The sequence below is a fragment of the Seriola dumerili genome, unplaced genomic scaffold (assembly GCF_002260705.1).
Source record: "Seriola dumerili isolate Sdu_G_001 unplaced genomic scaffold, Sdu_1.0 BDQW01000449.1, whole genome shotgun sequence".
Taxonomy (NCBI): domain Eukaryota; kingdom Metazoa; phylum Chordata; class Actinopteri; order Carangiformes; family Carangidae; genus Seriola; species Seriola dumerili.
In genome coordinates this window covers 6,520,274-6,590,763 of record NW_019174704.1, presented here as the reverse complement: position 1 = coordinate 6,590,763, position 70,490 = coordinate 6,520,274, and the positions used below count along the sequence as shown (strand labels likewise).

Genomic DNA, 70,490 nt, shown 5'->3' with positions numbered 1-70,490 from the left:
TCACATGCATCTTTGTATCGCCACACATTGACTTTAGCAGTCAGGTAATGCCACAGAACTGTGCAGGTATCAGTATTAACTTGTCTACACTAATGTTAGTGACATCCATCAAACTTCACCAGTGCTGAAAATTGTTTTAACTGGTTCTCATGTCTCTGCCAATAAAAATATTACATAATGACAAGGTAAGACTCACTTTTAGTCATACATTAAAAACACCTTTAGGGGTTTTAAGATGTTTTTTTAATCAATTCAACAAGCTTCTCATATCAAATGTTCAAATCATACTCTCAACTGTGTTTCACATAAAGATATACTAAATTTCAACAAGCTAAATTAAACATCCTTTGTGACATGTAAACATAAAAACACAGACTGAAAGTAAGACATCACTCTTAAGGTCTTTTCCTGTTAATATTGTGAGGCCTGTTAGTTTACATTAAGTAAAAAAGAAAGACAACTGTACACAAAATTTACATTCCTCTAACAGTTCAACATGGCTTTTCTTGTCTTTTTTTTTTTTTTTTTTTTTTTTTTACAATCAGGTTCAGTATGTACAATTACAGGGAAGATATGCGGAGGATTGATTTGTCTCATTGCACACTGTGTACAGATGATCATGACAGGTTATCTGAAAGAAGAAATATTCACCTGAATGATCACAAACGAGCACAAATGCTTTAAACTATTTCAAATATACTGAAGTGAAAAACAGTGCCACTGTTGTAAAAGGTAAACTGACCATGTTGGTTCTTTAAGCGATGTTACAACTGTAGGTTTCGATGTCTAGTTTAGATTTTTTCGTCTGCTTCCAAATAGTTCTGTTTATTTTATATACACTTTAAACAAGTGAGCCATATTTGACTTCTACTCAACACTAACAATAACCTGAAGCCTATAACACACACTTGCACATTTCTGCTCTCCCCGTTAGTTGAGAGATTAAAATTCAGGCACTCGAGGAGAATCACAATAAACAGAAAAATATTATCTGTATGTTGAGGTGAGAATTTGAATGGGCAGGTACCCAACCCCCAAAACAGAACTGAATTTTAATTCCTTGTATATTTCCCTGTTTACACACAAACACCACCTTAGAAAGTAGAAAGTGGAGACTAAATTATGGAGTGTTTTTTCAGACATTATTTGTCTTATTGTCTAACGAGTGCTACAAATCTAGTACATTTTCCATCAACTTAAGTTTCTTAAATATGAGTTGTATGAAAAACTAAAGTGATTTTTCTGGATAAAGTCAAACAAGTAATTCTGTTGGATTACATTTACAAAGAACCTTTCTGTGATACATAAATGAATCTGATGACAACATAGCAATTGTACTTCTTCTGGCAGATACAAATAATGTAGACAAAAACACACACGGTTATGTTTGTGACAGCCAAAGCAGAAAAGGAAAACGTTTCTTGTTGAATTTAAGGAAAAGAAATCTTGTTTGTGGAGACCAGGAAATCAACTGTGGAACTTTTTTTTTTTAATCTATAAAACCACCGTCTTGTTTACATTAGGTTGTCTGTACATTTGCCATTTTAAGCTTTAATTTACACTATTAAACAGGCACCATATTCCACTTTGAACACGCCGTTTGGTCATAAACCTCATCTTTTACACAGTAGAAGTTTGTGTGCTTGTTTCTGGAGGTTTTTGGTGGCATCACTGTCTCTCTGTTGTCTCCAAGTTTGAGTGTTTTTTATATTCACAATATATAATGAATTTTCACAATAAAAGCTTACTCTTGTCAAGTGACAGTCTATGTTCATTGTTTGGGTCTGGTTTCAAAAAAGTTTCCAGGTTCTTGATGAGACAGCTTGATTACAACCATTATCTAATCCACTGCTTGCATCAAGCGTGTGATCTGGCAGTTGGGGAGGGTATTCTGTGAACCAGGCTGGGACTCTACCACTTGCCCCTCTTGCTCCAGTCTTTGGGTGTGAAGTGAAGGCATTTAGGATCTATGCGCAAGTGTCTCTTCTGCATTGCTCTTTCATGGCCCTCCACAATGTCCTCTGAAAGAGTCAGGATGTACTGACCCTAGATCCAAGAGAGGAGACAAAGTCATTTCACATTCTCTAAAGCATACTGCAAACCATCTGAGAGTAAGCATAGCTAATTTAATCAATCACTGATGGAAGTTTTTAAATAACATTTTATCCATGATCACACTATCATCAACCAAACCCATCAGTCAAATCCTCCAAACTGGCTATCGTAACTCTCTCCACTTGAATTTAACAGATTTTTTAAAAACCATTTTCCTCACAATCATCAGTTTAAAAACATTTTCAAATGCAAGACTGTGTTCACATCTGGCATTAACATAAGTCTTGGATGATCCGATCACAAGTGGACTGCTCTAAGTACGTCACTTCACATCTGGCATAAGAATGCATCTCCAGGGACTTTGATTTAAAACACTATACATTTTTTGCATCCCATCTTGGAGCTCCAGTGCTGCTTTATGATGGGAATCGAAAAAATGGATTTAGAGACTCCTCTGAGTTTGTTAAAACTGAGTTGAGGGAAACTGTTTTTCATTGCAGAGACGAAGACTATCATGAAATACTGCAGATGATATGTGAATATTCTTTAATCAGTGTGAATGATTGTGGCGTAGATGAAAAGACCTCAGCTGAACAGGTCTAATCGTGGTTGTGAGTTTTTTGAAGATATGATGGTTGTAGTCTGAAGTTTTTTTTTTTTAAATCATCAAATCATTACCATCAGTATTACTGGGCAGGCTTATGCCGTCACAATCGTAGGTCTGTAAGTAACATATCTGTGTCATATCTGTATGATGCATATTTTTGTATTTTATCTTCCAATTACTACCAGGTATGTTTTGTCTCTGGCTGTTTAATAAATATGTTCAGAAAAATACTGCAAAATAAATTGCAAGATTTCACCACTTTAACATTCATTAAGGAAATACAAGTCTCGTAAATGATGCATGACTGTGGTCACTTCTTCAAACAAAATTTACCAACTTTTGTACTTTTTTTATTTTCATTCAAGTTAGGCATTGTAGATCAGATCAGAAAATTAGGACGAATGGTCGTCAGTCACCTTACACACAGCGTTGGTTTCTCACCTTGTAATAGTTGATTAGGTTGAGGTACTGAAGTGTTGAAATTACATCTTCTTTCTTTACACTTGTGATCTCACTGATCTCACTGAGGGTACGAAAAAAAAGTCGAACAAAGAGAGAATGAATGATTACATTTCTATTCTGGAAATGATTGTTGGAAGTTGATAAAATGTTGAGATGTCAGACACATACTTGATGGTAATCTGCGGCCTCTCTCCATTGTCAGGTTTAAGGTCCATGAGAATTTCCAAGATGGTCTGGGACCAGTAGGAGCGATAGGACAAAAGACCAAGGTCAGAAAGCGGCTTCTCAGGAGTTCCCGTCTTCCCTTCGACCTTGGACAGTTCGTAACCTGACAAATACACAAAGTGAGCAGATAATTAGCACAGGTGAGGTAAAAAAAAAAATCAAATATACAAATATTTACTGAACATGAGCAACAATGACACTCACTAAACTCAATGAGCAGTTTGCCATAGCCTCTCCGCTGGTAGGGAGGCAGGGTCAGGATGCAGGCAACATTATAGTCTTCAGTTGACTCTTTTTCCTGCACACAGAAAACAAAAATTAAGTTTAGTTTTAGGAACCCCTGATTAGATAGAGCTGTGATGAGTAGACTGTACATATACACTGTGCCAGTAGCTCAACATGTGTGTACCTTAGAGAAGTAGCCCACTATGTGGAAGCCTTTGGAGTCATACTCTGTCATTACATAGAAGAGGAAGGGGTCCGTGTCATAGTACAAGGTTTTGTGATCCAGGAAACACTTAGCAAGTAAACACAGGTTCTGGGAATAAGTCTGGAAAAATATGATAGACATATATAAATCAAAAACAAAATAAAAACAGTCAATGTTGTAAGAATGTTGAGGAGAGAGAAAAATATCCTATCACTGACTTTGTTTTTCCTGCCGTCAATCTCAAAGAATGAGATGGTGCCTTTGCGGTAGATCTCGTTGCCTGGAGGATGTCTCAGATTACACTTTGTCTGTCAAAAATGATGATAGACACAAGAGGATGAGAACAATCTAAAAAGCCAGAGATCAAGATCTTAAGCTGGTGACATATTGAGGATTTTTACCAAATGCCTCTGGAGACACTTCAGGCTTTTGAGGTACTTGAGGCAGAATTCACAGAGGTAGAGGATGGGCAATGTGGTGAGTTCCTGTGGGTACGGTGAGAAGTACCAGGGCTTTAGTCTGTGACGTCCTAGCTCTATACATTCTATGTTTTTCATCCGGGTAACGATGTCGTCATGGCTGCGGTCGGACACCAGACTGCCTGTCATGCGGGGAGCAGATGGGATGCCATCCGAACTGTCCTGAGAATCCTGGTGGTAAACAATGTGGGCATAGACACATTAGACACTCCTGCTGCAATAAATAGTAAATAGTAAAAAATTGTGTTAAAACAAAAAGCTACTAAATTAAATGGAGCATATATATTTATTTTATGCATTTTTACACATTTAGATTTCTGTAAGTAACTTGTATAATCACAATGGTGGAACACGTTACCAAAAGGACTAAACCTGGGTCTGAGGTAAGTAACACCTCTGTTTTATTGGACCCATTAAGGCAGAGCTGAATTTGGACAGCAACACACAATCAACGGGCAATAATAGGAAATAAAACAGACCTCTGGTGGTGGTAGAAAGACACTGGCACTTTGAGGGTTGTTATACTGCAAAACCTTTATCATCTAGCAGAAAAAGACACAAAAACACGGGCTTGTGGAAACTAAAGAGGGGAATAAAATAATTCTTATTTACACTGAACAGTTTAGTTAAGGGTTGCCAGATTGAAAGCACGTCAGTGTAACATTTGTAGTTTTAGTACATTCCATGGTGGGTTCATCAGTAGCCAACCAGCAATACTGGCAATCATAGGCAGTGATAGAAATGTCACACAATGAATGAAGAGTGAGGAAAAGAGCAAAGGCAAACGTTAGATCAATTATTTCAAGTGGGTTTGACAGACTACTTTGTTTTATATGACAAACCCACTGGCCACTGTCATCTGAGATGATGTGAGAACGTAGGAGGTCAGCTGCAGCAACTGTAATTCAACACAACAGCTGAGCTGCTAATGTGAGTACCTTGACGGAATAAATACAAACTCTGACCTGCTAAGTTTGGACAAATCATTTTTTCAGTGTGTATAACTGCATGTATGTAATCTAAATAGGCCATGTTATATTCAGCTCTTCTGCTGGGTTACGTAACCAACCTCTTAAAAACAAAGAACATACATTTTAAATGATTTTGTCCAAAGATCATAAACATTTTGAAATACAAATTACAAATATGGGATATTCATATAATAAGATGAATTTAGAGTAATACTTTTTTTTTTGTTGGTATTATATGCTTGCAAATGACTACTCAAAAAGAGACTCCTCACTGTACAGTTGCAAAAATTAATTTGGTCACACCATTGAATGTCAACATATGGCAAACAAAAAGCCAATATAAATCAACTAAATGTCACATGGAAATTACACATAAGACTGAAAATCTTGTAGAAAATAATCATTCAAAGAGTGGATGTTGAAAAATTCACATGTATGAAAGCAAAACATTTGGTCCCCAATACTTGCTGGTATGTTATAGGTCATTATGTTTCTTTCTGTTAGGCTGAAATGTATGATTCAATAACCAAACAACATTACAACTAAAGCAAGGTCCTGATAAAATAGATTTAGGCTCATGTGTAACAAAACAGCAGGATGTTGTGGCGTATAATGTCCTGCTTTATATCCCATGATAAAATTAAACATTAAAAGTATTAACTGGCAAATATTTTTGTCAACATTCACATACACTTGTGGTTTTTAAGGATGGTTATAAAGAAAAGAGAATGATGAAAAATGAAATGGGAAGACCTCTTAAGAGAGAAATGAAAAGAATAATTAGAGGAAGGCAAAGCATTCATGTGAGAAACATTTTTTACTGTTATAAAAAATTTGAATTAGTTTTCAGAGACATGCTTTTGGAAGAGAAACTAATGCCACAGGCACTATGTGTTGTAGTTTTGGCTTTAATATTTGTATGTATGATAAGGACATTTAAATGTTACTTGACTAAGGTATAGAATTTAAATTCTGAGAATAATGTATTTTTAATTGACATGGTTCAAAATGAAAGAGGATAAAATCATGCATCTATATAACCAAAAATGAGTATGAGGATACTCTGACATTTGAAATAAGAAAATAATAACCCGAGTGTAAAAGAATTATACTCAAGTTACATACCTCGTCAGTACCCCCACAATTAGCTTTCCTCTTCCTCCCGGGCTGAGAGGGGATGAGTCGTCGGGCAGTGCCGTTCTGTCATTACACAGACATGAGAAAATAGTCATTAGCCAATGATAAAATATTCCAACTCAAACATTTACGAATCGAGAGGATGTCCTTTACTGTTGTGAGCGAGGAGAGCTGGTCATGGTCTTCACGGGACTTAAAGGTGTTGGTCTCCCTCACAGCAGGAAAAACAGATGCCTGAGAGGCTTCAGCTGAACTTGGCAGGGAGGGCACGGGGGTGGCCGGGGATACCTGAGTCGCCAAGGGGACGGTTTCTACTTTCCTTTTCTGCAGCAGACAAACGTTATTAGACATGTTGCTTAAAACATACACAGGCCAACACTCTACTTTTGTTTCCAAACAATATTATTTGATTTCAGCCAGACCAGAGACATGAGGTAAAATATTAAAATTACAACCAATGTGATGATTAAAAGCTGGGTGTCTAATCTAGTTTATAAAGGAGTGCCATCTTAATATTACCTGCAGTTTGTTCACTGATAGAGCCAGGTTAAACTAGTCCAATGTAAATTATACCGCATTTAAACCTGGTATTAAGATGCAATGGACACAGATTAGCTATAACATATGTATATTCAAAATATATATACAAAATATGTATTAAAAAGTAAGTTAACAAGTTTTCTTTTTCCCCCTCCTAAAATGCCAACTAGCAAACATCAACAATTTTTCACTTTTTTCTCTGCTGTGCCATTTAACATGTTAGCGGCTTCAGTGTATATGATTTTTATACATTTCATTCAATGTCTGCAAATAATTAAAGTTCAGAAAATAAATCAATCTTCAGCACTACTACACAAGAGATTACAACATAGAAAAATCATGCCAGCTACCTTTAAAGATTTGAGGCTGAAATGCGGCTTGACAAGTCCAGTACGTACACCTGACAAACATTTGGATACACTGTGTGTTAAATCACTTCCAGATTTGATCTGCACGACTGGATCATCATCTTCTTTTATTGTGTCATGGTTGTTTATATCTGGATTTCCATGCAGTTCAGCATGGCCCGACAGCTGTATGATCATACAAGATGCATGTTAACACCAGGTTTAAACAAGGTCTCAGTGATTTCTGAAATGGGTAAATTCAAGTTGTACCGGTGTGGGTAGGGTTTTGCCTCTGGAGGGAGCTGTGGCAGATTGTAGGTTGAGATCTAGACTCTTCCTCTGAATTGAACAGAAAGGAAGAGAAGGACAGGGGTTAACTCATATTCATTTTAACCCTTGGGTTAATACTGTATAACAAATTATTATTCAGCAAACACACAATCTAACTAGCGTCTTCAATAATAAAACATTCCTTTAAAATAAACAGTTTCTTTGATGAAGTGGGAATACAAAAATGTAAGAATGAAGAATATCTAAGAATATCAATGTTTCTTAAAAATGAGAGTTCCCTATAGCACCTACTCCTTAAATGTTTTTTCTAAAATTATTATATATATTATATCATTATCATTATTATTATTATTATTATTATTATTATTATTATTATTATTGTTATATGTCAGGCCTGGGTTAAATATAAGAAGAATCTAATGTATATATTCCTGTGCCCATAAGGCAAACACATCATATATTCTGTTGGTAGATTTGAACAATTCATTGTTCAAGCATCATACAACATATTGTAGGTCATTTGTAAAGTGATCTGTTATTCTTATTTACTTAAGTGTTAACCTGCTTGTAGTATTTACCAGTGACTTCAAATACTAATGTACCTTGCTATGAGCTACACCATACAGGTTATTATACTCACTTAGAAATACTCATAACATGCTGAAACAAGACTAATCTCAAAAAATAGCATAACTAGTATTACTTGGAGCCAAGCAACATAGGATATAAAATGTTGGCTCATATTATATAAAGCTGTGATTTCACAACAGTAAAATTATATTGCCAAACCTGACTGTATTCATGTGATGTTTGAGGGTCCAAGATAAACATCTGGTGGTGTAACATGTAAGCTTACCACTTCTCTCTCTGGAGAACTGGGACGGGAGCCTGGAAGACCATTCTTAGTTGGCGTCTTAGCTTCTTTCTTAGGGAACTGAAGCTTCTTCATGTCCAGCCTGTCCGCTGTGACCCACTCATCCAGACGCTTGTTGACTTTTAACACAAGCAATTTTACACAAACAAGAAAACATTTGCTGTGATGTTTCTGTGCAACGTAATTCAATTCAAAATTACCCAAGAAGGGACACAAATTATACTCACAGTCGATGTAGTGAACATAGTAGAGCTTTCTCCCAGAGACTTCTTTCACACTCAGAATTTCAGCCAATGCTGTATGAAAAGCAGAGAGGTCATTAACATTATAGATTTACCATCATTCTTAAGAACTGACAACAGACATTGTGGGTTAAAGACTGTGTGGTTTCCACTAAACGACGATCACTAGTAATGTAAAATGATTAGCCAATTAACCGATTTGTGGACCAATGGAAAATCAATCACAAAAAACCCATTTGTTGGTTCCGGCTTCTCAAATGTGACAAACTGTTGTTTCACTCCGTTTTAAATTATTTTACATCAAGTATCTTTTGGGTTTCAGACTGTTGTTCAGACAAAACGAATAATTTAAAGTCTTTGGTCAGTTTTTAGCTCTGGAAAATTTTGATGGCCATTATTCACAATCACTGACATCTTGTAGAGTAAACTATTATTTTAAGCATTAGTTGCAGCATTAAGATAATTCTGCATCATGAGATGATAAAAAAAAGCATGAGAAAAACTATCACCTATCTAAATGCTACACAAGTTGTTCATGTACCTCTTGTCTTTTATTTACATATTGTGCAAGAATGGACAGTTGTACCTCCTCCAACCTCTAATATCACTTTGACAAGTAATATTCAAAGATGGGAACATCTATTTATTCAATACTCAGGGGGACACACATAGTGAATAGTTTCAAGCGTCAGAATTTAGCCAAACGCTTTGGAAACCACTGGCCAAAACCCGCTTGGAAGTGAGGTTAAAAATGTCATAGAATATGTGCATACATGCTGAAATGTCATGATAGTAACGCTGCCTTAATAAGCTTTGCGAAGATCAACAAAAACATAAAGCTAAGTGTCAGTCTGATTTTGGTTGGTATTATGCTGGTATTATTTACTTTTCTCCTTTACTATCCTCTCAAAACAAGTATGATCAACCACAAACACTTTAGTCCAAACTTGGCATTTATAAGTGAGTCAGTTTGTATTCAGACAGACAGCTATGTGCCTGAACATCTGATTCAGATTTGTAAACAACAACCTGATATCATATGTATTTCGGCTCGTCTTTCCCAATAAAATGCATTTTTGTAAAAACGTCCCCAGGAGTAGGCTGATTAACTTCTTATTGGTTGTAACACTGTTTTAGTAAACATTCAAATTAAATTCATTCATGGTGTACACCTGCATGGGTCCCTTCTGAGTGTGGCATTTACGGTGCTTTAACCAGAGGCCGAAGCGTACGTTCACAACAGCTGAGGTTCGCTACTTAGCATTAGCATTAGCTTAGCACTGAAAAAACAACCGGACAATACTTACGCCATTCGTCCTCGTGTTCTTGGTTTTTACGAAGAACGGGGAGGCGACAGCCCTCAACAATCTCGACCTGTCGAAAAATAATGAATTAATTTCCGCACAGAAACCGGTCAATGTCTCTAATATAAAATAGCATCTTTCGAAAACATACCGACGATGCGTTGTCCGCCATCTTCGTCATCTGTGAGAGCAGCAGCAGCAGCAGCAGCAGCAGCAGCAGGGTGTTGTGGGAAAATGCCGGTCCACGTCGAAGATGAAATAAAGACCAAGATGAAGCTGTGATGAGCGGAAATCGGAAAACCAACCCGGAAAAGACTAGGAACGAAACAGCCTCTGCATCTGAACTTTTATTTTTAGGTAGGTTTTAGTTTGGCTATTAGTTGTCTGAACTTTGCCGAAAATCCAGCGGGTTTACTGTGTGAATAACTTAAGGTAATGAAAAGTTCAAAACACTTACAAAACCCTTGTAAGGTATTAAAGTGTTAAGTGTTTAATTTCCCTTACAAATGTCTTCAATATTTTTTCTAGGCTGCAATTGGCAGTAACATTACTTCCCAAAGTATTACTCATACGCACCTCTGACCCTTTGTGGACCTCAGGTAAATACGTCATTTTTTTAATTGATCCACCCATCAATCAATAATATTGTCAATCATATTGTTTAACAATTATACAGCCGGGAAGTGACTGAAAATTATTTGATATAAACAGGTATTAAATTACATTCTTTGTGGTCTTAAAAATATTTGATTTAGTGAATCCATTTTAATTGCAGTTTAGTGATAATCATTTCAATGTCAAATTGTCCAACTTGGGACAAATGCAAACTGACAGCAATAACCATTATGCTGGCAAAACTGCATTAATACAGTGGTGTAATACAGATGACTTGCATTACACCACTGTCCAAGTCCAAGATATAGTATCTTTATCTTTTGCTGAAAACGATTGTCATTTTAAGATGAGGTTTGTACATGCTCAGTCAGCTGGGTTTTGCTGCTGGTAAACTTTGATGAGACAATCAATGCCCAACCTGGTAGGAGCCCAATGAAATAGTGGCTAGCTGAGCCAGTCAGTTTACTACATTCACCTTTGAGACATCTGCGTGCCAAGACTTTCAGTGATCAACTTCATCCTCCAGGGTCACTAACTGCTGTACAGGACTAGATCTGCAGCAGCTTTGTGGCTCCCACAACTTCCTCCTATGGCTTTGCTCCTGTACTATTTGTACTGGCATCTCTGGTGAAATCTGTCTCGTGTCCCATTCTCTAGTCACTTGCCAGGAGCAGAGAGTGGCTGTGGCTCTGGTGGAACTTAAACTATCTCTTCAGAAAGATGACTGTCATTTTTTCTGAAAATGACAACGCTGTTGAACAGGCAGCCAAGAGAACTGGCCCATTCAAATCTGGGTCAGCTCCTTATGGTCTTGCTGCTGAGACTAAGAGGATAAAGTAAGCCCCTTCACATAGTGGCAATTATTCAGAATGCACAAACACTATATTCAGGGCTTACAGAGTTTTCTTGAGTATTGTAAGAGCAGCTAAAGGCATCAGCCCTCTGATCTCTACAATACATGTCCTCTTCTCTGGAATTGAACCTGTCCTAGACCCTATTTCAGTTGTGAGACCTGACCTGAGGTTTGTAGGTGGTTGCAGAGTTTGTGCAAGAACAAAACTGTCAACATTTGGAGCTGCTCTCTACAAGACATTGTAGATAATAATGTTGTGATAATAAATGTGGCTTTCGGTGAGGGCTTTGATTTTGTGCAGGCCAATGGTAACAGCACTCCTCTTTGCCCAGATGTGTGTTAGAATAGGAGCAAACAGGTTGGAGTTTACAGTATTGTGTTTTAAACAGCTGGATTATAGGCTCCAATCCCGTAATGTCCATACACAAAACTGCAAAGAGACTGCGTGAGATGTTAGCACATGAAATACAGATATACAGTAGTCCTGCATTCTATCAAGGAAAAATGGTGCAGATTTCTTTTCAGCAGGGGTCCCTGTTGTCAACAAACTTATCTAGTGTCAAGGGAAAAAACTGGCCTTATACAGAATGTTTCCTACATGTCTGTAAATGGAGATTGAGACATTAGTTAGACCACGTGGGATCTGAGTCTAAAAAAAACATGAAAACAGCTGAAAGTTCAGTAAATACATAATCATTTAACATTTATTTGATGTTTTCATTTTCCCCCAATGATTTCCTCCACTCGTTACACCCTAATTATTTTAAAATTAAATTAATTTCTTCATTTGAAAAAATATGACTAAACCACTAAAGCCCTATGTACATTTGCGGAAGCAGTTAAACACTCTCATCATGCTGCATTGTGTTTGCCCAGAATTACTGCTCTTGCAGTCATCAGGACGCTGATGGCACCTTTGGGCTGTAACCTGTAAAAGACAAAAATGTGGAAATCATGCTTCATGATTTTCTGGTTCTTTATGATATTTACACCCAGCTGTCCATACCATCTCCTCTTAACTTTGGACTTACTCTGTCCATAATAATACAGTTTAGATTTGAGAAAGCTGTTCAAAGTTAGAGGTATTTCCTTCAAAAAAGAGGTGTTTTCATCTAAATACATGACATGAAACAACAGACAAGGTATTACTGCTACAGCTACAGCCTTTTTTGAAATGCCTCTAATGTGACTTCAAAGCTAAAACCAGTGTCTCTTGGAACATTCACATGAAGAGTGAATTAAAAGTGGTTATGTTTTTAAAAAAATGACGTGTCACGCAACCACATCTGTCAAGAATTAACCCTTGAAACTTGTGTACTGGAAAGTATGGACAACCTGTGTTCAGTGCTCTTATGTTTATGGGATATCTGACTGAACAAACAGCAAATAACCAGATATACATTAACTTCATTAACTTTACTGGACTATATAAGCCTCTAAAGTAAATAACATGAACTAATAGCAGTGTGTTTGAGCCAATCATCTCACTGAGCAAGGGAAAAGGTTATAAATAATCTTTATTATAATCCTTGGAACAGCGTTCAGTATACAGAACTTGCATTTTTTGAGTTGTGGAACCATAAATTTAACTGTAAATGATGAAACAAATTACATCAGACAAAAAATAAAAAGAACGATCTGTGTTAAACAGCCTTACACTCAACTTTTCAATCAGACAATCGTAGCTTTCTGTTGGGACCGCCTGCATATTATTGTTTACCATGCATGATAGAGTGCACTAAAGTCAGGTGGCTCGTTATGACAAACAGGTGAAACAGTGACATGATAAACAAAAGTGTCAAAGAGAGTGATTTGAACATACGCTCATCAGCTGCATCCCGCACAGTCACTTCCTGTCTCCTCTTAACACTGCTTATACAGGATTATTTTTGATTAAGATTAAATCATTTAACATCAAGAGCTGGATCATATCTGTAATGATTACCTTACTAAGCTGGAGACACTGGAAAACAAATCCTAAGAAACACGACTGTTTTAGGAGGATTAAAAATCCAAAAATCAGGGAACTCCAGTGGGATTTTGGATTACTACAAACATTTTGGATGTATTTTCAGAGCTCTTTCTTTGGTCAGGTAATTAATGGGAACATAATCTCACTGAAGAGTGCGCCCACATCATATTTCACATCTTGCAGCAGAGGAAGTATGATTTGTTTTCTTCTTTGGTACCACAGGCCTTTAGACTTAAAGCTGACACTTTTCCAGACTGGTTAATGACTTCAACACTGCTAATTATCCCTGCTTGGTCTCTGGCTTGAAGCTATTTCTTTTCTGCAGTATTTTTTTTCTTTTACAAAGTCATACGCGCAGGTCTGCTACCAACTCATGGTTTTTGATATAATTTGAAGAAGGAAAACCCATATCTGCTGTGTTGGCAGTTAAAACTGACTTTATGCAATATTTTTTCCCATGCTACAAATTTTTCTGTACTAACCTGAAAACCAATTATCTTGGCGGGGGTCTGGCATTAAAATGGCAGCATCTGCTCAGTGGCTTTAACTTATCCAGCACCCATCTATTAGCCTCTTTTACTGCACAGATGCAACAAAGACAAAACAAAAAATGATGGGTGAAATAATGAAAATGAAGATGAAAAGATGCAAAGATGCAAAAAGTGCAGATTGCAGCGTCACATTTTTTTTCATGAAATTAGTCTCATAGAGTTAAAATACCTTTGGATGGTTATTGCACATAAGAAAACAGGCAGGAACAAAATGACCCAAATCAATATAAAACATATAAATATCACTAATGCCACAGCAGTTGGAGGTAAAACAATTAAAAATCACAATGTTGGCTATTGCTATTAATGACAGAATCCAAACCTGCAGCTGCTACAACTGACCTCAGACGCTTCCTAAAGACACCGCCAATCTCTCAAACTTTATCACGATGCATTTAGTTGACTGTTGTTTACTCTTGCCATCTTCCATCCAGCTCATTTCTCACACGTCTCCACTACCTTCACACTCCTGATTCTTTCTCTTTTTTTTTGTTTGTTTTAAATCTACACCAGTGATGCACAATTGATTTCAGATATTCTGAAAATTTTCAGCAGAAAGCATTTAGGATTTGTTTTTTTCTCAAACATAGCAGGATACATACATTTTGATGATGAAATAAAATAATTATGCTATACTCTGAAATTTAATATTTCATAAATTTCATTCCTAAAGTGACCATGCAACATTCAGTTGCTGTTTTCCTGTTATACTTTCAAGCAGCGTTCGTCACATAGCTATATAAAAACAAAAGGAAATACAAATAAATAAAAAAGAATAAACATACACTGAAAAGTGCAAATGTACATTTGTTTACAGCATGACATATTCACTGTACAATCATTGATTATATACTCACATTATTTTATGCATTATAATAAGGATTACTAACTAGCATAGTTTGAGTAAGAAATATTTCATAGCAAGTCTATTGGAAAATATTTGCATTGCCCTGTGACAAGGAGAGGCTCTTCTAAACATTGCCAAGGGTGAATGTGTGTGTTTGCTTGTGTGTACTTGCGTGTATGCACATCTCCGTGCAGATGTACCTGTGTGTCTGTGTGTGTGCGTGTGAGTGTATGTGTGTGTGTGTGTGTGTGTGTGTGTGTGTGTGTGTGTGTGTGTGTGTGTACATGTGGGATCCAGCATGTACGCTGACATAAGGTGTATGTGCAAACAATGAAGCAGAGAAAACTCAAATCATTCTAGTTCAGAGGCACAGAAACTGCCCAGCCAGCATTTCAAGTATCTAGCATTGTTTTGGACAACACACATCTGTCAGACATCAGCAAAGCAGAGAGAAGAGAAAAAGGGATATCCTTTAGTTGCTCAGGGTGGAGGCATCTAAAGAGTCAGACGAGTGGAAACAAGCAATTCAAAGAACTGTGTCAAAGGAGGCAACACCGATTCGACAAACATCACTTTTTAAACCATAGAACAGGCTATTGCGCTTCACCAATAACCATTCCTATCTGTGCAACCAGTATGATTAAGAAAGCTCTCTGCATCAGGCTGGAAACACCAGTGATTCTCGCTTTCACATTTTGCTCCCGGTTCATTGAATGCCTCCACGATTAGGGGAGAAACAAACATGTTACAATAAGGAGCAAGTAAGGAATCATATAGGCCTGGCCGCAGGGTGTATCCATATCAGTCTTTGTATAAGACGCACTGCAGGACATTTTTACAAACATTTTATCCACGTCTAAACGTTCTACCACTGTCAATGGTAGGGCAGAAGGCTTGTGAAAATGATCCACACTGGAGATGGAAAGTGAGGAAAGTCATCCACTGGCAGTTGGTATTTTAAGGTTGTATTCCATAAAGAAAAGCCATCGTGTTCAGTGTCTTGGTACGGATGCCTGTTAAGATGATCTTACAGGTGAGAGAAAAGCCGCTCAAAAGTGTTCTGGCACTGAAAGTTACCGCTTTTCCTGATGGCAATAAGAGAGTCATCTTCATCTTGAAATCTTGCTCTGTCTTGATGGGTGCTGTCCAATTATGTATCGGGATCCTGATGTGCACCTTGGATTATCTTTTTAGACATTGGATTTAGAGGCTACATGTTACTGGACACTTCTGCACCAAGATGGACGCTATGGCCCTCCATAAACCTGGAGGCTTTAGTTCATTATACACGTGGCACATTCCTGGTGTGGCCAAATAAGAAGAAATCCAAATTTCTCAGTTCAATAAAACATGCTTTCTGCTCCTTTGTTGAGTATTCTGTTTATGTATGGTGCAGATACACAATATTATGGGAAGGTAATGGTGATCTGAGAAATACTATTACCTGGAGGATAGCTAATAATGGGCAGGGGGGTAAGAACACCATACTTCACATTTTAAACTTTCCTTTTTCTTCAACAACAAACCTTTTTTTAAAGATAATATTATACTGTACAGTTTGGGTAAGGGTGCAGCACAGCTTTCGAATGACAGTATGTACTGGATTGGTGTATAACTTTGTACATGTATGTGAAGTACAGACAGCGAAAGAGAGATTACATGTTTTCTTACTATCTCACACTGCCGGGATATGTACGAGCGTCCGAATCCATCAGTGGTTGCCTCAGGACATCTTAACGCTCTGACTTAACTTTGTAGCGCAGCACCAGGTAAGTTGCCAGTCTGAGGACCAGGAAGAAAACCCCCAGCACCATGAAGTCCACGTAGAGCTTTGCATCCTCCACATCCAGCAGCTGCAGGACCTCCTCTGGTTTTTGGAACTTACACACCAAACCTGGACACTCTAGCTCCGAACGATTCATTCCATAGATAGACAGTATCACTCCTTCAAAGCCATACCTGTGAGTGGACATTTTTGACAGAACCTCATGAACCCAGGCACATTTATAGAGAATCATTTCAGATCAGAGAAAGCCTGAACACAAAGACCACTGGCAAAAAGTTTAAAAATAGTGGTTAAACTCTTAGAAATATGAAATGCAAAAAGTAGCTGACAGTACCTGACATAGGAGACATAAGAGCTCCACTGTAGGTATTTGGGAATGGTGTCAAAATTGACAAAGAAGCCGGAGAAGAGGAGCACAGGTATAGCTGTAACTGGACCCACAAAGGTTGCCACCTGTGGAACAGATAAGCAGTATCTGTTAAAAAGACTGGCTCAGTGAAATATCATGTAAGCAGATACTTAAGAAAAGGCAGGTGCACCAACCTACCTGCAGAGATGTTGAAGCAGCCCCTATGAGCAGGCCCAGGGATTGGGCTACCAGGGCTGTGGACGTGGACAAGGCCATGAAAAGTAGGTAGCGACCAGCCTCTGGTGGCTGTTCAGTCATCCAGTACACTATACTACAGTACATGATTGGACAAATCACCTGTGGAGGAGATTTTCAGTGCCATTAATTTACATTATAATTTATACATGACCACTGAGAATGAAATCCCTAAACATTACCTGGAACGGTATGTCAGCCATGGTTTTGGCCAAATAATAGGCCTTCAGGCTGTACCAGTAGTTGAGATGTTCCCTTATAAAGACAGACATCTCCAGAGGAACTGTGGAACAACAGCAGCGTTAAAGTATTTTCCACTTTAACCAGAAAACAACGCAACTGAATTGATGGTAAAGACTTAGCGTCTTACAGGTTAGGACAGTGGGCATCAGGGCAGCAAACATAAGGAACAGCATGGAGAAAAAGAGGAAACCAGTGTTGTTGAAGACCTTGCTGGCATCATTTCCAATTTTAAGATAAAGCAGGCCAATCAGCACTCCAATACACAGATGGGACATCACCCTGAGGTGGGTCAGCACCTAAAAAAAAACACATAGTCCATCAACACAAGTAAAAAAAAAAAAAAAAATCAAGAATCAGTGTAACCTTATCAGGAATAATTTATAGAATAATTATTTTACCGTGTCCCTGCATATTGTAACAAAGGTTCTTTTGAAGAGGATGCAGAACTGTGTGAAGGTACTGGTTGCAAAGCTATGTTTCTCAAGGGTTCCCGTGTCCTGAGGGAAAAAAACAGTGAGACCAAAGAGTCAGTTATGTATTGCACACAGATACAAGTAATTATGCATTTGCATTTTGTCCCAAGTTCATTAAAACCTCCAAACACAGAATACAAACTGTGTCTGTACCAGACCAGTTGATGAACAATGACAGGTATTTTAATTGGAAGCTGAGAAGTTGCCGCAGATCATTATTAAAGTCCAACACCATCTATTTCAGTATTTGTACATATTAAATCATGGAGGCAATAGCCAGAAAATGAAGATGAAAATGGACAAACTGAATATAACAGCAGAAAATATCATAATCTCTTTATCAGTGGTAAAGCTTACCAGCTGATGCCTTCACAGAAAAGTCCACAAGAAGTTAGAAAGGGCAACAGAGAAAATCAATAAACTGATCAAATGTTTTTGAAGGCCAAAACTGCACCATTCTTCCTGTAGAAGTAATGGTGTAACAGAGTACTCTTGGTGGTTTACATTTACAGTTTAGCATTGAGCTAATGCTCTTATCAAAAGTAACTTATGAGGCTGAGAAGGAAGCGAGAGTGAGAGGAAGCTGAAAGAGGCTGAGGAGACAGATGGATGGAGTGGAGGAACAGTTGGGGGTAGAATTTGGAAAAATGTGGACAGGAAAGGGTAACAGGTTATTTTGTTTCAATGTAACACAATTTACTGTTTTTTTTTTCTTTTTTCAATTGGCTGGGTTTAACACAAAGAAGACATCGTAAACAATTAACTAGTTACCTCCTGGATCACCTTTCACCTTTCAACCTCTTCCCAGAACGTCTCAATGCAATCACATGACCAAAAACAAATGTATAAAAGTACCTTTGTGCATTTTACATGAGGTTTGAGCTGTTGGGAAACATATTCTAGAGGCAAATAGGTGTGAAGTAAGTCTTATCAAAAATTAAAGTGTATGGAAATTGAAGAACACTTTGGAAAGATCCCATTATAAATCTTTATCCAATCTGCAGAACTAAATGTTACCCACAGATCATGCTCCCACAGCAGCCACAGGGAATCATATAAACTGAGGAATCAGAGTACAGCAGTAGAGCCTAAATCTCTGAAATTATTCCTGTGAGAGATTTGGCCAAGAGCATGACATTTTTTTCAAATCCTGACAGTCTCATTTGATCCTGTTCCTCCTTAAGCAAGACTCTATAAAGTGACGGATTTGGGGATGAGTGAAAAAAACTTTGAGAGGAATACTAAAATCAGAGTGAGAGATCAACAGGCCTGTGATAGGCCCTTCAAGACCCACTCCATCAGACCAATACTCCTAATCTGTGCCGGAAGATCAGGATTCAGAATGAACAGAAATGACAGAGGGAATGTTTAAATATTTTCTCACATCCCTCCAGACCAGTAGTGTGTTATGAATGATAATTTTATTGTTAAGAGAATTTATCAATCTTTGTTGATAAATTTGAATTTACAAGATAAGAGGTTATAACACACCCTATGAGCAGCGCTACTACAGTGAGTTGATATCGGAAAGTGACGAGAGCCAGGGCTAGCTAGTTAGCAGGCTACCTTCAGTAGAAGAAAAGATATGATAGAGACAACAGTTAACACTGGCATTGTTTTCCACCAGTGAAGACAGCTCTTGGTGAGTAAAGGAATGAAGTTTCATGCTGAACTCACAACATTTCCTCTAGACTGGTAAGTAAATAGCTGTTAATGCTAACACTGGCTACGTAGCAATAGCAAAACTTGCAAATAGCTCTTTTAATGAGGGAACATTTATCATTTCTATCATACTTTGGATCTGTAGATTTGAAATATGTTCATATGTGCATCTTTCATGTAAATGAGTAGATGACTTATCATTCTGACTAATTCTTCAGAAGCTACTGATGAGATCTAATAAAACATGCAGTTTCCTGTAATCATCTAGTTTTTGAGGTGGACATTTTCAGTATTCTGTGGTTGTTTGGCTTTGACCTCTGTAAACATAAGACATAATGGTGTGGTCTTATAGGGGAGGGGGTTAGAATTACTTACACTGTAACACTGAGAGGGACAGGAGGAGTCACTTTTGGAGTTCTTCTTGCCCTCTTCAGAGCACAGTCCACCTTGGACAGCCTCAAACAGCACTGGGTTCAAGTCCCCATACTCCCCTGACGCCACCTCAATGACTGGGAACAGACAGGACTATAGTAAGAACAAGCACACTGAGAAACACACACACGCACAGGGGATATTGAACTTACTGAAATCAGCAGGATTGTGATATGTCGGGCAGTGGAGGCCCAGGTTCTTCAGATAAGGGATGAGGTAAGGGACTGTGCCCTTGTATATGCACTGACCCTGACTGAGGATGTACAGCTGGTGAAGGAGGAGCACAGGTACAAAGAAATCAACATAGTTTCCAACACACTGAATCCCTCACTAATATATGAACAACATCCCTGAATATCAGCTGCTGTGCTTCTTGTCAGCTGGATAAATGAATCATGTAGTGTCCTGATCTGAGCAGCAACTAATGGATACCTAGACATATGCAGCACTATGAGCACTCAAGTTACCTTATCAAACATCTCAAAGAGCTTGGCACTGGGCTGATGAATGGTACAGATGATTGTCCGTCCTCCCTGAGCCAAAGACTTCATGAGGGAAACGACCTGGAAGCAGGATGCGCTGTCCAGACCACTGGAATGGGAAACAAGGTGACACAGAAAACCAGAGAGAAACATGCATTATTTAGTGTGTATATATGAGATTAAGTAGATTCAATTTGGGTGATTGATATCCTACCTGGTGGGCTCATCAAAGAACATGACAGGAGGATTGTTGACCAGCTCAAGGGCGATGGCCAGTCTTTTACACTGACCCCCAGAAAGAGAGTTAGTGCGTGTCTGAGCACACTCCTGGAGACCCAGAGCAGTCAGGATCTCATCCACCTTTCAACAAACAGAGATACATGCCGGTACATGATATATGACAAGGAGTGGGTGATATGGATACAGTCTTCTATCACAGTACATGTGACCTAATGTTGCAATATTGATATACTGTATGTTGTGATGTAATGTTGAAGGACCTGGCCACAGGCACTATACACACACACACACACACACACACATACACACACACACACACACACACACACACACACACACACACACACACACACACACACACACAAACACACACATACACACACACACAGTATTATATGCTCCCATGTGAAAATGTAGCTTTGGTTAGGTGTAATATTGCTGGCTGTTGATGTAACATGACTTCCTGTATATTGATGACTATTATGGTAGATGTCAACCATCTCGTCTGCAGCCAGCTTCTCTTGTGGGGTGGAGGATTTCTGGCTATTTTTAATTTTTTTTTTGATATAATCCAGTAAATTAAATTCCTTACAAATGAAGCCACATCATTACATTAATATAAAAATCCTCGATCAATATTACCATGAAGTGGTCCTACTCATTCATTTGCGATATTATATATATATATAATGCAATCACTATATTTACTTACAAGTTCTTTTTTGACCTGTATGCTCTCATTCAGCTTCAGATTGGCAGAAACCTGAAAGAAAGACAGAGGTCAACATATTAGTATTGAATATTAGGCTTAAATTTTTGTCAGGAGTTTTTCTTTTTTAATGACCTCACCATCATGGCCTCCCTCGTGGTGAGGTGCGGCAGCAGCATGTCATCCTGCATGATGTAGCAGGACATCTTCCTGAAGGTCCTCAGGTCCCTCGGTCGGCCATTCACCAGGATCTGACCCTTCATGCCTGTCTCCCTGTTTCGTAACAGAAAACAAAATATTGCAGCCATTTTATGAGCACTAGATTAAATCAAAAGTATTATCTCGTAAAAATATGTAAGAGAATATAAACTGGCCAGGGATCTGCCTTTCAGAGTTTACAAACCCTCACATAATCTCACCTGTACCCTGCCAGAATATTCATCAGAGTGGATTTCCCGGCTCCAGAGGGCCCCATGATGCCAATCAGCTCTCTGCTGTTGAATCTTCCTGACAGACACTTAAGGAGGGCTTTATAGCCTGAGAAAGAAGAAAGTGCTTACTTATTTAGATTGCTGTAATGGGTCTGAAATTGTTGTCATCAATCATAAACAGAGATTTTACCTTTACTATTTAAGTTTACATATTACATATTTTTATGCCATATATTAGGATATCTAAATGTTGGGAAAACAAAGATGATGGATTAACTGGTAACAACAATGAACTTTCTTTATTTTTGCTATAAACATCCACAATCTAATAATATTCAGTAGCAGTAATCTTTAGGGTAAAGAGAGGAAATAACTATATGGGAAAAAGCAGGGTTAGAAAAGACAGAAAAATATGAGCACAAAAACTAAATAGCAAGGGCAAAAAAATGAGATTGAGCTAAGGATACTTTCAATGTTAAATTTGACCGTTGCTCATCTGACAAACAGATGGTTAAGAGTAAGCTTCTGGCGCAGGTTAATGAGTGTAAACATGTTACTGAATGTATGTCGTCCACACAACAAGTCAATGATTTCACAGCATTTAAGGTGAGCCTGGTGTCAGGTGTGCAGCTGAACAGTGCCGTGAAGAAAAAAGAATCAACATTACAGAAAGATTTAAGATCATGATGTCTTCAGTGGCGCCAACAGAAAAACCACAGGCATTACTTCTCTGTGGGGGTTTTAAAAATCGTTAGTGGTGTGGCCTGCTAATGAAGATGGGCTCATTTTTTGTCATGATGCATTTCCTAACCTTTCTTGCGCTCGAAGCTCAGTGGAAATAGTAAAACAACCAGTTTTAGAGCTGACATAGATTCCGAAAGCGTCCAGATACGGAAAGTTAAAAACGGACCGTTAAGTATCCTGCCGTGTTGTCACCCCTGCCTCCCTCTCCTCACCCATGTCTTCAGTGTCTGCAGGGACACTTCTTCCTGTCTCAGTCTGTGTAATTAGGGTCTCAGCAGAGCTTCCAGCCCCCTTAAACCCTAACTCTAAGGGTAAAGTAGCATAATGGCAGCGCCCCCTCCTCCCTCGCAGTGTTATTACATGAGACAGCTCCACTCAGACAGCAGAGCGGTCTGCTGTCAGTGAAGCAGCCCTGCTCTCGCATGTGGTGCATACTGATGATCCAACGGAGTGCTGTAGGTCACGCATAGTAATGGTCTTATCTTTTCGAGACTGCAGGCACATCCTGATTACCTACTCTCATGGGAGCCACAGAGTGTGTAACTCACCTCACTGTCCAATCCTGACACCACAGAGACTCAGAGATTTAACAGTATGTGACAGAACTCTCAAGGGTTTCCAGCCTGATTTCACAGGTAATCTCAAAGTAATTGTCAGACAAATTGTTATGAGTCATGGTTGACATGGGGTCATCATCACATGCCTCAAATTGGAGCCCACGACATAAATGACAACTCAGTTATCACACCAGGAATATAATATTTCCATAAACCAGTATCATCTGAAGAATATTAGTTTCCCCTCACATTTAATTAATGTTTGCTTCTTTAGAACAATCTTATCTAACTTTTCTAATTGCACTCTAATCCCAAATGAGGTATCTAAACAAACTCTGGAGAACAGGCTGTTTGATTAAATTTTCTGGATTGCAATTAGAAGATGAGCACCTGTTTTACATTTGCATTTTCTGTATTTACCTTGTTTGAATAACCATGATTTAACACTATCAGGCACTGATTGTACTTGTGGATGAAAAAAGGCTTTTCAACACAACAAAATAATAACAATAATAATAATATAAAATGCCATAATATATATGAAAAGTATGTTTAAGAGATGCATTCTTCCACCTACATTACCCACAATGCAACTTCACTGTCAACTCAAGTAGCCTCGAGGAGAACTGAAGAGCTCACTTGTTTCTAACTCCAGAAGTACTCACCAACACTTGCAAACAGACTTTGACATGTTACACCAGAGTTCCTCTTTAAGTTTATCTATTGACGCCACATATAACTCCATAATTTAACTCAGCTCCTGCAAATCTGACCAATTATGGTAAAATGTAAGGGAAAAAACAAATGTATTGATCGGTTTGGGACATTATGAAATTATTATGTCCAAGCCATGATATTGTGTGCACTAAAATAAAAATGAAGGAATGAAAGAACCAAAATGAAGCAATGAGATCTGTTTGATGTTCTTGTTACATGATTTACATAATGTTCCCCCTCACATGAGAGCATGCAGTAAATAACATACTCCAACTCTGCATAATCTGCTGCCATTCTTCATATGACAAATACACGGTGCATCACTCTGACTTCTGTTTTACCCTTGTCTGAACATACAGTCTACAACATAACAGGATCAATAAAAAAGCAAACACAAGACAGCAACACATCTCCGTGAGCTGAATGTCCAGACTCTCTTTTCAAATCTGATTAAACCTAATCATAAATTTTCATAACCATTCTGCAGCAAAATGAGAAATATAGTGGCGAAGCAACGTGGATTACTTTGCATCACAGTCATAAATTTGGGTTAATGTGTGCATGGTGATGCATTTTTAAAAAAACAGCATGATCTAGGAAGCACAGAGCATGCTAAGGGTAGGCTGTGATTTTATCTCTGTAAGATGACAACAGTCCTTTTCCTCCTAACAAACTCAAATCATCAACGCAGATGCAGGAAAGCAATTGCAGTAAATAACAAAATGCAGAGCTGGAATCACCCAGAGACATGTAAACATTCTCCTGCTCCCTCTCCCCTCCTGCCCTTCCCCTTTCATTGCTTGGCTAGTTTTTCACCAGTTATCTCCCTCGGGGGGAGAATACCCTCAACATGAAAGCAGTTTGCAGCAGCCTCATCCTAACAGGGATAAATGGCTGCCCTCGCTAGGAAGAGCCTGCAATAACAAATGCAGACAGAGGGGAGACCATACATCACCTAGCCTCCCTGAACTCGTTTACAATAAAAGAAACAACTCTACATTTATTGCATTTTACAATATATGCATGTTAATTTATGGAATCAGGTGGAATCAGACATAGCACCCTTTTATAATCTTTTCCCGTTAGTCGCAGACATTTTGGGAAATGACTCATAAGTAGTTTCTCAGTGACTCAAAGACTAAAACACATTAAATTACGAATGACATCACAGATTTAATGCTCATGGTTCATGCTGCACATCATCCTTCTTCTCCTCTTCCCTTCCTATTTGCTGTATTACACTACAGACTGTATAATTTAGCAGAAACAACATAAAATAATATGTTTTTTCAAAGGCGAAACAATCACAACAGCAGAACAGCAGCGTTAAGGTCTGTGTGATTACACCTGTTTTTCAGCTTTGATCAGGGAGACAGGGACTGCAGAGAAAAAGCTCTAAGATGAGCTTGTTAAATGAGACAAAAACACCAACAAGCCCCTAAGAATGAACTACAGCATCTGTCAAAGATACGCAACAAGCTGATTGTAACATTAGGTGTGGCTTGTTATTTTATGTGAGTGGTGCAGGGAATTGGAGAGGCAGAAAGGGGTTATGAGGAGCAGGATGTATATGACAAGAGGTTCAGTGAGATTGGATAGAGAATAAAGTGGCAACACGCTTCTTTATGAAAGGCACTACTTAATTAGTAAAAACTGAGACACCTCCTGTTCACATATCATCAGCCTGATGAGCTGAGGCAGGCACCCCAAGGAGACAATACAAACAAAAGCAGAAACCATGGGTGGATTTTGGTTGGCCTACTAAAGTATTTGCATCAGTGCCCAAACATGATTCCCCCTGCACAAGATGCCCTCACTCTTCCTGTCTGCAGCCATCATCCTCCTCATCGATACTCTCCATACATCCAGGTTTCACGGTGGAACAACAAACACTCCTCTACCAGGCTTTCATAATGCACATCAATATTACACAAGGCTGAAAATAACACCACCTGCAATGCATCATGTGGGGCCTCTCCTATAAGGGTAACATGTAGAAAATGTAAATAAAAGATTCCTTTTGAAGTCCCTCATCCACACCCTACTAAGCATACAGAGCATAAAAAGAGCAGCTAAACAGAATAGTTTACAGAGGGTGGTTTAGTTGACAAGCAGAGAAGACCAAAGGGTGGAGAATCGTCATTAATAAGGGTTGTGAGTTCAAATGCTGTTCATATATCATGAGCAGATAAATCTTAAGACCCGGCTTGCTGCGACCGTCTATTGTCAGACAACACAGAGAAAAGGGAGGCAAGCAGTGTGCCAACCTGCAAGTGTAAATTATTTACTATGTCTAAACTCTGCTGAGCGAAGCAGAGCTTACAGGAAGGCTGGCTGCTACAACATGGTGGAACTCTGCAAATGTGTGTGTGTGTGTGTATGTGCGTGTGTAGGAACTGGGCTGGGCTAAATGTGTTAGAACAATAGAGCAAAAGAAGGACAGTATAACACTGAGGAGCAAATATTTTTCTTAAATGTCACAAAGGCTTTTAAATGCCTCCCTTGAAATTTCTGCACTCCAGATATTGATCGTCTTGGGTGGTGCTCGCTTGTTCATCCATCATGGTTACTATGTGAACTGAGCTTGCAGTACCTCTCCTCCTCCACCAGGGACCCTCACGGATGGTGTAGGAGAGCTCATTGAACTCCAGGTCCACAGCAGAGCGTCGTGGGAGGTGGGAGAAGCGCTGAGCCTCCGTGATGTGGTTCTCCACTTTCTTCAGGTGGGTGAGCAGCGGCGCCTCCTGAGGTGCTCCACCGGGGAGTTTGGTCTCCTCCATGGGGATGCTGACCGAACCCTGCTCCAGTGACCTCTCAGCCATACTGAAAGGCTGCAAAGGAGGACAGACATGTCAGTTTTAAAACAGTTTCTAGTTCATCTCCACTCTCCTGTTTAAGAGGAAGCTGTTTCATTCTTTTTCATCAGTACTGCTTTTGCTTTTTCTTTGGAAATTTGAAACATATTGAAATGATTGTCAAGTGCCACAGAGATCTGGTTTGAAATAATATAATAATCATGACAGACACTGCAATGAAACAGATGAAGTGAAATCACACTGACCAGTAAACACAACAAACATTCGACTGATTGCTTTTATTCATTTGAATAGTTTCCAGTTTGCTGACTGACCCGCTACCTCAGCAGATGTGTGGACACAAAGGTGCGTTGTAGGAGTGATTTTAGGATGACTACAGACATCATCTTAAAACTAGGTGCTGCCCAAGATCTGATTACAGTTTATTTTATGGACTGGGTGCTTGAGGGGAATGAGATTCTGAGTGTGAGGAGTTGGGATCTGGTTTCAGTCCTGCAGCACCCTTATACTGCTGATTCACATAAATTTCCTCCTAGAAAAGACGGCGTGTCTGAAGTGCCTGTTAAACCATGTAGTGGCAGCTGATCCATTAGTTTTCCAATGATCTGAACACATTGTTTCCCTAATATCAGTATACTGAAAATGTCAGGACATTCAAATTATGTTGCTGTTATTTCATTCATCAGGTCAAAGTCAATAATTTTTTTTCAACACAAAGTACTCCTGTCATAAATGAAATTAATTAAGAGGATTAAGTGCATGATTGAAATTACTTTTCAAAGTTAATCAGATGGCCAAGTATTCTAGCTATGAATAAAAAGCCATGTAATTATCAGTTAAAGGTTTATTGGTGGTCATGTTGAAATGCTGTGAGAATAACAGACGGACAGTGTTTTACTGTAACTTCATTGTGCTTTTTCTGCCCTCTACATAATGGAAAAAGTGTCATGGCTTCATAAACCATTATATTAAAAAAATAATAGAATTAGAAAAAAAATCTGGAATTTTTATTTATTAATGACTTCATTGAGTTACATACATCAACATGTACCTCAGACTAATGTGGAAACTTTGGTTTGATAAATGCATTTCTTACAAAATTAAGTGGTCTGACAAGGTTTGTTCCACAAGTAGACTCTTATAGGTCATAGTGCAATTTAGATACATATGACTAAAATCGAATGCTACTAAGAATAATCCAAACTTAAGCCCAACTGATGCTGGATTTCTGAGGCAGATGTGGAATACCACGGTAGCAAGTTATTAAATATCTGATAACGATATGTACAGTATGTGTGTTCAGATATTTTACATTTAAAGATAAGCTTGCCAGTAATATCAACACAGTTTCCAAATTACCTAACATATACAGTGTCTTTGCTATTTCAGTGCTCAAGTTTGTGTAATTTATCAACTGGCACACTTTCAAAAATTCTGATGTAGCTAGCTAACAACACCTTTGACTTTACGAGCTGAGTACATTGGATGCTTCATCCAATATGCTGTATTAAAAAATACCAACACTTTACAGCTGACAGTTGTCTTTTCAATTCTCCAGGCTAATTTATACCCAGTTTAGAACAACAATGTCTGTCAGGGTCAGAAATGAATTACTGAAGCTTCTGTTGATTCCACTTGTCACATATTGTATTTACAGCTCATCCACCCAGCCATCTCCCACAAAGTTGTCAATAGACACCATTTATGTCAGACACAAGGTTCTGTAGTAAATGCTGACAAATATGATCCAATCACCACACACATCTGAGGCAAAGAGTAGAGAAAGCATGGCGCAAATGAAACCTAAAATCGAGACTCAGCATCAGCAAATGTTTGTGTATAACTCTTCTTATCGTGTGTGTACACATAATCACTGGATACAAACATCCACTGCTGCCAAGCAATGCCTTGCTGTCTTCTACCCTCCAGCTACTGTCTACTCTCCATGACCCACTGTAAGAGTAATAAAATATCCCTTATGTGAGGAGGACGAGTGAAGAAGATGAACCATGGCATCTATTGATCATCCTGCCATTAGTGAATTTCCATTACCAGCCTGCATATAAGCTCTATAAAGCACTGACAGACTTAAATGGTCTCTCAGTCAGATGAAGGCCTCCATGTTCTGTCATGTGCGGCCCCGAAGCCAGGACACGTGAGCACACACAGCCATAGTAAAAGTCTCCTGAGGGGATGAAATATGGTTACTAAATGTATCTTTATAGCTTTGCAGTGGTGTGGTGATTCTGTGCTCGGCACTGATGAGGGATGCTCCTGACTCTTCAAAAAGCACCTGTTACCAACAAACTGATGAGGATGAAAACAGGAGACACTATTTAAGCTGGGAAATGACAGAGCTGCAGGAAGAGGTGACTTCTCTAAGGTAGATGAGTCAAAAAAGGGCCAGTTCTGAGGACATCTTTACAGTAACTGTGGCTTTACCAGTCAGTCCATTGCACATGCACATGCACACGCACACACGCACGCATGCACTGAACATACTTATTATTGTGTGTAGAAACGACCAGGTGAGCAGCTCAGCCCTGGCTCTCCTCTCTGGGTGTGAGCAACAGTGCTCAGTTGATCCTCTCAGACAAAACAGCGCAATTCCTCCACATCAGAAGGTCCCCCCCCCCCAAAAGAAAAAAAAAAAACAGTCAGCCAGCCAGAAAACAAGATGCTCACTGTGCGCCACAATCCAGGATAATTCCGGTTCGGTTGTGAGGCGTTTAAGGACCGAGCTGTGTTCTGCTGATCAGTATCTCTCGGGGTGCGGCGCACATCATCCCGCATCCACTACAGCAACTCCTGAGATTAAAATCATGTCCGGCCTCAAACTATGACTGCATCCCAGAGAATCGTCAGGGGAACAGGATGTCTGTCATGTTTTTCCTCGGCAGGATTATCCCTTTGGTCAAATCCACCCGTCCCGAACTCGTATCGAAATACTCACACACATCATCATCACCATCATCATCCTCATCATCATCATCATCAGTGGTGTTGATGACAATCTCCAGTCTCTGACATCTGGAATTAAACAAAACCAGCCAAACGGTGCTGCAGATGCTTCAGCATCAGCAGCAGCAGCAGCTCGATGTAGCAGCCGCTGTTATCCTCTTCACCGGCTAGTGCGTCTGTGTGGTACGCACGCCGGTCTGGGATACAGGGCGTTGCTGGCAGGGTTCTACTGGTGGAAAAAATATACTGTTTTCGTCTAGATCGTTTCCTCGTAATCTTCAGTCTGATCTCATGGTTTTTGCATGAATAAAGTCTTTAAGAAAAAAAAAAGAAGAAAAAGAACCTAAATATAGAACATAGGCCTGTTGTAAAGGGCACCAGCACATTAGTTGATAAGACACATTTTGGGTCCCTGTAGGCGCATTTTAAGGATATTATGGTGACTTAAGGCTGGGGCCCTGACCTTAAGTTGGAATTGCTTCAAAGTTAATTAAATTTATTCAGAGCAGACTGACTGCAGAGCCTGTTTCATTGAATTAGCTTCTAAGACGTCAATTTAAACATTTTAAGCATTCCATTTCCTATTCTGGGACTACTTTGGGATGTTGTCTCTGGAGAAATAAGAGAAACAGGAATAATCCAGGGAAATTAAGATAAAGCTATGCCGTGAATGAGAGGTTTTTTTATTTTATTTATCATCTTCCCTCACAGTAGTTACAGACACATAATAAACTTGGCGCCATCGCTGTCGTTACACTGCCAGTGACAGTCGGTGCAAACATGAGGAAGGTTTTGGTGAAATACAGGCCCCTCTGTCTCTTTAAAGGCCGCACCTGCGCAGCTGCCTGGTGCTGATGCTGCAGTGCCCGGGTTATTTTCGGTAAAACAGCCGGGGTTACTCGCGTTCAAGCGGGCCCTACATGTCTTACATCACCCCTGAGAGGAAATCAAAACCATTTTTAGCCAATCGCACCTGCCTCTTAATCAGACCAATTTAAAACGAGCTTTCACACCACACAAGCAATTTCAGCCAGCAACCATTTTCCTCTCTGTGCTTCCTTATAATTCCTATTACCTACCAGGACCATGTTCTTAGACACAGACATGGTAATACATGTAAATCTGAATCACACTTATAGCAAAACATAGAGACTGTTTGATTAGGCCTGTAAAACCACATGTTCTTTCTTCTGATTCTCTCTATATATGGATCTGGTGGAGACCAGTCAGTACCTAAAATATATCCAAATGCTCTGTTTTCAGGCTCCGGTAAATGTGTTGCATGGCCATTTTCAAGCTTGATTGATGAGACTGCTACAGGGACACATGAGGTGCTACTTCATCTGTAATTCTACTTCAAAGGCCAAATTCTGATTGCATAATGCAATATTTACCTGGAGTAAAGAGATATGACCTTTCCTCCATTCTCTGTATAATGATTTCATGTGTGCATACATAAATTATCTAAAAAAACAACCAACAATTCTCATTCATGCCTTTCTGAGAAAATGCCACAAGGCAGATCATTAATCAACTAAATAATCATTAATTCATTTAACAGATAACAGTATTTATTCATAAACCGCACATTCATAGTGACTGACAGTGAGATATTAGCAAACACTTGCGGTAGGTTTATATTGAATATTTGAATTCAACAAAGACGTCTCTGCAAGGTTACACGGTGACAGCATCATTAAAGGTATTCTGGGATTGGAGTGTGCTCACAAATGAGGGTTAGGCCTGCTATAAGTACTGAGCTGCTGTGTCATTAGAGACACATCTGAGGGAAAACATCAGACAGGATGGCTCTCAGCACAACTACCCTCCTCTCCGTGGGCTTTCTTCTGTTGCTGACACAAGGAACTCTCACAAACAAAGGTGAATTTAGAGTTAAATCCAGAAATATAATCTTGAGTGACTCACTTTTGTGTGTATCATGCAAATCATCACTATAACTGAATATAATATGGTGTGCTGGTCCAGTGTCTCTCCCAATCAGACTGTCTGTGGAGAATGACCTGTCCAACATGACTCCTGAGTCCTATTCTAGCTCTGTGGTGGAGGGAGGTGTGCTGCTGGGCGCTCTGAGGAGACTGCAGGAAACACAGCAGGACTTCAAGTAAGACCACCCATGACATCCCCTTTATTATATCTGCGTATCATTCTTTGTTCTTAAAAGGTGGCTAAGCTGTTTCTCCTTCATATTTAAGCTTGCCATGATCCATTTCCGCTCTTAAAAAAAACTCCTGCAGATACATGTCTTGACCGTCTGGGTGTTACCAGGTTCATAGTGAAGGAGGACCCAGACTTTGGCCTGTTTCTGGAGAGTGTGAATGGAGTGGCTGGCAGTGAGCAAGAGCAGACGTACTGGGAGATCCTGTCAGAAAGCTCAGGAGAGTACAGCAGGCTGGATGTGGGTGAGTGTCCTCCCCGGAGTTTTGATACAACATATCTGAAGACGACTTAATGAGCTGTAATGAGGCAGGAGAATTGGTTATCCTTTCACTTATTGCCCCAGGATGTTCTTTAGTGTGATTATTCTAAAACGGTTTAGTTTTGATAAATGTTACTCTATATCTATCTTTTATATATGGAGCGGGCAGGGCTACAAGATAATTACAGTAGTAATTGCTATTACAGACTCACTACTGATCAAGACTTTGTGCATGTCCCTTTTCACAGGAATTGGCTGCTACAGACCTAAACCAAATGAACACATCATCCTCAGGTTCAGCACCTGGGCCCAACACTGATGAGCTGCATTTGTTTTATTTTTCATCTTTATATTTATGGCTGTGTCTGGTGGGGGGGGGTTCCTGTAAAGTGTAACGTAGTGCTAAATGTTGGGACCTGCTGCATCTGAGAATAAACAAAACAGCAGCATCTGCTGGCTTTCAGGAGCAATGTCATCTATCAAGTGTATAGAAAGTAAAATATTTCAAAAATATATGGGACAAATTAAAGAAAATAGATAACAGAAATAATAGAAGATAGAAAATTACCTACCTGGTTGTCAAATGTGTGGACACTTTTAAACCTTCATAGAGACTATGTTTTCATGGGTTGCTTGACTTCAAATAGGCCAGCATTATTTTTTCTGTTCTTTTTATTCCTTTCAAATGCACCACACATCATGTCACATTTACACAGTCCATCTATATAAAAATAAAGATTTTATTTTACAACAAAAATTATTTTTTGTGCCATTTTTCCACAATAAATATTGAAACATGTACATAGTATACTACCTATAAAAATAGTTTGCTTATAAGGTCCACAACACTCTGTGTTTACGCTGACCCCTCAGCTCCCTGACCAAAGCTCCTCCTTTGCAACAAGATTAAAGTTTCAGCTCCTTCCAGGACAGATGGACTGAGAGGAGGAGCGATGAGATGTTAATCTCTGTGGTTTCACTGACCTCTCTCCTTGTCTTTACCTTTATTTCTCCCTTTCTCTTAGACAACACAAGAATGTTCAGGGACACATGGTAAATGAAGTATGTTCAGTATTCCCGGGTGGTGGAATTTGTGACATGAGTTATAATATATACAGGTATAACAATATTTCAGCCGATCAGAGAATGCTGTCTGAGCTACCAAATCCTAACCAAAACAATTATTGCTTTCTCAAAATGAGATTATTAAAAACAGAACTCACCACTTGGCACTTCAGGTAATTTTTTTTATTTTAAGTATTTCAAATAATTATTTGACCCAACAGCTGTTTTAAATAAGTAAAATTCACTTCACGTTTCTTTTCTGACCCTTTCACCACTCTAAATCACACGGATTAATTTAGGAGTTCTGCTTTGCTTATAATTCACCACCGGCTCAGAGGGATCTGAAATGTTCTTGTCATAGTGTAAAATCCTTTATACAGTAGTTGGCTCCAGTGTACCAGACAGATTAAAGATCAAGATTTTGGTGCACTGATTTCTCCACAAAACTGGATGAAGCAGCAAAAACATAGTGTGGCTCTGCGGTGTACAAGCTGTCTGTGTATGTCCTCTTCATCTATCTCACTGTACAGTCAATGTTTATGTCTTCTCCATGTTTCAGCCAACTGTTGCTAAAAATAAAAAGACAAAAGTGTACTTTTGGATGGAATTCCTCAAAGACAGGCAGCAAAATCATGTTCAAAGTTCAAAGCAATAATGAACCGCATTCAAGTGTATTTGCACATTGCAACATGCTCGAATTATATCAGTTCCACAAGTCCATCATTTATGCCTGAGAGTGTAGGGAGGAAACTACTCACCACATGATAAAGCGCAGTCACAAACGCAAGGGACACACTGTGTAAAGAACCGCTTCCAGCCTGTCTCCTTCTTCTTGCAGTTGTCTATCCGGGTGCAGCCTTGTTTGGGCGGGCCGAAGTAGCTCTTATATGCGCAGGTAGAGTTGCACGTCCCATTTAGTTCCCTCTCACTTATTTCAATGCGTCCCCGCTGACACATTCCTACAAGACAGATAGAAGAGTTTATATGAAGAGCTAAAAGGGATCATAAAATCTCTGTGGTTAGTGTTTACTCACGGAGGCAGGTTGGTTTTGGCGTCCACAAACCATTAGGCTGGCAATATCTGGTAGGATTTCCCACCAGCATGAAGCCAGAGCGGCAGGCATACCTCACCACAGAGCCCACCCACCAGTCGTTACCGTACACTACGCCATTGTAGTCCACATCTGGTCTCCCACAGTTCACTGCCAAACAAAGGAAAGAAAATGCAAAGGCAAAGCAAAACAGGTTGACCAAACAGAGTGACTCTTTGTGTTTAAGTGTTTCTATCAAATTTCAGTCATACTTGTGGTCCATGTCTTACCTCTGCACAGGGACTTGTGGCCGAGCCAGCAGCAGCTCGAGTCCCCACAGCGATCTGTCCTCACCTCCTGATGAAGCGCCATACAGCCTCCAAAACAAAGGGGTGCTGACCCAGACCAATATGTGTCATCTATGTAATCCGGCTCGGGAATCCATTCTGTCTCACCTACAGCAAAAACAAAGTTGCAGACCCCAAACTGGAAATGCTTTTCAAACTGCAAATTCAACATTAAGAAAGATGTTATTGTTGGAGACGTTATTGTTATCTCGGGATCCAGAAGAACTGTTCCCACAATGCAATGAGCCCTGTTCCAAAATAACATTATACTGGTATTATAGGAGATCTTACCACTACCTTCCACCTCTCCAATCCATCCAGGCCACTGAGAAATTCCTCTCTGGAAGGACCCAAACAATGACAACAGCAGCAGTGGATAAAACTTCATGGTGTCCATCTTTTGATGTAGTCAATTCCTGTGAAGAATCTGCAAACGGATCTGGAAACCAACCAGCAACTTCATACCACACATCATCATTCTTGCAAAGTCATAGCCATTAGAAGTTGTCCCAGTGGAGCTGACTTCCCTGACTGCAGAGTGAGGAAGCAGAGAGCAGTAAATAACACTTCAACTAAGCTCCGTGTGCTGCCTAATCTTCTACACACAGCTAATGCCACCACGTACTGTAAATCACGCCTCACGCCTCACGGCTTTGGCAAAGATTTGTCATAATTCAATTCACCTGATTACCGGAGCCCTGATAAAATCAAAGCAAAAAGGGGATGAGCAGATCACATTGTGTTGCCAGGAGCAGGGTTATGAGAAACATTAATTTTACTGTCTGAACATTGGCAATTCAAGCACTTATAGTAAGTACCTAAGTAGGTACTAAGTACGAGTAGAATAATAAAAAAAAAAACAACATACTGTACATACACACTTTTGGGTGTAAAATAATATGCCTTTATCGAATTGGGAAAAATTTCATAAAGTAGATTAGCTACAAAGTGTCTTTTAACAGTCTTTTCAGATGTCTTTGCCATTTGGGCAAAAACATTTCATATCACAATCAAATCACATGAAAACTAAAAAGTTTATGCTCACCTAATATCTGTATCCAAGTGTAGTCCAATCGAATGATAAAATGAAGCTGAAGTAGAGCAGTTATTTTCAGAAGGGGGCGCCATAATACTAGTATATATCGTGAATACTATAGATGTAGTGGCCTGAAAGTCATATGAATTTAAGTAGAGAAATGCATACTCCTCCAAATGACTTGTTAAAAGGTCATTAAGAGGAATATTGTGCATAATAATACAGAAAAAAACCCAATTATTTCAAATGTGATTTTTGCAAACATTTTGTGTCACAAGTTTATTCAGGTTGTAGATTCAGTGTCAAAAAATATACTTTCCATGCTAATGAGAGAGGCCCTCTTTGCTGTATTCCACACATTATGGTGAACATTAATGATAACAAACCTTCAAAAGGTGTGGCTGATTTATTTGTGACAGCTTTCCCATCTAAAAGAGAATGACAAGCCACTACACAGTGCAGCGTTATTATCCAACTATCTGATGATGTTGAAGTACAACGAATGAACTGAAAATAATTTAAAAACACTGGCAAACAGGTTGTCAACAAGCTCAATATTAGCAAACAAAACACATGAAAAATGTTATTACCTAATATAGGCTTTTAGTCATGATCGTGGAGTATGTGAGCCTTCATTAAGACATTTTAATTTATTACCAAGATCTATGAGGGTCAGAAATGTCAGAAGATTTTTCATACATTAGCCATGTATCTGTGAAACAACAGAGCTGATTGCAAAATGTCCTCTGATGTATTGGATGTGTATACAGGACTGTTATGATGGTTAAACCATCTGCATTCCTTGCTGCTGAGCAGTATCCTGAAGATGCAGCATAGCAGAGTCCTCCCCTGCTTGTGACAAACCTCCAGTGAGAACGTACAACATGCCCCCCTCCTGACTGCTCTCCACAGTGCTGATGGTCGGCTCCTCAGTGCTCTGCTCCTCCAGCAGCACCCCTCTCAGTTCTACCTGCAACTCTGAAGGAGCTGCACCTGCAGATTCTTCCTCCAGCTCCTGCCCCTCAGTCTGGCCACCTTCTTCATCCTCCTCCGTTTGCCTGGTTTGTCTTTCCCTCATCAACTGCTCGGTCAGTTCCACACTCTCGTAGCGAATCAGCTGCAGCCGCAAGAAGCCGTCTTCATGCTCCTTGTACCTGACAGAGTCATAAACAGGTCATCAGTACTATAATACTCCACACATCTCAAAGTCAGCACTACTGGATGTCTGGATGCAAGACCTACCTGAACCTGGGGTGTCCAGAAGGCCATTTAAATTGGTGCTTTTTGTGCAGATGGACTGTTAGATTGTTGCCCCTGGTGAAGCACTGACCACACACATGGCACTTGTAACGAGCTACAAAACTCCCCTGATTATGGAAGGGACAAAAATTACAGAGCTTTAAATTATATTAAAATTCCCCAAGAAAATGCAAGTCAACAGTTATTTAAAAGATTCCCTCTGTTACCTCATGCTCTCTTTTGTGGTGAATCTTCATGGTGCCGGAGGTGCGAGAGGTGAAACCACAGCCAGGAACATCGCAGTGGAATCCCGGCTCGCTGCTGTGGGTATCCAGGTGTTTGCGCAAATCGATCAGATTCTTACAGCTGCAAACACAAAAACTTCAATGCAAGTGTGTGACAACAGTTTAATGTTGATTTGCATTGCTGCAGCTTCAGAGGATGTGATACCTGTATTCGCAGTATTCACAGCTGTATGGCTTCTCGTTACTGTGGCGGAACTTGATATGGTTGCGGAGTGAAGAGGGTGATGGACAAGTCATGTCACAGAGCGGGCATTTGTAGTGGCTCACTGTACCAACAAGAAAAAGACAAACTAAATCCTCTAATAATACTGCAGCCCCGTTCGTTGTCAACAGGATCCCTCACTCGCTTGGACACTAGAGTGCATCAGACAAGTAGACATTATAAAGTCCTATTTTTACATATGTTTGTGTCAAGCCAAGAACTCCTGATGAAAAATAGATTTTGAAACTTGACACTGCTGCTATAACAACACAGACATCTATCGCAGTGACTTATTTGCAGTATGAGTTGCATTGGTCTGATCAGTTCTCAAGTGGATTTTCATTTCATACTGGCATGAGCTGAAACCAATGGGCCTCGTTCACCAACCATTCTTAAGAAGAAATGTCTTCTTAAAACCCACTTATGCACTTTTTTTTACAAAGATTGTGATATTCACCAATGTTTTCTTATTCGGGATTTGATCTTAGGTAAGAACAGAATCTACGCACACTCAAGAGTACTCTTATGCACATTTGAGCAAAATAAGTAGTTATTGCGTTTTTTTCTGTTCTACAGTTAGATTATATTATATTATTTAAATTACAATAATATTTTTGTCCTTTATAATATATATATTTTTTTAAATAACTGATTATTTTACAAAGAATTATTGTCTTTTAAAATATATTAATGCTACACTAACACTTAATTGCTCATCCACTTCAGAACTACTAAAGTTCCTTTTGCGATTTGATTCCAGTGCTCCGTCTTTAGATTTTCGTTTTGGCATTTTCTCAACTTTCTCTTACGGTATCTCTTTGTGACGTCTGTCTGTGTCTGCACACGACCCTTCAGTTTCATGCCCTTTTAAGGGCTTTTTCGGGTGTTTACCTATGCTAATTAGGGTCAACTGGCATACGCTTTTAATCTACAAGGAGATTGGCATTCATCAATCTAAGAACACAGGTGCGCACAATTCTGCGGTTCATGAACATGTTCATGAATCTGATGTAGAGTTTTCTTAAGAACAACTTAAGAAAGAATTTAAGAAAATACTTAAGAAGATATTGGTGAATGAGGCCCATTATTTACCTGGAAGGTAGAAATCAATCTAAAAATGTGAGGCAAACATGCAAAAGGAGCAGTCTGGTGTTTCAATGGCTCACTTTATTTTTCTCGAGTCTAAATATTTTAAGTTAATGGGAACTCTGTGATAACAACTGGTCTGGTATTATTAATTAAGTTTTGAATGTGGAACTGACCGTGGGTCCTCATGTGGTCTCTCAGCAGTCTTTCTGTTGCAAAACGTTTGGAACAGTGGGAACACTGAAACCTCTGACCTGTAGCACAGACAAGTACAACAAAGCAAGTATATTTAAATCTAAACTCAAATAAATTGCAAAGTTGTCAATCTTACTTTCATAATTCTGAAAGGTTTTTACCTTCCATGGCGCTCTGCCGTATGATGTGGTCAAACAACTTGGTGTTGCTGGCATACATCCCCCCACAGCCTGGACATGCCACTACCTTCTCTTGGGTGTGGCTGCGCAGATGCTCCCGCAGCTTAGGACGCCCTTTAGCAGTGGCTTCGCAATCTGGAGAGTGACAAATGCAGAACTTGTACTCAACAATCCCATATCCTTAGTTTTTAACAGAAAAGCAACTCATCCTTTTAAAGCTCTGTCACCATAAATTTGCTGTGTAACTTTGTAGTTACATCAACATTTATGAGCTAGAATATTAATATTTACCTTTCCATCCACAGCGTATTGGGAATTCACAGTCTCCTGCTGGTATATCTATGCACAGGCTATGCATCTCTACATGGCGGTAGAACCACTCAGGGTTTTCATATGGTGGTTGCTTGGACAAATATGGAGAGAATGTATAAATACATAGGCAGAAATATTTAGAGTTAAAGAGTGCACTCTGAGGCTATGAGTAATAACTGGCAAGATATTGTTTGTTGGTGTGGTATGTTTCCCAGATGTAGACTGTTTTAGACTGTACCTCACATTCCTCCCACAGGCAGATAAAATTGTCTGGGATTTCAGGGATGATGTTGCGGTTGTGGTATCCGATGGAGCAGCTACCAATTTCTGGCTGGGCATTAAGCACCTGCTGTCCCAACTGCTTCAACTTCGTGTGATAACAGTGAAAGAACAGATGTCGTCGCAACTCTTCAGGACCCTCCATAGAGCAGAAACCACATTCTCTCCAGAGACAGTTTCTCTCCCCTTGGTGCAAAAAGCAAATACTTTGCATTAGTAGGCATCACCTTTTGGGGGACTTGTTTTGCCATCTATCATTTAACAGCACTAGATGTGCTGGATGTGGTTTTAGCTATAACGTAGGAGTGTTTAAATGCACATCAAACACAAAATGTTGGAATTGTAGACCTCTTTATAGTACTCAAGTTTTATGGGACAAAATAAAACAGATATATAGTCAGCACATTTAATATTTGGCTGCAAAGCCTTTGTAACCAATGACACCAGCACAGTCTTGGTATTTTACCTAGTGGTCGTCAGCCAGGCCTGGACTATAGACATATTCACTTCTTACTTGTTTTGGAGGCTTGTGCCTTCAGTCTGGTCAAACAGATGCTCAGTGAAACAGGCAGCCAAATCTATGAAAAATGTATCAATGTCCCACTACCTCCAAACTGCCCCCTTATCTTAATACCGGAAGCATGCTTTCTTTCCACATTAATAGCAACAGTTCTAAGTAAACATTTCAAAAGGAAACGAGCCACAGTCAGACACTGTGATTTACATTGCAGAATACTCCTCACCTTCTGCTTCTTCTTCGTCCTCCTCCGCCATGTTCACAGCACTAAGGTGACCCTCCGCATGCTTGCAGAAGTTTTCCATCCGACTGAACGACTCCTGACACGAGCCCCATTCACATTCCAATTTAAGCGTTTTCTTCTGTAAACGTTTGTTTGGCGGCATCTCTCCGAGTCAGACCGGGCCTGAATGTAGTGTGTTTTACACCCAAACTGAAGCTGCTAACGTTGTCTCCCAGGTTTGACCATCACCTGCCGACTATCGGGTGTTAGCTAAAATCAGGTGATGGTTGGTAAGTGTAACCACAGAGTCTCTAAAACACTGACCAGCTCTAACACAACCTGACAGACATCGTCCTGGAACTCACTCCGACCAACTAAAAAATGCAAAAGCAACAAATTCTTCCTCGAACAGCAGCTTCAACACAATAGTTTGCGGCTTCATAACACTCATATGATGTATACATCGGATTTGTTTTGGCCAATCATAAGAAACGCGTGCTATGTGCAGCGCAGAAGTTTGTCTTCACAGAAACAAATCATAATAGTTTAATAGTTCCGGGTGTACTTTTGTTCCGCCCCAACAAACAGATAAGGCTTTTACATACAAAACATCATCAGTACAGTGTTAAAGGTTAAAACACCTTATACTACATAAATTAATAGAGTCAACTGATACTAAACTTTGGGCTAACATCAGTAATTAGGCTTTTTTCCCCCCCAATTTAAATATTTAGTTAACAGTTGTGACCACTGTGTGTACCTAAAACATATCTTTGGCAATTTCTGCACTGAAATTTCTTGTCATTATATTGGCTGACATATACATCTATGAAAAACTAAAATTGGCCATGCAGGGCATTCAATATCATTAGTTTTACAGTATTTTGCATTGTGGTATCGCTACTTTTAATTAAATGAATAACTTATTGAATACTAATTCCACCACTGCCAATGATAATGATGGCACAATCTCACATTTTACCTTTTTCAGCTTTTATTTCTGAATTTGAGCACATCCATCTCAACAGTACAACAGTTCCTCACATGTAGTTACATTCTTAAACAAAATAGTCCAGTGCCAGTTGACTTCACATTGATGTTTGCTGAACCCCTGGAGGAAAATGCATATCAGTCATAAAAATACAGCTATATATCCAATAACCAAGAAAGGTAAAAACAATCAATTCTTCTTATTGTAGGCAGGACACCCTTCACCTACCGTAGACTTTAAGTAACTTTTGCAACAATAAAGACACTTTAATCTCATTTCATCTCTTCCAATATCCACTGTTTACCTGCCTCCACCTAATTCCCTGTGATATTTGTCGGACTCAATGAATTCCTTGTGTGTTCTTTTCTTCAAAATCACCATTCTATGTGCATTTGTTCAGAGGTAAAAACAGACAAACAAAAAAATGATACTAATTTTCCCACTCATGTTGCATGGATTGAAAGTCATGCAAAATTAAGTGTGAGTGGGTACAATTTCCCTAAGCCATTTTTTCAACAGCAGATTCAAGCAATTGACTCTATGTGAATCTTTTTGATATTTGTAGAGCCATTCAACATCCATAATTCTGTTAACAGATATAGGAGGAGTCTGCCCTGAAGATCAAAACTCATCCACACTTACTGTGCTTACCTTTAAAAAACCCAGTACAAAAATATACTTTAGCGTGGACATTCAAGATAATTCAGATCCAGTCACATTGTCCTGCTTGTAATTACTGAACCCCAACGTAGGATAACAAACAGAACTGCTGTTGATGTTAAGACCCTTAGATGTTTATGGTATATATGTGAAAATGTTTTACCAAAGTGAAATATAGCTTTAAATCTTGCACTGAGTCTTTACTGCAGGTAGAGTTTGAGGCGGAAAAGTAACAGTGAGGTAATGGACTCTATTAAAAGGCAGATAAACCACGAGCCTTTAAAATAGTTCCATAAAGATATTTTCTCAGTCCGCATTCTGTCCTGTGTCCCGCAGAGCTGTCTAGACATCATAGAAGAGACGCACCAGATGATAACGGATCCCAAAAGCCACTGCACTGCCCATCACCTGAGGGAGACATGGAAATGAGCACCAAGTAAAGCATTCATATACTTCTCAATGGCTAACACTTTTGCAGTGTATGGGAATACAGCAGCTGCTTTGTTGTACCTGTATGATGAGCATGATGACTGTGAGATTTCTCTCATGGATGGGACCGAGTAATTTCAGAACCAGATTTATCAAGGTCATGTTGTTGCACTCAATGAAATCATCATCTCCCTCCTGGCCTCTTCGCACCTCAAGCAGCTTTAATAACTCTGCCACCTGTTGAGGATCAAAGGTATTATTGTTATAAACCAATAAACACAGCTGGAGGCCTGCTGCTGATCTGCATCAAGTGCATGTTTACCCACCAAGACCAATCCTCACCACATGCTCTTCATCAACAGGTAACTGCTACCAAACCTCTGAGTCACTGCCCACACCTCCGTTTTTTTCAGTGATTCAAATTGCAATATTATTAAATGGCAATTATGTCCGATTATCAAGCTGACTAAGAGAGGAATTCAAGTTTAATCAGATAAGTTCTCTGTGATACTAACTAGTCTGCCAGCGCTGTTGTTACAGGTCATTCAAAGCAATCAGCAACTAATATTCACAAACATTCGCTAATTTCAGCTTCTGAAACATTTGAAGGATCCAGCTTCTCCAGTATGAGGGCTAGCAACTTTTTCCCAGTCTTATGTTGTAGTAAAGTAAATGTCTTTGGGTTTTGGTCGACTTCTGGTCAAATACAAAAAGCTATTTGTAAACACATCTTGGGTTTTGATAAATTATTATGTTAATTTTTCACTATTGAGTAATTGAAAAAATAATTGGCAATATCATTTTGAATTAAATATCATTGGGTTTTGTACTTTTTTTTTTTCTTTAAGTGATGATTAAGTGATTAGTAAAAGAGTGAAATGTGCCAGCTCTGTTTTCCTGGACCAGAGCAAAGTAAGTACACTGAAGAGCTTTACCTTCAGAATGAGGTGTCCTAACTTAGAAAGGTCCTTTCTTTTGAATTTAGAGTAGCTCATCCCCAGTTTGCCTGTATCTGGATTCAGTCTTTCATAAGCAGTAACATTGGGAGAAAGAAAAAATGAAGAAATACAAACAATGAGAGAATACAAGCAGCATAAATTAATGAAAAATCATCAGAAACAAATCCTATCAGCAGCGGGTTACCTGGGGAGCCGGTGTCTGGGACAGGGGATGATGTGAAAAAGCTGAGGCAAGGAGTAGACAAAGTTAACCACTTGAGGAATGAAAAACAGCAACATTGTTTTGCTGAAGTGTCCCAATATGCCAACAACAGCAAAGGTCATCCCGGCAAAGTAGCAGAAAGTGTCTCCCACAAAAACAGATGAGGGGTACCTGTGACAAAATAAGTTGAAAGCTGAAAAACGCATACAGCAAGGGCAAGAAACGTATGAAATATCCCACTGAAATTTCAAATGTACAGCCTCAGGTGACAGGTTTAACTCACCAGTTGTGGTAAAAAAGTGCTAATGTGGTGAAGAAAAATGGTATCATGAAGTAGAGGGAGAAAACATGGTCATCACGGTAATCGCCTGATAAATGACATAACCAAAACACAACAAAGCGAATGTCAGACACATGTTTAGCATTTTGAATGTTATGAGGAATTTGAGATTCACTGCACCCACTTAGTTCCAAAGTTTTTTCACTGATTAGTTTTTAAGGATTTTCAAATAAAATGAGTACATCCACTATCCAATACATGATTTGCAGCATAGATGATATGTAATGCTAATGAAGAGAAAGGAAACTGCCACACACCACTGAGCTCCAGCAGGTTGAAGATGATGATGGAGCCAGAGATAAACAGGGCTTGACCTGACTCGATGCCGTTGATGCCTGCTAAGATATTGATGGCATTTGTGCAGAATACTGCAAGCATCCCCATGTAGACATAGTAGAGAATACCTGTCGAAGATTTAGATCATAATTTACATCATTTACAGAAAATGAGTGCAACAGGAGTGGCATTTTCTACATGAACTGCATCAAATGCTGTATATATAACATATTTAATGTGTTTAATGTCCATCAGCATAATGGACAGTAAAGCTGTTTTGGCAGCTATAGTTGGCCTGTGAACATCTTCAGAGATGTAGAATGTTATTGTGAGATAGAAAGACATTAGTCTGCTGCTACCTGGACAATTCTGCAAACAACCGCTAAACTCACCCAGATCCAAGTGCAGTCCAAGCAGGGCTCTGAAGGGCTTGGGCACCACGATGACCGTGTTACCAAAGTTGGTAAAGTAGACCATGAGCAGTGGCAGGGAAGCCATAGTGGGAAGCAGGAGCTTGTGTCTCCATCGCAAGTTCAGCACATCATCAGCAAAGCCCAGGAAGATCATGCAGCAGATGGCCAGAAGCGCACCAATCAGCTGTACAAACTGACCAAAAATAACAACAAGAGATCAGAGCTGGGCTTCATATTTGCGAGAAACACACGGGTTCACTAAACATGAATGGACTCACCTCATTATGAGGGAAGCCCATGCACTGATCTCCCACAAAGCAGCTGAGGAAAGGCACCGGAATGAAGCAGAAGAGGATGATGAGGAAGACTGTCCCGCTGATGACTCCTTGAGACTCTGGGCTGCAGAGAGGGGTGACCAAGAAGAGAAACAAAACGAGGATTAGGGCATAATGAGCATATTTGAGTTCCAAAGCAATCATATTTTACCAAACTACTTATTAAGAACAAACAAATCATAAGAAATATGAGAAAATAACTCACACTTCCTTCTTGGATGTTTTGTTTAGGTCCATTCCGTACAATCTGGCTGAGATGAAATGGTCTTTGAAAGCAGGAATGAGTTTTACTGTGGCCATGCAGCCGAGGAGAGACATGAAACAGTTGATCACCAGCGGCAGGACGGGTATTGGTGACATGTTTTCAGGCATTTTGGTGTGTCTGTTCCTGACAGATCAAATCACGTTTCTAGCTAATCTGACGTTGCCCCCTCGGTTGATCGATTAGCGAGCTTTGGCTGTCTTCACTGAGGTAAAAACATGTCATACCGTCACTTTTAGAACATAGTACATCAGTGTAATTCCGGTGTCAGAGAAAAATAAGTCCATATGTCACGATGGTGGTCCACACCATCTTTCATTACGGGTTGTTGATGCTGTTGTCTATGTGCAGTGGCTGCCTGTCTGAACTCCACGTCTGAATTCCCCGTGTGACAAGACGGCGGCACTTCCGGTTTAAGCCTTCAAAATAAATCGTCTGCAACGCTTTATTGGCAGGAAAGACGGTAAGGCTTGAAAAAAAGTTACATTAAGGGAATTAATTACATTACATTTGCTCAGTTTTTTCTAAAGCAACTATTTCAGTTGCTCGCTCGGCATATCCTGTAAAAAATGTTCACCGTTAACTCATGGTTTCTATATCTTTGGCCAAAACAGTTTTAACACGGAAATGAGCTGTCATTTGTGTCAAAAACTATTTTTACTAATCATTTCAGTACCTACTGCAAGCGGAATGTCAGAACCCGCAAGATTCACCTCTGCAGTTGAACTCAGGAGCAGAACTTGTTCTTGTTCTTGCCCTTATTTTTCAAAGACTACCCTTTTCTGTCGCACATGGATTAAAAAAAATACATATACTAACTTAATTTGTTAGAAATATATTTTAAACGTCAATTGAATCTCTTAAAGGCTTTATATGTTATTTCCAATTAGATTTCCAATTAATACAGATTTAAAATGAATTTAAATTGTTTATTTATTATTTATTTATTAAACGTTTTCTTATAAGGTGTTCTGCATTCATTATGTCTGTTCATAACAGACTGTTCACAAGTCTGTTACGTAGATTATGTAATACTGCAGGATCCAGTTGATACCACACTTGTGTTGGATATTCACATACTGGCAATTAATGAATTTACTATAATCCTGGTGAATCCACTGTGAACCCGGGGTTGCCGTCTGCTTTCCTTGGTTGGTAATGAAGCCAAATTGATTCATTATTTAGATTTTTTTCAAACGTTCCAAGTTGTTTGCTTTTATTTTGAAGTCTACACCTTTCACTTCCTTGTTGCTGTTGCGCTTGTCGCCTGCAGCGCCACCTGTAGGCCACGGCTGTTCTTTGTCAAATCATCATTGTAGAGACGTTACAGGGGTAGGAGGGTACGATCAGCGGAGACTTTAAACCCACTGCAGCCTGTAATGCACCAACAAAGAGCGGACAGCTTGTTTTGGAATCGATAGGTGACAGCAGACAGACATCAGCCGAAACATCGCTGATGAGTCGGAGATGGGACAAACACATTAATGTTGTTGTTGGCAGCGCTGCATATCGCCATGAAGCCAGCTTCGTGTTACCGATGCCGTGCTTTCGATTCCCAGCAGCCTGCAGCTCGGACCGTCTAAGTTAAACGGTAGGTTGGCAGGTTCATTATCCGAGTTCTGTCCGTTTACCTGCGATGCATCGTCCTCTTTGATAATGCATGGGTCATACTTTAGATATCTGCGTAACGTTAACGCAGTGTTCAGAGCATGGGCTCCTGCTTCATACACACACAAGCGGTGTTATAGTGTGACCTAAAACAAGCAAATTAAAGTCAAGGAGGTAATAGGCACCATCTGTGCGGGGTCCCCTGTGTATTCTGGGGTATTCCTCGATTAAAGCGCGTAAGTACTCCTTGAATAAATATGACTGACTGACTGTTTGCTGCCACTCACAGGCTAAAAGGAGCTGATCTACTCTGACTGACAAGTCCTGATATTTCCATCTGGACCTGGTGATATGAGAGGCTCCAGGAGACGGTGATGGAGCTCCAGGAGTTGGGCTGGCTGTGTCTGGTGGGTCTCTTTCTAGCCTCCTTGCTCATTGTGCTGGGATGGCTGTTCCAGTACTTGAAGACCTTACATCGCCTGTGGAGAGCCAGAGAGACCGTCAAGCAAGACAGGAGAAGACCAGCCTGGCAGCAGCTCTCGTACACACAGCCGCGCCAGAGCCAGGGTGGAGGTGTGTGGGGCTTCCTGATCAAGCTCCGCTCGGGCTGGGATGGAGGACATGCAGCTGAGGCCGGGGTTAAAGGCTTGTTTACCTCTCTGTTCTCTTTCAAGTCCTTCAGGGAGCACTGGCAGAGAACCTGGGTGAAAGCTCTGAATGAGCAAGCCTGCAGACAGGGGGTGAGTTGTTAATGTGACATCTTTAAGCCATGAAGAGGAGGAGGAGAAGTAGCACAAATTACATTGCAAAGAAGAGCTGGTGGCGCTGTGTAGAAGAGCATGCCTAAGGTTACTCCACTAAGCAGAGGCATAAATAGTTAAACAAGGGCAGTTGGTGTGCCCATGTGCGCTGGAAGTGTGTGTAGGCAGGGAGGTAGAGGTGTAGGAGTTTGAGTGTCTCTAATCGGTAAGAGGATGGGGTGCAGAGCCTTGCGTAACAGCTCTGAATCAATGCACATAAGAGCAGAGAGGCAAGACCAGTCAGCATAGCCACAGTACGAACACCTACACCTCATAAAAATAGTCTGATACCCCCGCCTGTGGGGGGAAATGGATGTGTTTGATCACAGTGGGAAGAGGTAAAATCAGTGTTGTTGCTCAAGACAGAAGAATGGTTGTCTCACCTTTCTTGTAGCTCATAACCTTTACTGTCCTTATTACAAAGTTACAACCCTGCCTCACACATAAATGTTGGATTCAGTGTGGTCAGTACTCCAGACAAGTTGGTAGTCCGGCACATGGTAGATGCTAAGTGTAAGTTTCCAAAGGTCTTTCTCCTTTTGAATAGTTCTTTTGATCCGATCTGATCAAAGTCTGCCACACAGTCAGATGTTTCCTATGAGCACTGGAAGAGGAGATGGATCCTCGAACCCCCACATACAAACGATCTGTGTGTGTGTGTGTGTGTGTGTGTGTGTGTGTGTGTGTGTGTGTGTGTGTGTGTGTGTGTGTGTCGAATAAGAGATGGAGTTGGTGAGGAGTTTAAAGGGGTCAGATCAATCCACAGCACTCGATTCTGATTTATAAGGGCCACCTCACCTTGATGGATTGAAAGCTTGTTCAAGTTAACACTTGAAAGAAATATTCATTGAGTGATAGTGCTATTGTTGCATATCGGTTTGGAATAATATACACCTGGAGCTCAGCCCATCAGTGCAATTATTAGGTCACTGTTTTAGCACCCAGATTAGAAAGAAGTCCAACTTACTCTCCAGTACATGATCTCAGCCCACACAAAAATCAGTAGCAGTTATCAAATGATCGAAATTCCATAATTGAATTGACTGATCCTTCAGCCTAAGGCTGTCTGTCTAGCAGACTTACACTGAATCTATTACTTTTTTGAGATACTCTGCCAACAAACAGTCGAGAGTTAAACTCAAATATGACATTCTTCCAACCAAAATCTGAACCTCATATTAGAGCACTAATCATAGGACTGGACCATTATTCACTATTACTGTTTTTTGATGTTCGGTGGTATTGTATCGTGATGATATGATCATAAAGTATTATTATTTTACAAAATTATACTGTCCAAATAATCAATTCAATTCATGTGTTTTTGGCTTTTAGCAGCTCTTTGGTAACTAGACCTACCGGTTGGATAGCAAGCTTCATATTTAGCATACAAACATTGATGTAGCATTGATCTTCTCATCTAGCTCAGACAGAATACGAGTCAGTGTATTTCCCAAAATGTCAAAATATGACCTCAAAGTCAGACAGCTTTTGCGTTGGTCTTTAGGACTTAGTTGAATATGAAGAGGACAGTGTGTCTTCTATGAGAAGGATACATGAGGGTGTGTTATTGCTCTGCCGTGTGCGTTCTTATACACAGTATATACACAGTGCTAGAGTTACAGATACAGTGAGCACAGAGCTTTGAAGGCTGCTCTTGCTTCATGTTCATGTGACGAAATGTGATTCCTTCATGCATGTTTTCTGCATACTCCACACACTGTTTAGTTTTCTATGCAGCAGAGCTTACATTTGTTTTTCATCAAAGTGTTAAAATCCTTGTTTTTGTGCTGGTAACAAGTGGTCTCAGTGGTTCTGTGGAACTGCCTCTCTTTAATATATGGTGGTGAATGGGTGTGTGCCAGCTTAGTTATCGTACAATGGCCTAATTAGTTCATCCACTGTGACCTTTGTTGCTCTCAGTTACCAAGAAACTCCACAACATTGTTGGAGTGAACCTTGGGTGAACTTTGGAGTGTTTAGTGAGAAAAATGAGACGGGGTTGTGTGTTTTTTAAGAAGTTGCTATGGATATTTTTCAGTGCCTTCATCAGTCTCTGTAGGTTTGATCTATGTGGTTTGTTTTATTTATGACTGCATGACCTTTAGACTTATAAAGTGCTTTAAAAACTCAGAAGAGGAACATGAGAGTAGTTGTCACGCTGAAGAAAACAAGTAGAAACAAGGCTTTTACCCAGCAGTGATAAGGTATATGATGTTTATTCTAAGATAATTCTCCAGACTGGGTAAATTTGTCAGTGGTGGAGGAAACAGAGACAAGCTTTCCATGTCTGTCTGTCCATGTGGTGTTTAGTTTGTGAGGTGAGAGTGTTAGCCAAAGCTTCCTGATCTCTCTCGTCACAATAAAATAACTGCATGTCATTGTGTCTGCGTGCAGAGCAATCTGTTATTCTAAATGTGTCTGGGGTCTATGCAAATCACTTGTGAGTTTGTTAATGAAACTTTGAACATGACACTGAGATAACAAATTACAAGCATGCCTTACTAAATACCTAGAGGACTTAATCTTAAACTAGCTTGGCCTAGTGACTGATGATCTGGTGATCTTGACCTTGTCTTGTAACTTAAAGGTCACATGCTTGGGCTTCATAGGGTCCTTTTAACATCAGATGCGTCAAATATGAAAGTATTTGTTGACCCTCCAAATGTTCATTGTTAAGTTGTAACATGTAGCCAGTGAACCTGCTCCATTTGTCTTCACTGTTTAGACTAAGAGTCATGACTCATGTTCTGGTTTTTTCACCTCTTCCCTCAAAACCTGACTGGAAAAACCTGCTGTGGTTTGTGGAGATGTGGCAAGTAATAAGTGGCCGAAAGCGAGACACTTTGCATACTTTGCTTCTCACATACAGAAAGCACCTGCCACCTGCCAGGCGTGTTGCTGTGGCCACTTCAAAAACAAAGCCTAAAGCGACTGCCCAGAACATGGTCCTGAAGAGTCACGTTCTCTTCTAACTTGCATGTCATGATTATGTTTCTACATCATGCAAAACATGAGCTTCCTCAGAGGAGCCCAGCACGACGAAGATTCGGCATCAGTGTCATCATGTGTGGATTAGCATGCAAATCCTTTATAGCATTAACCTAAGTACTCCTCCGACATTTAAGGTTGACGCTGACAGACAGTCTTTAAATAATTATGTTGAAATTTATCCAAATAAAGGCAGGTTGAATGAGCCTGTAAGGAAAGGTTTACAGCAATAAACAGGATTCAGCAAAACCCTGTCCTCTGCAGGCTCCATTATGTTTGGTCAAGCAATAGGGCAACATTATGTGAAACCCATTATAATGAAGACTTGAAACTGTATAGTGTAGCAGAAAATTTGATTCCAAAACTGAAAATCGGTGCAAATATCCATCTGTGTCCTGAAATCATTACATATATATCGCTAAATCAATTAGTCAGCCAACAGAAAATTAGTCAGTTAATCGTTTGAATAATTTCCTGCCAAAAATGGCAAATATTGACTCATTCCATCTTCTCAAATGTGAAGTATTTACTAACTAAATATCTTCAAGTTTTGAAATGTTGTTTGGACCAATCAAACAGTTTAAAATAGGATCCTTCTTGCTCTTGAGAAATTATGGTGGACATTTCTAGCTATTTTCTGATATTTTATAAACAAAATGATTAATTGAATTAGAGCCTGACTGATTTATTGATCGGGGTCGGCCAATTTTAATCGGCCTATTGGTCTATCACAGATATATCGGTATGGTGCACAATATTCTCCGATTATCGCTGATTGCAATATTTTTATTTAATAAGAAAGCAATAATGCAGTGGGAATGCTCGGGTCTCAAGTCAAGTTTTATAGGAGCATTTTATGTATCAATTTGATCCTTTGTTGTCATTCAAGTTACATATATATACATCTATATATAAATATATATATATATATTATACACATCCACACATATTTGAACTTTATTTTTATTTATACTTATTTATTTTTATAGTTATTTTATTTAATTCCCAGTGAAGTTTACCATTTCAGTGCACTGATGTCATTTTGGACAATAAAGTTTATTGTTCAACTGTAAAATACCCTGCTTTCATTACATATCTTTTTCACAAGTGTTTATATAGAGCCGATATATCAATATCAGAAATTTTCTACTCCTTAATATCGTTATCGGCATTGGCCCCAAAAATCCAATATTGGTCGGACTCTAAATTGTATAGGAAATTAAGGAACAGTTTGACATACGTTTACAGGCGTGGTTTTAGAATGCTTTAGGGGCATTAAGAGATGTTGATTGGTCACTAACTGCCAGACTTCAAGCCAGAGAATCTAATAATACTCAAGCCCACAATATATTTAATTTTAAACCACTACATCTAGAAGGTGATTGCAAATGATTGACAATAAATAATCACAAAAACCACAATGTGCAAGTAGCCAAATAAATCTGTCAGATCTAGAGATCAAATTTCATGGATTAACTAAAACTAAAACCAGGCTGTTCTCATCAAAGTCAGTTCACTGAGTGTGAGTGAAGTGGGCTGGTAACCAGAGTACAACGTAATATAATGAAGTGAAGTGATAGAGAAGCAACTGCTCTCCTCGCTGTATCCAGTTTTTATACGACTAGAACAACCAATCAGATATAAATAAACCTTGATTATTTGAATGTGGCATGTTTATGATTGGTCAAATGGGCAAGGACAAAATAAAATACTTTATTTCTTTAATGTTGGGATGAAGCAGGAGGATTTAGTGGGGCACTCAGAGCACTCCGTGGGGCATTGCCACCCCCCCCGTGCCCTTGTCTGGAGCCGGGCCCGTACACTTATTTGCTTTATTGCCAGCGAGTTAGTAGTGAGTTATCTTAGCTTAACATAAAACTAGAACCAGGAGGAAACAGCTACTCTGACTCTGTCCAAAGGTAAAAGCAGTCTGCCTACCAGCACCTCTAGAGCTCAATATTTTACATGTTATATGTTGTTTGTTTAATCAGTGCAGACGCCACAGTGTGAAAACGACAGATTGTTGTTTTACAGGGGGTTACGTCCTGGACTATTTTTATGGCTGGGAGTAGTGACTTCCTGAAGTCTTGTCATGAGGTTGTCAAGCAACCAGCAGAGACTCCAACAGTTATATCAATCTCATATAACGATAACTAATGTTGAACTGTTCCTTTAATTGTGAAAATAATTGTCAGATTAGCTATTATATATGAAAGTAACTGTGTGTGTGTAGGCCTGATTATGTACCTTTTCATCGTGCATAAATGAATGAATTAACATTATGCCATTTTAAAACTGTGGCCCAATAAATGACTCTCAGAGTCCCTTAAGTTTAGTTCAGCTATTACATAATTACACACATGGGACCTGTGAGGTTCATCATATCATTTACACATCCTAGTATTACTCAGGTGTAGGTAATGTAGTAGATCAATGAGCAAGATTGGGTTTTTACTTTAGACATGATGTTTATTAACCAAAAACGGACATTCCTATATGACCATTATTCATTAGCAATTTTCCAGTTTAAGTATTAGAAACTGTATCATATCATCCAACCCTAGTGAGTTCTTATATGCGCAGGTACTGAAAGATGAAATACTCAAATTGGACTTCCTTGATCTTTTTTCTCCTCACTACCTGGAGCATTATTTATACCCACACCAACACAGGACCTTGTGTGTGTGTGTGTGTGTGTGTGTGTCTCTTCTTCTTCTTTTTAAATGCAGAGTTGTTTTCTGATTGAAAACAGCTTCAGTTTAGTGTTTACTGGCTTGCTCTTCTTTGAAATGAAGCCTATCCCATGCAATGATTTTGCTCCCAAGAAAGCAGTGGATAAAATGTTTCAGTTTAGCAGTTTGCTACATTTTACATGGCCAAGTTTCGCTTTATTCACTCATGATATGTAAAGGAACTAACATAATATGCAGACTTCTATAGCTGGCTAGCTTGGCTTATTATCACATAATGGTTTTTTGATACTGAGTCACCGGGAAGATCATTGTGAAACATGATATCGTTTTCATGACCTGGGTTTTCTGCTTGAACAACAAATGCAATTTCAGCCCCCGGGGCAGAGTATTTTCACTCTGTGTGTTCAGCTGTTCACAGTAATATGGATGGACATTATGGATATTTCATTAGCAATCTCAAAATGAAGGTTTTTGCTTTTGTTGTCAGAAATCTTATTGTGGGTATTTGTTTTCATCATCAGGTAGGGTCAATTTCTATTTTTAGAGCTATTTCACTATATAAAGTAGAGCTGTACATGTGTTACATATTAACAATTATTAAAGCTGTCAGTGGGTCACTGTTTAGTTTTGGTTCACACTTATTTCAGAAGTGTGGTTTGGCTGTCCTCATCAATGTCCTGTTCACTGCAGCAGGGGAGTGACGTAAACCAGGAGCCCACCATGTAAACAGTGCTGGCTTACAGATTGGCTCATGCCGTCTCACTAATTTTAAGTGTTGTCAAAATACTTTGTTCTTGTTGCAGAATTCTCCATCCCAAATGGGAGACTTGACCCTGATCCCTGAAGTCCAGTATTCAAAACTACAAGATGAGACAAAAAATGTTTCGGTTTATTGTGGGCATACTTTATATTGAAGTAGGAATAGGAAAAGGAAACACTATAACACATGTAAAGATACTGTGTGATTTTTCTAGCTCTACAGCTACATTGGTGCTGCAGAGATGTTCAGGCGAGTGTGTATGAGCTCATAAAACAGAGGAGATGTTAGGAGATAAGATGTTACTGACAGTGGTTCATACAGTGTCTCCCTTGAAGATATTTAGTCAAGAGGTTTGTCTCTAAGATGTAGATAAGAGAAGACAACTGCGACCCCAGGGTGAAAAGCAGGGTGCTTGAGCACTGGCCCGTTGTTGCAGCTGGGCTCTGTTGGGTTTGAAAGATATGTCAAGTCTATCTCTAGTCTAATATTGATTTATCGGGTTCATAGGAAGACACCATCCCTTTCTCACTCTTCCTGTGTCCCTGTAATACAGGGATTTGGCGGGAGGCTTCATCGAAGCTGGTTATATTCGGCGATGTCAACAGAAGGACATGCTCTTGCCGCAGAAACACACACATACACATGCATCTGTGTGACAACTGGCATGCTGGGTTAAATGTTGGTGATTTCCCTACAAACACTTTAAGCACGATAAGGATTTAGCTGCACATGTCTATAAACAAAGAAATAAGTGAACACGTGAATCTGTTCGGCAGCATAAAAAGCTACCCTCGACAGCACATCAGATTATTTGGTGTTCCTCCTGCACCTTTGGACAGTAATCCCATGATGCAACTTGTTTCATGACTCAGTTGTTTATCCAGAGAAAATGTCTGTCTGCTGAAGTATTACTGCTGGAGCCTCCAGCTATAATCTTGCCTTGGCAGAGTAAACTTGATATGGAGCTATTCAGATGTCTCTGACTGGATTAGTTTGTGGAGGAGGCTTGAAGGACTGGACTGGTTGACCCTGCTCAGACCTGCAGATCATAAAAGCATTGTCGGACTGTGTGTGTGCGCATCTGCAGCTGACAGATGATGTCCAGACATTGTCACTGGGTGCATACTCGTTGCCACCCAGTGGGTGGAAAAGGAGGACTAATAGAGCTCACAACCGTGCATCTGCAGGGAAGGAAGCTCCCTGTCCATTCAAGATCTGCAATTATAAAGAGCCTGGTGATTAGCATGAGGCCACAGTGCACTTCTTCCCTCTCTGACTGTGAGCTGCCGGTAGATAATTAATGCTCCGTGATTATGTTCAAGTAGATTTCTTCTTAATGACAGGGGATGTTAAGCACTCAGCACTCATTTGCTATGATAGCACAGGAAACTAAACTTTTTATCCTTCAGTCACAGATTTAAATTCACCAGCCCGTTTTATGGTTACAGCAAAAATAAAGCACATTATTAAAATCTTTCTGTGGCAGGCATTGATCTCCAAGGCTGTCCTTTTGACTCAGCATTTAGGACGGAGACACACATAATGGATTATGCTGATTTTATGTACTACCTCAGAGTACATTGTGAAGTGAAGCCAGATCAGAAATGCTGAAGATGGGAGTCCTTGCAGTCTTGCTCTTTCTTGTTATAATAGTAATAGTATAGTTGCTCAAAATCTGCTCATTGCAAAGTGTGATTAATGGCTGATGTGTGGATTGTTTGATAGATTTCAACAGTTTATAGACTAAAAGCCATGCTAGCAGTGGTGTGAGGCTAACATGCTCACAATGACACTGCTAATATACTGATACATGGCAGGTAATAATTACCATGTTCACGGTTTTAGTTTAGTGTGTTGGCATTCTGACATTTGCTTTTTTTTTGTAAGCAATGTTAGCATGTTAATGTTGCTAACAAGCATAGCATCCCTTGAACAAAAATAAAAAAAGAACCTATAATGTGTTTTACATTGACATTTTCAAGTTATCAAACCAGTGCATTTGTGTATATAGGCAAAATGTTTTCCTTTCACACAATTTCAAATGAATCTTAGATGTTTTATCATTGTCAAAGTAAAAAAAAAACAAACATTAGAAATAGCTTTTTCCTCACCACAAAGTTTATACCCTGTTGTCGCCTGAATTTCAGATACATGCAATGAAAAGAAAAGACAGGAGAGGAAGATGAGGGTCAACAAAAGCCACAGGGGGAGTGTATTTCTGGTTGACCCACATGCTTTTCAGAGGAGTTCAGCCGGTCGGACCCAAAGGGGGTGATGCTGACAAACCTGAAGTGACACCATGGATGTCCTCAGGAACTGTCTCTTTCCCAGAAATACCCTCCACATATACACTCAGTTGAACAGTGGGGGTTCACAAGGACAAATCTGTGGTTATGCTGCTAGCATTGCCCTCTCCATGACAAAATGAGCTCTGTAGTCTCTGCCAGGAGGGTACACAACACCACAGTGCACCAGATGGCTACCTATGAAGCCAATGGATGTGAAATGTCTTAGCAAACTCCCTTTGAAAGAATAGAAAACCATAAACCTATGACCATTTAGATATATTCTGTGCTTTACCGAAAAGATGAATAGACTTTGCAGGAGTTTTTACTTTACATTTTCCACCCATATGTTTTCATGGCCACGGTAGACCTAAATACTTGGAGATGGCTGCCTTATTCTGGCCAAGCTTCCAAGCATGTACGCTTCAAAATGTTAAACTAGCATTGTGGTAAACCCAAAAATCATACAATGCTGAAATTGCAGTTCAGCCCAGAGAGTGATTATTTACAGAATATTATATCAACACCCCCTGGCAGAAACAACAAAGACTGAGAATCTGATGACGCAACCCTCTCTCAGGCATGCAAGACTTTGATTGACACATCTTGGCAAGTCTGTGCTGCTGTGTGTCCTAAAGTAATTTGCAAAAATATAAAGTTGTCAGTTTCTTTTTGTCATGGATTAGCTTTTTGACATAAAAGAACACAAATCTGTGCTATGACTTGTCATAAATTGAGGTCTTGAGGGTTTTTAGATTTGATACTGGGAGGCGTCTGGTGGTCTAGAAGTAAGGACACATATCATATAATTTAACTTTTAATGTCCCCAGTTTCCTTTATTCCCCACTATCTCTTCTCATATTTTCTGTCTATATCTACACTCCAAATGAATCTAAAGAATGTAAAATGCTAAAAAAAAATCATCTAGAATAATGTAGAAGTATTTTATTCTCATTATATAAATGAAATAGAAAATTTGCAGGATATATGGATCACAAAAAACATTGATATTCAGGTGTACTTGCTCAAAATGTTGCACTGACTCTAAATGAGACCAATTACAAAGATGCCAGTGGTGTTTGACTGCAGTGCCACAAAGCTTAAGAAGCACACAGAAGGAGAACCCTGTGATTAAAGTGTTATCCTAAAGCCTACCAATCTGAAATACATCACATCATATTTGTTCTGCACTTTGAATGTAATGAACGGTTGGGTGACTGAGCAGCTTTAGAGGCTCCAGCCAGCCGAAGTAAACACACCCGGTTGTACGCTGTAGTCATGTGACTGCAGGGTTGGTCCAGGGAACCTACGTAAGCTTGCAGCATCGCAGTTGGCTTCCTGCCCTCTTTCTGGCTGGAACACTGACACACACACACACACACACACACACACACGGTCACCCACCACAAACTTTGTTATATCATCCTCCCACCTCTGCCCCGCCTCCGCTGTTGTGTTTGATAGAGATTGGACTTGGACCCAGAGGAACATATGCCCTGACAATAGGGGATTTGTTTTCTCTCACTTGCATCTCCTGAGCCAGTTAAAGCCGCCCAGTGTAACAGATCCTCTGGCACACACACACAGTGATACTAGGCCACTGGTGTTTCCACAATTATGGTGAATCTTTTCTTACAACTGAGATGCTAATTCATCTTATTAAGGGTGTTTTCCAAGTCCAGCACTCATTCAGTAAAGCCTGCCTTCCTGTAAGTGTGACGAAGCATTGACTGATGCGGTCTTCATAATGGATACTGTTGTAAGGTCTGAGCAGTCTGAACAAGTCGCAGTGTAATGAAAGGGGATCTACAATTTTTTCATTATTACAAAAGCTCATATTAACTTGAATGTACTCCTTACCACCCTTTGGTCAAACATATGTTGTAATTTTATTGCCAGTATCTTCAGGCATTATTCGTCTGAGTGCACAAATCCACAAAGATGCCTGGGCTTAAAATCACATTTGTGCTTTGCCATGCATTGTAAATACAGTAATTATTATAGCACCTTAAAAGAGTCTGCTTATCGATTCCTGTTAATTTTCTGCATCAGACCTTTTACCTTAAACCTTGGATAGAGAAAGAAATGGCACATTAATATTCTTGACACTCTCATAGTTTTTGCTTGAGGGAAACTTTCTATTTCTGCTAAGATGGCGCATAGGGAAGAATACACGCCAATGTTATTATTACTTTTCAAGGATCACACTGTGCGATGAATGTATACATGTGAATATGCCATCAGTACTGTGTGCAAGTGATTGTCCAATCACTCTGAGCAAAGATCAATGAAGTTCTTTGATGTCTGATACCAAACAAGCTTAACATTCATGAAATCCCCCCCTAGTTTAAATGATACAGCAGCTCTTTCATTTACTAATTAACTAACATCTATAAGGACTATGACTAACTGCTAACAAGCTTCTTTAAAGGCGTTATCACAGCAGTACAAAATCTTTTATGTCATCCCCAAGTTTATCTCTTCTCTCTCTTGTGTAATATTTAGGACATTTGTTCTCTTCCTGTGTCTCCCCCAGAGCTCCATCCAGATCACTTTTGACAGCAGTCTCCAGTTAACTGCTGCCTCTGCAATAGAGAGTGTGACCTGCACTGACCAATCAGTGCACCGAATGGTAAGTAATCTTTGCGGTCCACGTTCAATACAGCTGTTATAAACACAGGGATTAACATCTAAAGCTGGCATCTTTAGTCAGTCAACCAGTGAATTTTATTTGGAACAATGCATTACAAAAAAATCCTGGACCAAATATATGGGTCAAGTGAGATGAAGATGAAGACACAGATTTGAACAGTCTAAGAGACAGTATGATGGTATGTGTGTTACTAATGAGCAAATCTTGCTGTTTTAAAAACATCTTAAAACATTAATGTTTCTCCTGTTTCAGTATTAACCCCATCCTCCTCCTTTTGTTTTACAGGTTTTACACTGTAACTGTTGGGTGGACACAGTGACATTTCCCGTGACAGTCACCCAGCAGTCACCCGCTGCTGTTTCCATGGACACCTATCAGATCACTATAGCACCTATGGTGACAAAGGTAGAAAAGCACACCACCTGGATTTTTGCAATTTGCACATTTGAGGGCAGGCCTCCGAAACAAATGGGAACATCTGGGCATCATTTGCATTGATATTCAAATGTGCAAATTTACAATAAAATTGCATATAATTCTGCCATTATTTTCATTGTCATTAAATGTGGAATTTTAATAACCTCTGTTATTCCATTAGTGTTGTTGCTGTGCAGTATTTTTCAAAACTAAGAACTTGTTTCCCATATATCATGTTGCTTCCTGTCTCAGAGATGTTTGTTTTCTCCCTCACTTTACTGAAGAGAGTCATCATGTTAAAAATGATTTTCCACGAGCACTTCACTCCTTTCACCATCCAGCATTGTAGGAAATGTTTCTTTTTGCACTGAAATTGAGCATTTTCTAAATGTTATGTGTCATGAAATAACCTAACTGTTTTTCTGCCAAGTGTTACGTGGTGTTTTATGAAGTAAGATGTATTTTTGAAGCAGGCAGAGGTTGCTGATCCTCCAGAATGAGGCCTTGTTTGTACTAAATTATCAAAATCAAATTAATTAGAAAATGCAACATCCTTACGACATTACTTTAATAATCTGCCATAACTATAAATCTGTTCACCTGCTCCCTGGCTCTGTGTTTGATGTGTTTTCCAACCTCGCTCCCCCTGTCTGTCTCCATCAGGTGGTGGTGTGTCTGGAGGAGGTGGAGGATGAGGGTCTGCTGATGTCCTGGACTCTTTCCAAGCAGCCGTCATTTTCCCTGACAGTGTCTCCATGCAAGCTGCAGAGACAGGTGACAACATCTGATAATGATGCCACAGTGTTCTTCCACACATTCAGAAAAAGGAAATACACATTATGTAAATATTTATGTGACTGTGCTCAAGCTTTCTGTCACATTCTCTTCATAAATCTCAGTCATCACGTAATGTTTTGCATGTGAGTCACAACCCTGTTAAACTCACTGAGTCACGGAGGAAATGCCGTTCTTGAATGTTGTTACATAAATGTGCATGCCATTTTTTGCCTTTTGTCTGAGATGGCAACAAAGTCAATAAAGTAAGGAAAAACTTCATTACTGAAGACAGTTCCCATGTATACTCACTGAGTCTGAAAACAAGAATACAAAAGTCTGTATTGTACTTTTTTGTAGTCAAGATAATCGTAAGTATGAAATATTGGGATTGGTTCAGTCCCAATATTTCATACCTTCGATTCAATCCCTTATAGGTGCAATTATTTTTGAACAAACTAAATGGCTTTTAGATGAAAGCAACAGTAAACAACCACATTCTATTTGCTCCTCTTGGACGTTATTAGAAGTAAGATGATATCAGGCTTAAAAATGTATTAGAAACTCCAGTTTGCTGTTCTCCCCTGCTACAACACATGCTGGTCTATCATCAGAGAGTAATCTGTTGCTTTTTTTTCTTCTCAGGGCACCGAAGGTGAGGCAGACCTGGGCATGATTAAGGGACTGATAGAGGACACTCTGTTCAGCACTCAGCCCGCCATGGTCCTCAACCTCAAGACCTGTGTCTCCAGTCCTTTGGTGAGAAATAAGTGTTTTTCCCAAACTTTGCAGCAATGAGACAAAGTAACTAGGACCTGTTTTATGACTTAAATAAATTTCTATGACTGAATGCTGTATGATAGATCCTGTGATTGAACTGGTTTTGCAAAATTTTATTTTTCTCGAATGCTCCCAGGCCCCCATGGACCATCTGTCAGTGGGACTGAACTCTGTATCCCAGAGTGTGTTGGTGCGGCGACTACAGCTCCGGCAGTTCAGGGCGACCTTAAGTAAAGGTCAGATATTTTCCCTCTGTGTCAGATCATGCCCATTGAGCGTCCTGCTGATTGCTGGGGTCTCACTGCGTCGCTGTGTGTTTGCAGGTCAGTGGTCTAGATCAGAGGAGCTGTGCTGTGTCCTGAGCCTGGACCAACCCTCCACAGAGAGGACAACCCGCTTCCTGTCTGTGCCCAGCAACTCCAATGCCCCACTGGAATGGAGTGAAGAAATTACTCTGTAAGAAGGCATCTGTGACGTCAAACTGCTGATAAAGTGTTGTGATGGTGTACATTCATGCCAAAATTAAAGGAAAAACTAGCCTGAGAAAAAAGTCACATTATTCTAAGTAATGTATTTTTGCATAGTGGGGGTTTCACTTTAATTCTAACACAGCTGCTTTCTCTGTGATGAAGGGAGCTGGGCCCAGAAACCAAAGAGCTGAGAATAAGGCTTCTGGAACGAAATGGCAAAAGGGAACGTAAGGCATTGCTTGATAGCAATTAACTATTGGCTGCTGTTCAGGAACCTGATCAGCAGGAATGATTAGACTGTTTAAGCAAAATCATCAATTCTTAAAATGCACTGCTGGCAGGCTCACTGTAATGCTCTTTGTTAGCGTTTTAGGATGTATAAAATGTCAGATGTTCCTGTGGTGCGTTCAGAGCTACAGTATATTAAAGAGGCTTTCATACTGTTTCTACAAATATGTTAAGACTTTCTTTTTTGTTGGGTAGAATTCCTGCCTGGTCATGCCTCCATCGCCTTGGACCTCCAGTGCAAAGTTCCCACTGGGCAACATATACTGTCAATAAGCCCCGGCCACGGCTTGGCACCAAACGCTACTATCACAGCAGAGGTGAGTGACCAGATGTAAAAGTATTACTGCAAAATGAAAGAAAACTGTTTCAAAGCCATCCTCGTGTTTTAAAGTGTACAGTTACATCACAGCTTATCATCTAAAACTGAGAAAGCTGGAACAAAACAAAGATTCACAACAAAAGGAGAGGGAGTGTTGTATAACAGCTGATACAGTCCATTGTCTTGCCTGTAATAACTCTCTCAGATCTCTACAGCAGCCAACTTGTGGCCTTTCTTCCTTCTTACAATCTACTTATTACTGCAAGGAGAGCATAAACGTCTGCTTTATCTCTGTAGGGAAACATTTCATGTTGGTGCATTACCTGTTGTTCTCTAACAAAAGAGGCAAAAATGCCCTACAAGAGACAAGATAACACCTCCTGTACCTCTCCTGCAATGTGTTATACCCACTGATTAGTCATCTGAAATTGCCCCTGCAGGTCCAAATGTCAGTTTAAATAGAGTGCCCACCTCTTTAATAAAGTGCCCTCTTTTTTGATGAACTGACCACCCCGTCTACACATTATATTTTCGAAATGAAAAGTGCAAAGCCCTGTTAAATGTGGGAGTATCTGACTCCATTATTTGTTTGTTTTTTTCAGCTGCTGTATGTGGAAGCAGTGGAGCCTTGCGGCACCCTCAATGCTTTGCCACTTCGTTCCTCACTAACCCCCACCAAGAAAGTCGACGTGGACCGAACCATCATGCCAGATGGAACCATCGTCACCACTGTCACCACTGTCCAGTCTCGGCTTAAACTGGAACGCAGTCCAGGTAAATTTACAGATTGAAGTATTACATTGCTTTGGGCCAGGTGCACAATGTGAGATAAAAGAAGACTGTGATAATATTAACACTGACATAAAATAATTGTGATGCCTTTCAGGTGATTCCCCTCTGTGTTCACCATCCAAAGTGGAGGTGACTGAGAACAAACCAAACATCCTGTCTGATGGCAGAGGCAGCACCAGCCCCAACCCCAGCAGTGAGTGCTAGACTGAAAGGCATTGTTTTACATAACAGATGCAAAGCAGGATAAGCAACAAGCAGCAGTGTAACACGAGATGAGAGGAATGCACTTTTCAGTATGTGTCATGCACTGTCTGTGAAGGTACTCCTGTTCAAAAAGCTTAAACCTTTACAGGTTTACACAGGGAGACCACTTGCTTATACAAAGCAAAGTTGAAAAAATGTCTGATCAGCACAATAGAAAAATATTCTACAAATGTAACTATATATACACAGTATACGATTGCTCTTAGACATTAAAAAATTATTCTTTTTAGTTTGGTATGATGGAATTTTTTGTATATACTGTACATGTATTTCTGATAAACCATACATTTGATGTGCACCTCAACAAAAATCAATTCATTAATCTGTACATTATGTACAGTTTGACTATAAACTATACTTTAGACTATATTTGATATAGTATATTGCAGTGTACGAGTGTAGTGCTGATTTACATATTTATGTTTTTGTTGCTCAGAGAGCAGCCGCCTCTCTAATGGCCTGGATCCTGTTGCAGAGACGGCCATTCGCCAGCTGACGGAGTCCGCCTCCAAAGTAGCACGGAAGACACCAACAAAAAGGAGCACACTGATCATCTCAGGCGTGTCAAAGGTCAGAGAATTGAAACTGTTTGTCAAATATTGTGGCTTGTAAAATTTGTGCCATCACAACAAAAGCTATGAGTCATTCTTCTCTACTTTTCAAGATATACAGTACATTATGTTTATTTAAAGGTATTATACTGCATGTAAGAATGTGAAGCAATTTACATTTATTAATCACTTTTTTTATTGCTAATATGTGAAGAGATTGTAACGTAACTTAAGATATGAGACCTTCCCCGACTTACTTGTGCCGTACTTTCTGGGAAAATCCAAAGGATGTGACATTTGTGCTCACTCCTTAGTGCCTCGCCTTAGTGCCTGTCTTTCACTCACCTACAGTGCCAACAGTGCGCAACACTAGCCAACGATAGCTTAGAAATGTCAACAAACGAGCTCCCAGCACAACACAGACTCAAACACAAACTCCACATAAGCACAAAAAACTAAATCTAGTGAAGCAAGTCTGGCCAAACAGAAACGTGACTGACGTCCAGAGGAAACTAGGGTCTGCAAGCTGATAACGAAATCACTCTTTATAAATCTTAATAAAAAAAAATCTAACATTAGTCAAATTATAGTCTTGCATAGCCAGACCGATAGCTAGTTTGCACTGTGCCAGTGTTGGAGGGTCCAATATAGTCTAAAATATAGTTTATAGTCAAACTATAATAACAGTGTAACTTTAGTTGCCTCATCTATAGAAATGTTGCCGGTCAATCACATACAGTCTTCTGTATGCCATGTTACTATTTTGGCCGACGCCCCGGATGCTTGATTGCACCTACCTACAGCAACAGAATGCTGACTGCAGTTCACTTAATGGCCACATGGCCACCGGTGTCATTACTAACAAGGGGTTTCTGAATGTTACATATAGTACCTTTAAGTGCAATTCTTTTGATTTGAAAACTTGATTTTCAGTATTTGTGCACTTATCAGTACAATGTTGCCTACACAGCTATTTCTATAAATGTAAATAATATTTATTTTGTTTGTTTGTTTTTACCTTTACCTCTTTTTTTTAACTTCACTGTGAGTATATGAGTCATTATTAAAGTCATATATAATTTCCCCTAGGGGATAAATAAAGTATCTATCTATCTATCTATCTATCTATCTATCTATCTATCTATCTATCTATCTATCTATCTATCTATCTATCTATCTATCTATCTATCTATCTATCTGTCTATCTGTCTATCTGTCTGTCTGTTAACGAACAAAACCTACTTTTAAGGAATCTGAAACACGACATGGAACCAGGCAAAATGAGTTTCATCTATATTTAGTCCACAGTCACAGCCCCCTGTTGGACCACATTATAGCAGAATGAGAGTCTTCTGACCTGATTTTTGCCTGAAACCCTGTAGAAATCTATTCGGTGCAAGAGGCTACACTTGAAACCTGACACAAAACTCACTGAAATGTGTGCAGGTGTTATGTTGCTGGAACTTTGAAAATGCGGACGATTAAGAACGTATTTTAAAATAAAGGTCATAACATTAAGTGTTCATCTTAAGCAGCGTTTTTAGGTTAAGACTCCAATAAGTAGTTACACACTTGCATCACTCCTCCTGTGTCCTAACCTCTTAATTAATTGTTCTATTATTTTTAAAAGAATATAAAGTGATTCAGTATGTTACATCTGTCAGGTTCCACTCTCAGAGGATGACTGTGCATTATCGAGCGGGTACGCTGCAGCCATGGACGCAGCCATGCATGGCAACCATTTTGGAGCGGGGCATCACCAGGACCCTGATGAAACCACACCCTCCGACGCGTCGGAACGTCCATCTGTGGATGATGTGGAATCAGATACTGGTTCCACTGGTGCCTTGGAAACCCGCAGCCTCAAGGACCACAAAGGTAACACTGTCATCATAGTTTGCAGTTTGGTGTATGCACTCAAATCATCAGAGGTAGAAATTCAGTTTCTTACACTAATTGTTAAGACAATACTCAGCAATTCAGATATTGTTTTTGCCAACTGTTTGATTGCATGTTACTCCCTTCTCTTGTAATTGAAGCAAATATTAAAGAATAGACTTAAATTCTTTTTGTGGATTTGAAAGGGATTTTATTTCCATTTTCACAAGTCACTTCTATTCTAGTAAAGAGTACAGTATATTTCACGTGCAAACAAATCTTTTATATAGCATTACATAACAAAATAATGACTTTATAGGCCATATAACACAACCGAGTCTAAAGTCCTGCTGCTGCCCTCTGGAGGCCATGTTGCAACATAGACCCAACCAGACGAAAGTGGTTTTGAATGGATCAGTTCAAAATTCAATTCGAATATCAATTTGATAAGGGAGCTATCTCATGAAATCATAATAATTCATTCATAAAACTAGTAGTTGGATGATTGGATAGTGTTGGTCAACAAGGTCCCAATATTCCTGCTGTGTGTCTGCCTCCTGCAGTGGGCTTTCTGCAGAGTGGAACAAAGCTGCTATTCCGCAGAAGACATCGAGAGAAGGAGTCCTGCCTCAGCCAATCCCATGAAGACATCTCTAATATGGGCAATAACTTTGCTGCTGCCGCAGCCAGCAGCCACAAAAAGTCTGGCAGCTTCTCCCGGCGTCTCATCAAACGCTTCTCTTTCCGCTCATCAGGCAAATCAAAAGGCAAAGGCAATGCTGCCAACGGAGGAGCGAGCTCAATGGATAACTGATTATCATTGTTTGGTTAGGACATGGGTCATCCTGACTTAATAAGATTGTTCGAAAGCCTCTGTTGATACTGTCAGGAGAACAACTAAACCTTGTTGTCCAGTCTGTGACAGGTTGAACACCCCAGGCGGGTTATAACCTGTGCATGTTGAAAAGAGGATACCTCTGGGAGGGATTTCCTCTGGAGAGAAATTATTGCACCTTCAGGACAGAAGTCATGATTAATCACATCGCTGAGGTTTAAATGTGATTATAAAATCTGTTTCTTTCAAGGAGAAATCTGCTGCTCAGTGAGGAGAAGGGAACAACTACAATGAAAAGTTGTGTGCCCTGTTTGAACACAAACTATAGTGGGAGTATTTGATTGTGACAAATGGTGGAAATGCTCTTAAACTATATTGATATAAAATGCCAGTATAAAATTATTGGTTGCACTTTGGACTTAAGTTTTTTAACAGCACATGTAAAGTTCCTGGGTTGTATAAAAGTAATTTATTATTATGTGGTTCTCATGAAACAAGTGCTATTTATTTTACTCCCAAACAGTGAATCACTGTAGTTGCATTATACTATAAAATAAAGACATTGCTGTGTTTTTCCATCCAAATGTAATTTTAAACACATAGTTTAAGTGAATTAAGCATCAGTTGTAATCTAGTTGTAATGTTCATTCTTAATTGCTTATACATTGGTTTTAGAATGTTGTTCAATGTTGTATCTTATATAAGAAGCATAAAAAATCATATATTTATTGTACTTTTTATTTTATAAAGGTACTTTGTGTGGAAATTCATTTGAAGTTTAGCTCATAAATGCATTTCAGTTTGCTTTTGAAATTTCAACCAGCCAGGATCTCTAGAAGACAATTTAAGCTTGGCAATGAGTTTAATTTTTTTATATTATGACTGTAAAAAAAAAAACATCAGGTCCTGCTTTCCTTGCATCTCCTGTTGACTCCAATAAGTGAAAAGTGCATCTAAGCACATTATAAAGACTTCAGTTGACGCTCATATGGACATTTTATTATTGCAATAACTATCATTACTGTGCAGCAAGATTGCATACAGTAAGTGTTTGAAATGCTCTCATGTGATCAGCTCATAATCATAACCTAATTGTACCATTTAGGAGCATTATCAAATTGCATTTGTTTTTAAACAAATTTATGTCTCACATGAGTAACAATATTGCAACAATGCTGCAGTTGTTAGACATCTTAAGGAGGTGATGCTCTGCTGAGGCATTGTGAGGAACAAGTTTGCCAAAGTTTATGACAAGTTGATGGGTGGAGTGGATGCACTCAGGGCTAGAAACAAAATAGCTACTACCAACTAGAGATATGAGGAAACCGCTTCATCCTTCAGAGGCATAACCAGTATGTGAAAATGTATATAAATTTTTGGCTATTTGTGTTTTTGTCAGAGAAAATGAAAAATCTTTTAACCAAATGCATTAATTATTGGACTTTAGAACAACCAAATGAAATCGTTTTTATTTACTTTTCATGTTTATTTGCATCAATAAAAGAAAAGCTGTCAAAAGGGAACAAAAACATGGAGCCAATGTTGTCAAAAGGACTCTAATGGACAAAATTTCAACCAATTCAAAATGCTGAAGAAATGAACAAAGCCACTTTGTTGTCTAAAGGCACATTGTGTGGCTGGAATGTGAAACAGGAAGTGGCTGCAAATTGAAGATGTGTATAATTTCTGTTGTTATATTTGAAATGTTTAATTTATTGCAAATAAATTATTTTTGAAGCTCACTTGGTCTGTACCATAGACTGTGCATAAAAAGGTCGATACCTGACTCTGAATGACTTTTGGCAATTGTATGTATTATTTGAGGAGTTATCGTGCGTTGTTCAGTCACCCTAAAGCCCACTGGTTTAAAATGAGTCTGTGTAGATCTACTTTAAAATTGACTAAAGGGAAGTAAAATTACTTTTGATACTTCAGTACCTGCTGTTAATTTCAAGTAAGCTCATGAGTATATCATATTTGTGTAGCTCAAAGGTTTTCAGAGTGGGAGGTGGGGCTCACTAGGGGGCTCCTAACTTTTTCAAGGGAAGCTCAGTGAATGGAAGGGAAAAATATTAGTTATATTACATTAGTTATCAAAAGGAGATCACCTAAATTATCCTAAATGTGTGTGATTTGGTGAAAGAGATGGTTCCGAGATACAGGGGAATTTTACTGTTTACTACCAACTTTCCCAGAGTCAGAAACTAATAAAAGCCTTAGGACAGGCATTTTTATGTATTTGGTTTAGTCTCTTTTTTTATGCATTTATGTATTTTACTCTCAAGTTATGTCAAACAGCAGTATTAGGCTATCGTTATTCAAATGTTGAGTTTCTGTAGGATTAAATAACATAATCATGACCCCATAGGCATCCAGGAATTGAGCTTAACAACAAAAGTAAACTAAGGTTGATTGAGGAGAGCCATATAGTCTCAGACTTTGAGAACCCCTGGTGTAGCTCATTATTCTCAAAGGCCGGGATATAGCTTCAAACTGTTTAGATGATTTAATTTATGCGAGCTTTACTTAGATGCACCAACACCATCGATGTTCATATATTCTGCATTATCACTTTCATTGCAGAATCTGTGAAAGCGCCAAAAACTTTGAAGCTGGAGGGAAGATGCTGGATTGGTCTTTTACGTTCGCCTCTTGTACACATGAACCTTTCACCACAAGCAGCGAGAACAGCAGCCAATCGCATTTGTTTCTTTAGTAGAGCCCATCGTGATTGGTTTGACACAGGAAGAGCTACACCAATAGTAACTGACTTCCGCTTCCCTTTGACCTTTCAAAGCCAATCATACTTGGTTATTTGCATTCCAAAAGCCAATCGCGTCTTAGGGCGGGACAAGACGTGGGGTTTATATCCTGGTTGTGTGGCTGCGGACCTGCCATTGCAAGATTCTGTTTTGAAAAAGCAATTCAACAACCAACGATGTCTGGAAGAGGAAAAACCGGAGCGAAGGCCCGCGCCAAGGCCAAGACCCGTAGCTCCCGCGCCGGTCTGCAGTTCCCCGTCGGCCGTGTTCACCGTCTCCTCCGTAAGGGTAACTATGCCGAGAGAGTGGGCGCCGGGGCACCCGTGTACCTAGCCGCTGTGCTGGAGTACCTCACCGCTGAGATCCTGGAGTTGGCCGGCAACGCCGCCAGGGACAACAAGAAGACCCGTATCATCCCTCGTCACCTTCAGCTGGCTGTCCGTAACGACGAAGAGTTGAACAAACTGCTCGGCGGTGTCACCATCGCCCAGGGCGGCGTCCTGCCCAACATCCAGGCCGTCCTGCTGCCCAAGAAGACCGGCCAGTCTGCACCGAGCTCCGGCAAGGCGGGAAAGAAGGCCTCCTCTCAGTCTCAAGAGTATTAGCTTGGTGGCTAATAACTTTTATCCCAAAGGCCCTTTTAAGGGCCACCCACTCATCATTGAAAGAGCAACATATCCTGTTAATCGCTGTCTTGTTGCACATTTCGCATGATTTTTTTTATTTAATAAACGCTTGTTTTGTAAAAGTGGTCGTTACCGTTCGCTGTGCTGTTTGGTGAAGCTATATGCTAATCTCGTGAATGAAGTTTAGTCACTAGCCGGTGAGTTTGTATTTAGCTGACTGGCCTCGTTAGGCCACGGGTCTCTGATTTTAAAAATGTGAGATTTAGGTTCGTACCTTAATGTAGCTGGTCAGTAACGTTACACACTAAAACTTCATTCTCATTCAGCAGGTCATTACATGAACGGAAAGATCATGGCCTCCAGTTATTAACGTGCACGTCTGGTTCGTAGGCCAGATCCTGCAACAGAACCTGCAGATTGCTGTCAATGTGGTTCTTTCTAGCATGACTGTGCACTTTTGTGCAAACTGGGTGTAAATCCCTCAATCTTAATCAGAGATGATGTGAACAACACCTACAGTACAGGGCATTTAAACACAAGTGCTATTTCTGCTAAGCTGAAAGCATAGTAATAATTGTGTCATCACTTACCTGTAATCCTTACTCAGACCCAATTCCCAGTTTAGGTGCAGATGGCTAAAAGTAATTCTGTCTAATCCCACACCTTTTACCTCTTAACAATGGTCATTGTGTTCAGTTTTTGTTGATGATGAATCTGTCATTTTTGGGGCGGTTACACCAATGAACAGATTAGAAGCACCACAACCTACAGCTTCCAACATGACCATTATGTTGAATCAATGCCTCTCCACCACAACCTTCAAAGACTGAAACATAACTGTTTGTCAGGATGTATTGCAGGGCTGTTAATTTTAGGTATATGACCTGAGACACTGAAAACTGAGTGTATTTACATATAATCCTAGTTTTAGAGTTGGAGTTATTCGTTTCTCTCTAGGGGATTAT

General features: G+C 39.6%; 6 protein-coding genes across 9 annotated transcripts; 2 read left to right on the top strand and 4 right to left on the bottom strand.

Annotated features, from left to right (window-relative positions):
* Positions 1–511: 511 nt before the first annotated feature.
* Positions 512–10,145, bottom strand: kat5 (lysine acetyltransferase 5). The gene is made up of 16 exons (XM_022762771.1): positions 10,116–10,145; positions 9,968–10,034; positions 8,646–8,714; positions 8,401–8,537; positions 7,524–7,592; positions 7,257–7,439; positions 6,520–6,690; positions 6,355–6,429; positions 4,738–4,800; positions 4,181–4,429; positions 3,998–4,087; positions 3,759–3,899; positions 3,554–3,647; positions 3,293–3,452; positions 3,104–3,185; positions 512–2,046 (listed from the first exon to the last, which is right to left on the bottom strand). Exons 1-16 carry the CDS (start codon positions 10,143–10,145, stop codon positions 1,912–1,914), a joined length of 1,815 nt encoding a protein of 604 aa, XP_022618492.1. The 3' UTR covers positions 512–1,911.
* Positions 10,146–16,535: 6,390 nt separating this feature from the next.
* abcg4 (ATP binding cassette subfamily G member 4) lies at positions 16,536–26,704 on the bottom strand. 3 transcript variants are annotated; one of them, XM_022762654.1, is made up of 15 exons: positions 26,476–26,704; positions 21,853–21,970; positions 21,574–21,706; positions 21,437–21,487; positions 20,699–20,844; positions 20,470–20,593; positions 20,155–20,269; positions 19,966–20,079; positions 19,396–19,400; positions 17,834–17,932; positions 17,563–17,731; positions 17,375–17,475; positions 17,136–17,294; positions 16,923–17,041; positions 16,536–16,761 (listed from the first exon to the last, which is right to left on the bottom strand). In XM_022762654.1, the coding sequence occupies exons 1-15, from the start codon at positions 26,702–26,704 to the stop codon at positions 16,536–16,538; spliced, it is 1,908 nt and encodes a 635-aa protein (XP_022618375.1). The 3 variants fall into 3 exon arrangements, with proteins under 3 accessions (XP_022618375.1, XP_022618372.1, XP_022618374.1); XM_022762651.1 differs by lacking the exon at positions 19,396–19,400 and having other exon boundaries at positions 17,834–17,921; positions 19,908–20,079; XM_022762653.1 differs by lacking the exon at positions 19,396–19,400 and having other exon boundaries at positions 19,946–20,079.
* Positions 26,705–35,498: 8,794 nt separating this feature from the next.
* On the bottom strand, positions 35,499–40,600 carry hinfp (histone H4 transcription factor). The gene is made up of 9 exons (XM_022762555.1): positions 40,116–40,600; positions 39,332–39,558; positions 39,073–39,184; positions 38,764–38,916; positions 38,584–38,661; positions 37,265–37,385; positions 37,042–37,180; positions 36,818–36,942; positions 35,499–36,729 (listed from the first exon to the last, which is right to left on the bottom strand). Exons 1-9 carry the CDS (start codon positions 40,273–40,275, stop codon positions 36,360–36,362), a joined length of 1,485 nt encoding a protein of 494 aa, XP_022618276.1. The 5' UTR covers positions 40,276–40,600; the 3' UTR covers positions 35,499–36,359.
* Positions 40,601–41,088: 488 nt separating this feature from the next.
* On the bottom strand, positions 41,089–45,357 carry dpagt1 (dolichyl-phosphate N-acetylglucosaminephosphotransferase 1). Its single transcript, XM_022762506.1, has 9 exons — positions 44,923–45,357; positions 44,661–44,781; positions 44,362–44,575; positions 43,951–44,097; positions 43,637–43,721; positions 43,336–43,524; positions 43,128–43,215; positions 42,274–42,429; positions 41,089–42,171 (listed from the first exon to the last, which is right to left on the bottom strand). The coding sequence occupies exons 1-9, from the start codon at positions 45,087–45,089 to the stop codon at positions 42,106–42,108; spliced, it is 1,233 nt and encodes a 410-aa protein (XP_022618227.1). The 5' UTR covers positions 45,090–45,357; the 3' UTR covers positions 41,089–42,105.
* A 950-nt stretch (positions 45,358–46,307) lies between these two features.
* c2cd2l (C2CD2 like) lies at positions 46,308–68,145 on the top strand. Of its 2 annotated transcripts, none has more exons than XM_022762784.1 (15): positions 46,308–46,570; positions 46,877–47,327; positions 58,653–58,748; positions 59,055–59,174; positions 59,850–59,960; positions 60,606–60,719; positions 60,877–60,976; positions 61,064–61,196; positions 61,373–61,437; positions 61,694–61,815; positions 62,420–62,591; positions 62,704–62,802; positions 63,349–63,443; positions 65,089–65,302; positions 65,866–68,145. In XM_022762784.1, the coding sequence occupies exons 2-15, from the start codon at positions 46,962–46,964 to the stop codon at positions 66,114–66,116; spliced, it is 2,058 nt and encodes a 685-aa protein (XP_022618505.1). In that variant the 5' UTR covers positions 46,308–46,570; positions 46,877–46,961; the 3' UTR covers positions 66,117–68,145. The 2 variants fall into 2 exon arrangements, with proteins under 2 accessions (XP_022618505.1, XP_022618504.1); XM_022762783.1 differs by having other exon boundaries at positions 63,310–63,443.
* Positions 68,146–68,992: 847 nt separating this feature from the next.
* On the top strand, positions 68,993–69,647 carry LOC111234389 (histone H2AX). Its single transcript, XM_022762459.1, has one exon. It carries the CDS (start codon positions 69,076–69,078, stop codon positions 69,502–69,504), a length of 429 nt encoding a protein of 142 aa, XP_022618180.1. The 5' UTR covers positions 68,993–69,075; the 3' UTR covers positions 69,505–69,647.
* The last annotated feature ends 843 nt before the right edge of the window (positions 69,648–70,490 follow it).

Coding starts and splice junctions, on each gene's coding strand:
- kat5 (XM_022762771.1), bottom strand. CDS start 10,145: ATGACGAAGATGGCGGACAACGCATCGTCG. Junction 8,715..9,967: donor AGAACACGAGGACGAATGGC/GTAAGTATTGTC, acceptor CTTTTCATACAG/CATTGGCTGAAATTCTGAGT. Junction 6,430..6,519: donor AGCTCTCCTCGCTCACAACA/GTAAAGGACATC, acceptor GTGTAATGACAG/AACGGCACTGCCCGACGACT.
- abcg4 (XM_022762651.1), bottom strand. CDS start 26,704: ATGGCTGAGAGGTCACTGGAGCAGGGTTCGGTCAGCATCCCCATGGAG. Junction 20,270..20,469: donor TCTTTGAGATGTTTGATAAG/GTAACTTGAGTG, acceptor CTCCTTCACCAG/CTGTACATCCTCAGTCAGGG. Junction 17,476..17,562: donor GATGCCCACTGTCCTAACCT/GTAAGACGCTAA, acceptor GTTGTTCCACAG/TTCCTCTGGAGATGTCTGTC.
- dpagt1 (XM_022762506.1), bottom strand. CDS start 45,089: ATGCCTGAAAACATGTCACCAATACCCGTCCTGCCGCTGGTGATCAAC. Junction 44,782..44,922: donor AAAACATCCAAGAAGGAAGT/GTGAGTTATTTT, acceptor CCCTCTCTGCAG/CCCAGAGTCTCAAGGAGTCA. Junction 42,172..42,273: donor TCATCATGCTCATCATACAG/GTACAACAAAGC, acceptor TGTCTCCCTCAG/GTGATGGGCAGTGCAGTGGC.
- c2cd2l (XM_022762783.1), top strand. CDS start 46,962: ATGGAGCTCCAGGAGTTGGGCTGGCTGTGTCTGGTGGGTCTCTTTCTA. Junction 59,175..59,849: donor TAGCACCTATGGTGACAAAG/GTAGAAAAGCAC, acceptor TGTCTCCATCAG/GTGGTGGTGTGTCTGGAGGA. Junction 61,816..62,419: donor ACGCTACTATCACAGCAGAG/GTGAGTGACCAG, acceptor TGTTTTTTTCAG/CTGCTGTATGTGGAAGCAGT.
- LOC111234389 (XM_022762459.1), top strand. CDS start 69,076: ATGTCTGGAAGAGGAAAAACCGGAGCGAAGGCCCGCGCCAAGGCCAAG.
- hinfp (XM_022762555.1), bottom strand. CDS start 40,275: ATGCCGCCAAACAAACGTTTACAGAAGAAAACGCTTAAATTGGAATGT. Junction 37,386..38,583: donor AGACCACATGAGGACCCACG/GTCAGTTCCACA, acceptor TTGTTGGTACAG/TGAGCCACTACAAATGCCCG. Junction 36,730..36,817: donor TCTGGACACCCCAGGTTCAG/GTAGGTCTTGCA, acceptor TGACTCTGTCAG/GTACAAGGAGCATGAAGACG.